This window comes from Mchenga conophoros, linkage group LG23 (genome assembly GCF_057382185.1).
Source record: "Mchenga conophoros isolate Kocher_MC1m ecotype Shallow Benthic linkage group LG23, M_conophoros_male_GT1.1, whole genome shotgun sequence".
Lineage (NCBI taxonomy): Eukaryota > Metazoa > Chordata > Actinopteri > Cichliformes > Cichlidae > Mchenga > Mchenga conophoros.
This window is the reverse complement of record NC_140547.1, coordinates 11,931,945-11,987,731: the sequence shown is the minus strand read 5'-3', so window position 1 is coordinate 11,987,731 and position 55,787 is coordinate 11,931,945. Positions and strand designations below refer to the sequence as shown.

General features: G+C 41.6%; 2 protein-coding genes across 3 annotated transcripts in view; one reads left to right on the top strand and one right to left on the bottom strand.

Moving 5' to 3' along the window:
- The window catches only part of nfil3-4 (nuclear factor, interleukin 3 regulated, member 4), a 6,221-nt gene extending 4,369 nt beyond the window's left edge, over positions 1–1,852 (top strand). Inside the window, exon 2 of the mRNA XM_085265590.1 lies at positions 782–1,852. Within this exon, the coding sequence (XP_085121716.1) occupies positions 812–1,570 (759 nt within the window). The 5' untranslated portion in view covers positions 782–811 and the 3' untranslated portion in view covers positions 1,571–1,852. The remainder of the gene's footprint in view (positions 1–781) is intronic.
- A 9,378-nt stretch (positions 1,853–11,230) lies between these two features.
- On the bottom strand, positions 11,231–42,426 carry lingo3a (leucine rich repeat and Ig domain containing 3a). 2 transcript variants are annotated; one of them, XM_085265063.1, is made up of 2 exons: positions 41,920–42,426; positions 11,231–14,102 (listed from the first exon to the last, which is right to left on the bottom strand). In XM_085265063.1, the coding sequence occupies exon 2, from the start codon at positions 14,045–14,047 to the stop codon at positions 12,209–12,211; it is 1,839 nt and encodes a 612-aa protein (XP_085121189.1). In that variant the 5' UTR covers positions 14,048–14,102; positions 41,920–42,426; the 3' UTR covers positions 11,231–12,208. The 2 variants fall into 2 exon arrangements, with proteins under 2 accessions (XP_085121189.1, XP_085121190.1); XM_085265064.1 differs by lacking the exon at positions 41,920–42,426 and adding an exon at positions 17,980–18,075.
- Between the last annotated feature and the right edge of the window lie 13,361 nt (positions 42,427–55,787).

Genomic DNA, 55,787 nt, shown 5'->3' with positions numbered 1-55,787 from the left:
ATATTTAACATATTTGAGGATCATCTTGAAAGAAAGGCAGATATGAAATTAAAAGTGAGATCAGAGGTCAAATGTGACGTGATATTTGGATGCAAACGATACTCAGAATCCTCAAATACCACAATCATCTCCTAAATGTTGTCAGGACAAACAGGCAGCAGAATTTTAAACATAAGACATTTTACTGAAGTTTGACCTTGAAGAAGAGGTCAGAAGTCCAAAGTAATATTTTGAATCCCCCTATATCATTTCTCATATTCCCTTATGCTGTCAATATAAACAACGGTAATTAGAAACAGTTTTAAACAGCTCTACGCAGCACTATTATCACGTCGACTTATCTATTGACCTTGAAGGAGAGGTCAGAGGTCAAATGTGACATATTTTAAATCTTCACACGGTACTTTCTATATGTTGACAGCGCACAGTACAGCTGTAAGGATACAGGAAATCGTCATGTTATTTGAAAAGAACCTCAAAGCATAAATATTTTGTGGTTCCTGTTTGTTTAATGTAAAGCTATATCTATAATTACCTCCACCAAGGACGTTTTTGGTAGCGTTTGCACGTGCGTCATTCTGTAAACGTGATATTTCAAAACGTCTTTATTGAATTCTGACCAACCTTTGCAGGAGTGTAGAGCGGTGTCACATTGACAGTTTGTTAAAATTTGTCTCATTATTCATTAAAAAACTGCAGAGTAGTTTCCTGATAAAGAACTCATTGCTTACTCAGCTGCTCGCTTCAGCTCCACTAACTGCTCTCCTCTATTCGATTTCAGGTCTCTGTTGTGACTCGCTCTTCATTTAGCATGGAGTCCCTACCGCTAGCTTTTCACGGGGGCCAAGAAAACCATGTTTTACACATGGAAAACGATCTGGTACGTAAAGGACCCCGTCGCAAGAGGGAGTTCATACCTGAAGAAAAGAAGGATGAGCTCTACTGGGAGAAACGTCGCAAGAACAACGAAGCTGCCAAGCGGTCACGGGAGAAGAGAAGGATGAATGACTATGTGCTGGAGACTCATCTCATGGCTCTGAAAGAAGAAAACGCCAGGCTCAGTGCTGAGTTAATGGCCATCAAGCTTCACTTTGGCTTGGTTCACCCTGCAGCGTACACAGGCCAACAAAGTAATCCACTGCAATGCCATTTCAACAGCAGCAGCCAGCCTGTAAGCACCACCAGCACCCACCAACAATCCCTGCAGAGAAACTACTACTGGGGTGGTAGAGACTCTTCTGTCCTGCCCAGTCACCAGCCTTCTAACTCCTTTCTGATCCCTGCATACGCCCTTCATACGATGAGAGGCTATTCGTATTTCAACAGACCAGCTACTAGCGGCTCTGGCATCCTCAAGCCCCTTGTGCTTCCTCGAAATCTCCTGCCAACCCATTCCCCTCATCCCATAGGTCCTCTACTGAAGCCCATGGCAACAAGAACCCCCTCAGATGAAGAGGAGGAGCAGCAGGTTCCAGGGCTGCTGTCCATGTCTTGCCCACCTCCGCCTCATAAAATCATCGCCAGAGCAGGCAGAGCCCATTCTCCACAAAGACAATACATGTCTGACTGACTGTGAAACACAGAAGGACGAATCTAGCGTACAGCTTCATCGACCAAGAAACAAATGTGTTATTTCTTTTTCAGTACTGTCATACATGCCTGCTGACGATGTAACGTTATTGCTGGGAACTAACGGCTCAAGGTGCGCAGCCCTTTCAAAATGAGAACTTTTCAAGTGTGTGCAGCATGCAAACCTCCCCCCCTCTCCACTTTTTGTTCCTACAGAATCAGCTGTCAGCTCTAAGTTGCTGACCATTCCCATTGCAGCCACATAAAGAACATTCTAAAGTAGGAGTACAATTTTTTCCATACAGTCCATTCATGCTGTTTAACTTCACAGAACACGATGCTGTGGTGTTTGTGCAGTTCGCTGTTTGGTACTTTCCTGAGAAAGTATACAAAGAATAAAACGCACACATGTGGGTCAGTGACGATAACAACACACGCTCACCTTTGCCCACCACTCTCAGTTCAGAAATCTGTTAATGTTATGCAAAACTGTGACTGAGCTACAGATGTGTGTCCGGTGTCTCAATGTTTCACTGGTGTTAATGCAGAATTTACAATTAAACTTCTCTGTCATCATATCACACACTGCCTTTACAAACTGTAGGCCACAGTCTGCCTCCAAACGGAAAGAGTGAAGTATAAGATGATCTGTTTTGCCGTGTGAGCAGATGTAGTCATGTTCTTCCATACTGTGCCCACAATTTGTTTTTGTTCCATTAACCTTCAGAACCCTGACATTGTTTTTAATATTTTTACACGTAAAATTGATTAAAACAGATGAATAACAGCATTTTGAACAAAGTCTTTGCTTTATTCTTTGACACAGTGCTCACAAAGATAAAAAACACTTCTCTGACTTGAACCATGAAGATTGCCCACCCCTGGGCCTCTGTGTCCATGCTTAAGGTTTTTTGGGGCTTTGCTAATAAAGTGTGACAGTCTAACCTCATAGAGATAAAAACAGAACTATTGCATAGGATTTACAAAAACAGTAGCTGTGACCCCTTTCTTGGATTTGGCTTGTGTTTCAGTGTGTTTTTGAGTCAGCAGCCAGCCACCCCGGCTGTAGCAGGTTGCTGGCTCATTGCCTGACAGTGCTGCTGGCCAGGCAGGCAGCCAGTCCCAGTGGCTCAAAGACAAACTCAAAGAAACATTCAGTGTCAACAGAGAGACAGCAGCTGACTGCAGATGAACTCTTTTTATAATATCACACTACTTTAAAATAACTTAACCAGCTATTTAACATCAATTACGAAGCAACATCAGATAAGCAAAAGTAAATTGGAACTTGGACTATGTTCGGAAACAATTTGCATTCAATAAAGAGTGAGCAATAGAAATCCCACCTGTTTGCTTGCTTCTTATTTGTCATAATTGTCTCTCACGGGTAACGCCTAACTTTGTTATCAGCAGACATCCAACTGAAATAACAGGCAGCTGTTATTCCCCTTAAGCTATTAGCTGGGTTATATTTCTCATCAAGAGTACAGCCAACAGGAGTCTGACGGACAGCTAGCAAGCTATAAGCTATTTTTTTTAGCCTTTTTCAAATAGGAACAGTGGACAGAAAGAGGGGGGAGGCATGCCGCAAATTATTTTTACGCGCTCTCGGCATTGTGGTCGCCGACTCATCCCAGTGAGCTTAAGCAGCGCAGGAAGCTACTGATCTGGTGGCTAAACAAAACTTCCATGTAGTTAAAACAGAGAAAATGTGGTAATTTCAGAGTGAGATGCACTTACAGGTTTTTAAAGCTGCCGAAGTACTCGTGGTGCTCTTTAAGCATTTGTGGACATTAGATTAAACAAATAAAATAAAAAATAAAGCACCGGAGGGATTTTTTTCCTAAATAACTTTGTTTTACCTCTGGGCTACACACAGCCAGGGTTATGTTTTAGCTGACCACCAGTGGTTCTGATCTATGAGATTTATGCGTCTCTGTTATTAAGACTAGTTTATGATATATTGTTTTCTTTTTTGTAGTGGTGAAATTGAAGTGATCAGAAAAAACACTAAATAAAACTTGGCTTTCTAAAAATAGTTTTGTATGAACACAAAACTATTACAGCAAAGCTGCACTGCTATAGTGGTCAAGGGACCAGAACAGCAAGTTCAATTTCAAGGGCTGGAGGGAGGTGGGGGTGGCCTAAGTTTATATTTGGTGAAACCCTGATTGAGATATACTGGTGACTTCAGTTACATCAAATGAAAGCAAGCAAGTTACAGTAAAGCAACATATAGCATCATACGTGTCACCACAACTGCAGACAAAGTCCGAGCTGTGACCTCAATCACAGCCTCGCTGGGTCAGCCCAGCCAGAGCAAGTGCTCTAAACAGAGATCTGGTTGCTGTATGACAGTTTGATCTTTTGAAAAGAATAATGAGCAATGAATGAATCATAATTATTTCTCCTCTCTGTACTGGTTACATATCAATATAGTAATCAGTATATTATCACTAGACTGGGCCAACGCAATAACTCAAAGGCCCAGAATTTTCCATTTGCACACTGACATCACAGTCAGGCATACTGAAATACTACTACATATAAAAACAGTGCAGAATTATATTTGGGTTATGTTGTTTGTTTTTATTCAGTGGCAGACAGGCTCCCGGGAGACTTCATGCCTCTCAAACATAAAGAGCAGACACTGTTTATTTTCTATTTAGTAACTTCTATAATTATCATGTACAGAACCACTGCATATAAAATTAGCAGAGACATACTGAAATGCTGTAGGCTATATTTTATAAGCATATTTGCTGCCTATTAGTTTCCATTTGTCTGTAGATTTTTCTCACATCGAGTTTTAGTTTATGCTCTTTGGTTTAGCTTCTGTTTGACATTTTGTGTCTTGTTTAGTATTTTCGTTGGACTGGAGTTTTATTACTGTTCGACTCCTTGTGTTTAGTACCCTCTTGTATGTTATGTGATTCCCCTTTTAGTGACTTCCTGTTTTCTTCTGTTAGTTATTAGCCTCTTGTGCCTCACCGTTGGTTTGTCTTTCCTTGTTATTGTCTTAATTTGTTTCAGCTGTGCGTTGTTACCCTGCTGCTTGTACTCTTCTTGATTACTTTGTGTTTATGCGTAGCCTCAGTTTCCCTTTTTCCTTCTTCCGGGTGTCTGTCAATGTGCCATTGTGTGTTCCTGCTTAGTTACCCCATTTTGGATTTTTATATTCTCTGCATTCGACCTTATTTATCTTTATTTGTTCTTTAGCGTAAATTTTGAGTCTCACATTTAGGTGCTGATCCAGCAGTTAGTGATACCATATTCATAGCCTGAAATACATTTTCCAATAGCTTTAGAGAAAACGGCTTTTGGTCTTCATATTTGTGCATGTTACATTTTTATTATTTTTTAAAGGTAACATATTAGACTGTAGCCTAAAAGTAAAACAGTGCTGGATGAGCAACCATCATTTCAACTTCATATCTAACTAAAAATAGAAAACTAAGTGAAGAGAAAACTGGGTGAGCATTTTGCAGCTATTTAGTTTAAGTGGCAGCAGGTCAACAACATGATTGGGTATAAAGATCGGCAAAAGTTTAGCAATCTGGAAAAAACACAGAACTATTTTAGAGGGATGTTTCTCTATGTACAAATTCAAAGTGAAATTTTACAGCTAAGATAATGAAAATCTGATTATCTATAGTACATAACATCTTCAAACGATTCTGAGAATCTAGAGAAATCTCTGTGCAGGAGGCACACGGCTGAAAGTCTGCACTGGATCACTGTCATATTTGGGCCCTCGTGCAGCACTACATAAAAACAAGGATGATTCTGTCATTCTGAATGAGTGCACGGGCTCGTGAACACTTCCAGAAACGCTGCTGTCTCCTCTGGACCAGAACTAAGGCTGGGCTTCAGTGGAAAGCTGTTCTGTGGTCAGATGATTGACGTTCCCGAGCCCGTGTGGTACAGAATCAATTAGTCGCGCGTCATGTTATACACACGTATCTTTTCCTTTATTGGTTTTTGACCTTGTCTATTGTGTTCAGAAGTTTTTCTAGAATCTTTGAGTCGTTTAAGCATCACAAATGATAAATTCACCAATTTTATGTTGACAAGGCCTTGTCATACATTGCTGAACTCATGCCCACACAGTGTTTTTGCAGCACGGGGAAATCCTTTTAGTTCTCAGAAACTCCATCCCTCTGACACTGACAGTTAACTTCAGTTAGTAGTGAGATATTCCAGAGGATGTTTTTTGAAGTATTACACAACTTTCCCTCCCTTTTGGCGTCACAGTTCTAAATTTCTGGAAATGAACACATATTTTTCAAAACACATTGGAAATGTTTCAGCTGTGTTGTTTTTGTAGTATGACTACAATATGAATGATATGCATCTAAGTGTGTTCTTTTATTTGCATCTCAGTGTGTATTTTTCCACGTTGCCTTTATTGATTTATTTCTGTATTATTCATATTAGAACCACAGTTTTTGACATGCAGCCATCGGTGGTTGCTGGTAATTCTTTGTGTGACCTGCTGGCGTGAAAGAGCGTGCTAATCTACAACTACTTTAACCACTTTATGTTGTGATATAACTGAAAACAATTTGAACTGTTTGAACTTGATCGTAGACTTTTTATTCCAGTCACAGTAGCAAACTAAATCATCATAACACTGACAAACACAGGTATCAATAAATGTCATCTCACTACTAGTTAAAATCTAAACCAGTACAAAAATGACAATTCCCAAGACAAATCACCACTCTGAGATGACACATTGCAAACACTAACTAGTACTGATTTGCACACTTTTCTCGTTCAACTCTCAGTCATATGCTAGCTCAGTAATCAACAGTAATCTATTAAACTTTTGAGAAACTCTTTATCAGAACATGTGTGAAGGTTTGGGGATTTTGAAGCAAGAAACTAGGCTCAGTTTAGCTGCCCTGCATTTGTTCTCTACTTAAACTAGAACCTGCGCTTGCAAATTGTTACTTGCCTCTTTTTCACCCTCACCCTCACCAACGAGCAGCTGTGGCAGGAGACACTGTACATCGGCAGTCTTTGTTCAAACTAATGATTCAGATGTAAGATCTTGCCTTAAACTTGTGTGAAATGCAACCTTTGAAACTTTTTGTGGGGCACAGGATTTGGATAATGAATGCAAATACATATTTATTATGCACAAATTGACAGGTGCATAGTGCAGGTGTGCTTTTTGAAAAGCTTATCAGAAGCGCTGCAAGCAAATGAAAAGCGGCGCACATGTCGCAGCAGGTGAATTGTTTTTTTTAACAACTGCTAACCACTGCATTCCCATTTAGACCACCACACCTCAACAACATGGTAACAAAAAAACGTGTGATTACGAACCCCCCACACACACACATGCACACACCCACTGTGTTACATCATTTCAGCCACTTTATGCTTGTTCCCATGGTACGGATGGAAATAACCTTGCTGAAGCAGAAGCTGGGTATCTCTGTGTTAAAGTGCATTCTGACATCATTTCCTCTGGCAACCAAATGAAGAAGGTAGTTCAGGGCAGGGTTTTAACACGCTCTGTATTTTGCCACTTTTGTCTACTCCAAATAAATTAATAAATGGTATAAATGCAAGGCAGACCCAACTGAGTAATGATGTCATTTCACACTAATTCTGGCATCTAAAGCAGGTGATGACACATCTGACATGTTCATTATGTCTCTTCAGAGACCGCCGAAATCTGCATAGGTAGCCACAGTCAGTGCTCAGCAAAGGCGGAAGGAGTTTCAGGTATATTACTTTGAAGTTACAAATGAAAAAAAAACTGTCATAATAATTTGTTTTCAAAGAAAATGTAAAAATTTAAAATTCAATTTCAACAAGGTTTTGTTAAAATCCTATCTTGACTGTAAATAGCAGAATAATATTTAACACGGAAGCCTGTTTTTATCTATTCGCATAAACGCTATTGATTCGATTGCAGCAGGTGTCTTAAAAAGCTAATTATCAATAAGTCCTTTCTCTTTTACATACAGTACCTACATAATCAGCTACTCAATATCTAAAAAAAGAAAAACAAATGTTATTAAATACCAAAATTCTTGTTCATGGTCACTTTTTTCAGATATCTTCCCCTGCGTCAGGCTAAGAGGTGTATATAGGTGAGACATCACTAGAAAGACCTGAGAGAAAGAGGGGACAGTCATAACAAATGCACAGGCTTCCACACGTGTGACACAGATGAGCGGTAAAGGTATTCTCATTCCTAGTATAAAAACGGATGAGATGTGATGATCAAAATTTAACAAGAACGTAACGATCAGAGGTGACTCATTGTAGAGTCATTGTAGGTGCAAAAACCATTCACTTTCACATGTGCCTTCAGAGGTATGAAAAAAAAAACCTTATAAGGCGAGATGAGTCACTCTAGTCTGTATTCTTGATAAGTAGCCAAGTGTTAGACTGGTAAACACAGAAAAATTCTTAAAGTGTGAATGACACCCCCTCCCCCCCTCCAGGGGATGGATATGTCTGATATGCATTGGGGGTAAATTGCTTATACAGCTAGTTCTGAGGAACGCTTCTCTTCTCTGCACGTTTTCAAACATTTTGTGGTGGTTTGAGTGGTTTCAACAGTTGGGGGCACAAACATGGTGCGATTATGATAAATACCTGTGGGTGATTTTGGACTCACGTTTATGGGAAAAGCTTTTGAAAGATAATGCTCACCTTGATGTCATCTGGGCTAAGGGGCAGTAAACGTGTGGCGTGTTTTTGTCAACACATTTGCAAATGTGGGATCTTATGACCTGTTTGCTCACCTTTATACAAAATAAAATCTATAGTTTTGTTGTTGTTGTTGTTTTGCAGATGAACTCCAGATATATTTTGAGACCCTATTTTTTTTAAAAAGGAGGAAAATTTGATAGAAAATAATACAGGCCTATGAGTAAAAGCAAAATGCGTCTTACATCACTGAAAGTTTCAGTATATGTGTACTGCAGGCTTCAGCTTTCCACGTGACATCAGTGTAATTTAAATACTGAAACCCTCATGGCTTCCAGACTAGCAATGATACCACAGATCTTGAACATAAACGTGTTAAAATCAAATTTATAAATATACTTGTTGTTCCTACAGTATTTAAAAGTAGAACGGGAGGCAGAGCCTTCAGTTTTCAGGCCCCTCTTCTGTGGAACCAGCTTCCAGTATGGATTCAGGAGACAGACACTATCTCTACTTTCAAGATTAGGCTTAAAATTTTCCTTTTGCTAAAGCATATAGTTAGGGCTGGATCAGGTGACCCTTAGTTATGCTGCAGTAGGTCTAAGTTGCCGGGGAATTCCCATGATGCACTGAGTGTTTCTTTTTCACTCACCATGTGTTTATACACCTCTCTGCATTTATTCTTTATTTAATATTAATCTCTGGCTCCCCTATCTTCCTCCCTTCCCTCCCAACTGGTCTCAGCAGATGGCCTCCCCTCCCTGAGCCTGGTTATGCCCAGAGTTTTTTCCTGTTAAAAAGTGCTTATATATATAGGGGTTTGTCTGTTTGCTGGGGCTTTCTCTGTCTTACTGTAGGGTCTTCGCCTTACAATATAAAGCAACTTGAGACAGCTGTTCTTCTGATTTGGTACTATAGAAATAAATAAAGTAACATTGAAATTTAATGTTAAAATATTCCTGGATGAGGAAGCAATTTAACTAAATAACTCAAACAAACTTTTAATGCACGGGGATTTTAATGGGGCAGTGGTTCACACTGTTGCCTCACACGGTCCTGTGTGGAGTTTCAGTGTTCTCACCCGTGCCTACGTGGGTACTCTCCAAACATTGCGGCTTCCTCCCACAGTCCAAAAACATGCACAGGCTAGGCTAACCTGCGATTCTAAATTGGCTGCAGATGTGAATATGAGACTGTCTCTTTCTCAACCCTCCAACAGATTAGCTTTCTATTCAGGGTGTACCATGCCTCTCAGCCCCTGATCCCTCCACTCCATGACCCTGAACTGGATAAGGAGAAGAAAATGGATGGGACTCTTAATGAGTATGAAGCTGTATACTGACTGTTAAAATGCTGAGAACTTTAAGTGTCATTTATATGACCAGTTATCAGTCAGATAACTGGTCATATCAGTACAAAATGAATTCATTTACCCAGTGAACACTAACAGGGCTTGATTTTGTTTTATATTAAACTCACTGCCATGGATTAAGTCATCATACCCACACGATTAAGGAGTAACAATCTTGAAAGCCCACAACAGACACATCTGAAAGTGTGAATGCAGAGTTGACTTTATCTGCTCACAAAAATGAATTTATTTTTTGTAACTTTTGACGAATGCATAGAAAATGAACAGTAATAACCCTCCCCAGACACTATATCATGCTTACTCATTCATCAAGTCCGGACAAGGATGCTTTCTGCTGAGCTCTATATCTTTACTTGTGGTGCTGATAGCACATCAATCCTTCTGATGCAACTTTCTTTTGAAATTAAAATATGAGCACTTCCTGGGGAAAGAGGAGCAAATAAAAGCACAAAATCTTCTAAACAAAATTTCCATGGGGGTTTGGGTCACAGGTCTATCGATACACTCCTGAGACCACCACCATACAGACTGATTCGCTGGCCAGCTGCTATTAAAATGGAACAGGGGACAAGACATGATTGTAGCAGATAATATCACATGCTTTATAAACAGTGGACTTCATTATTTATAAAACAGTAAAGTACAAAACAGTATAGCACAATTTCCATACACAGTGGTTTCCATATTTACAGGAGGGATCGGGGGGAGGAAAAGAAAATTAAAACTGAAACCAAAGTGTTTACATATTGAAAAATACAAACAGGAAGGCTAACTGATTTGAGATCGGTCCACGGATGTATTCAAAGTTCAGTATTAATAACTTTGTTTGTAAAATTAGTTGTTGAAACACGGGACTCAGTTTTGTGTGTTTGAAGAGGCAGGGTATACTGTTGAGCAACAATAAATTCATTTTTAATTCCAGCGCTGATTTAGGTCGACCATTGCTGAATTCCACATTTGCCTTTTGAGAAATTGAAAAAAATTACTTAATATTAAGTAAAACCCTGCTTGCACTATAGAAATATCGAATTTCCCAGAGGAACCCACCCGAGGGATTAATAAAGTTCTATCTAATCTAATAGTGAAAAGTACAATACTCGTCTTAGTCAACAGAGGGCAGCAGAACAACACTGTTAGAAATCAGCAGTCAAAGCCAAACAGAAATAAATGGTTTGTGATAATGACATTGGGTCCCAGCCCTAAACCCACAGATCATGAGATAGAGCTTGAGGGCAGAACGGCATGCGGGTGACCTCTGTTATCAGCATCTAGGCATCAATGTTAGTCACAGTTATCATGCAGCTTTTTGTTGTTGATTGTATCATGACGCTTTCCTCAAATGACTTTGGCTGGTGTCATTTAGAGTTTTGCAAAGATTGTTTTTAAAAAACATTCACACTGAATGCCTCAAACGCAATTAGAGTTTCTTCAGCCACAGGTCAGACAAGCCTTCGTGTTATTTGTACAGCTACAAATAGGTAAACGAAGTGAAACTTGATGCAAATGCCCTTCATGATTTGCTGAGTGAGTGAGCTCAGGGAGTGGGTTGTGTTTCAGTCGAAACGAAATAAAAATAAAAACGCTTCTAACTGAACTGTTATGAGTCATTCCGAATAGGACTTTAACACTTTAATAACAGCATAACATTAAAACCTTATTAATCACTCAACAGTACTATAAACGACCACAAGAACTTCAAGGTCAGTAATTACAAAATATATAATACATCTTATGCACCCCTATGAGTGTTTCCTTTACAAATAATACAAGTTATTCAAAGTAAGAAGCCAACTCTGTACATGCATTTCATTTTATACACATGTTTGCAGATTAGGAGGAAGCTGTAGTTCTTTACTGAACAACAATGGGAAATCTGACTAGCAAATGTGTATTGGCATGTGCTGATTTGTCACCACATTACTGTGCACCAGGTCCCACTGTAGCTAAAAATCTGTAGAATGTTATTTTAAACAACTTCCAGCCGTAACTATTGATGTGAAACTTCTTTTTGCCGTCCCTTTGGACTGACAGTGATATTACTTGGTGCTTTCCGGTCGAATTGGCAGTGTTGCAGAGTGTATTCTAAGTGTAATATATTCTGTACGAACCCACCATCAGCAAAATGTCTTCAAGCAGAGCGAATATATTGTTGCGCTCAACTTATGACTGTGAATAAGTCTAAATATGCAGTATATAGCTGGAACTACTAAAATACATATTGGCATGTCCTTGGCATTTATTGAGCACCACCCTAATATTATGTATTCACCGGTTTGTAGACAGAGCAGACGGAGGAGAAGGGTGTATTCTTTTTGAGATAAACGGGGGAGAATTCCTCGAACTGAGCTGGTCGGAGCATGAAGATAGTGTAGATGGGACTTTGCCGATTGGTCTTTTAACAGTCTGTTCAAGAGTTTAAAACATATTCGATGATAATATAGCTTTTCTCTGCACAATAATGTGAATACACAAGAAAGAGCTATAGAAATATATCAAGGTCTCGCAAAGATTTGACGTTGATGCTCTTCAAGCACAGCAGTCCACTTTGATGTGTGCTTATAATCAGCACTGAGGAGAGAACACTAAAACATATCAAATCATTTTCATGTTGAACTTCCGTGCTCCACCTTGTCCTCCACTGGCTGCAGGCCCGTCCACTTTTCTAAAAGAATATTCTACAGAGAAGTTGTTTTTGTGCTGCCCTCGCCCTCGACTCCACACAAACAGCAGAATGAAACAGAAAAGGACTACCCCCAGAAACATGATACAGCCCATGGCTGTAGATATGAGGATCGTCTTGAGGTCCAGAGTAAACTTCAAGAAGACTCTGGTATCATTCAGATTTGTGTCATTAAGATCCCCAGCATAGTAGGTGCGGTTGGCCATGAGGGCTGCATCCAGTGGCAGCCCACTCACTGTAAGTGTGGCAAAATATGTGTCATTTCCACCGGCATTGCTGGCTATGCAAATGTACGTCCCACTATCTGTGACCTGAGCATAGCGGATTTCTAGCGTGCCTTCTGGTAACACGGTAAGGCGGCCGCTGCTCTTTGTGGTGATGCGGCGGCGCTGAGGAGAAATCCAGAATATCACCGGTGTGGGTTCACCTTCTGCTCTGCAAATAAATGACACTACCTGTCCCTCGCGGGCAGATATCTGCTGCAGTTTCCGGTTGCGGATTTTGGGCTTTTGACAAGTAAAGTGGTCAAAGAGAGCTGAATCAGAGAAAGCATTGAGAGCACGTCCTTGCACTTCAACAGGTGTCATACACACCGGGGAGGCACCATCAAAGTTCAGGGTCTTCCTGCGCTGAAGGATCCAAAGCAAGCGGCAGTCGCAGGCCAGAGGGTTTCCATCCAAACGCAGCGTCTCCAGAGTGTTGACAGACTGAAAGGCTCCCTCCTCCAGGGTCACCAGGCTGTTAGAGGAAAGGTTAAGAAGGCGGATTTGCCTTAGACCACCGAGCGCATAGGGCTGCACTACTGCCAGGTTGGTTTTGACTAGATGCAGCTCCTTCAGCCTTACGAGATCCCGCAATGCCCAGGACTCCAACACAGTGATGGGGTTGTAAGATAGGTTGAGGCTGGTGAGGTGAGCCAAACTACGCAGGGCAGAGGTGGGCACAGAGGTGATGTTGGTGTGTGTGATAGACAGCCAGGACAAGTTGAGACCCTGCAGGCTGTGAGGAGAGATGTACTCCAAAAAGGGCCAGTGATCGATCTCCAGGCCCCTCAGGTTTCCCAGCTTCCGGAAGTTTTGGTCCTCTAAGGCAGAGATACTGAGGTAGCGGAGCCGCAGAGTCACCAAGTTATGCAGGTAAGACAAAGACTGACTGGACACCGAAGTCAGGTTACACCTCTCAATTGTCAGCTCCTTCAGTCCCACCAAACCCAGAAAGGCCTTGTTAGAGATATAAACTAAATCATTGTCGCCGACCTCCAAGTTCTTTAAACTTCTCAAGTCTTGGAAAGTGAAGTCCAAAAGAATTACAATCTTATTCCCACTAAGGTCCAATGAAGTTAGGTTGGAGAGACGTGAGAAAGCTCCCATAGGGACCAGCTTCAGTTGGTTACCTCTCAGTGAAAGCGACTTAAGGTTCTGAAGGCTAGAAAAAGCATTTGGTTCCAGGACACTGATCATGTTCTCACTCAGGTCTAGCTTTTCGAGACGTGAATATGGAAGCAGGTCTCCGTGTTCTACCCAACGCAGTTTATTCCCACTCAAGTCCAGGATCTTGGTGTCCAGTGGGATTCCATCGGGCAGTGCAGACAAGCGTTTACCATAACAAGACACAGTCTTGAGCTTAGCAATGCACTCACAGCGCTGGGGACATCCTTGGCTTTGGGCAGGTGACACTGTGATCATTAGTAACAAGAAAAGGAAAGGCACCAGCCAGCCTACATCCTGACCCAGGCTCGCCCTCGTGGCCATCCTTTCTTCCTCTTCCTTTGTTTCCTGTCTGGGGTCGAATCACTGGGCCAGACACCTGCAAAACGAGAAGAAGGGATAGAAAGAGTTAGACAGAAAAAAAACCAGTAAGGCAAGAACAGAAAGAGAGGGGAGACAAAAAGACAGATAGTGAGAGAAATTCATTAGCGTCAGCTCTCTTTAAACAGCAGCAATCAAACACTCTAAATGAGCGGAATTACAATTACAAACTCTAATTGACCCGACACAGCAGTGAAATTAAAGCCAGGGCGCCAAGATAATCCTCAAAGGACTGATTCGGCATTGAGTTGAAACAGTTTGGCTTACAATGGCCGACTGTGCATTGTAAGCTTACTGGTTTTATAATCACTTGCCGTGGCACAAAACCTCTAATAGCCATGACTCAATTTGATATATGATGGTTAGGGTATATTGCTCCCCAGCCTGTCTGTATGAAACTCATGCATTGTAAATGAAAACGGGGAAATGGAGAACCTATTGTATTAAAAGCACCCCATGTGAGAAATCTTAAAATGCATGAAAAGCTAAAGTGATTGTGGGCTCTCAAAAGTCTTTAACAGCAAATACCTGAAATGGTGCACATAAAGCGTATGTTGTGAAACAGAACACTAACAGCTATACTTAACACTCTGTAGAAGAAAACACAAGCAAGTGAACAGAGTGACTAAAACATCAAAGCGACACTGAATAATCAATAGACATAAAGCACAGTACATCCACCCCAGAGTCTTTGAGTACAAGCCCGACACTGTCTCGCACTGCAGAAGGAGGCCACGACTGGGTGCTTCAGTATAACTCCCATCACATCATCTGCACGAGTCTCTGAGGCATGAGGCTTATCATGAGAGGAGCTTGTCTAGGCTGATCTGCTAGTGTTTTCATATGACACACACACATGCACGTGCACAATCCCTCTCTCCCACCTAACGTCTTTATCTGCTGATGCTTTGACAGCAGATTGGCAATCCTTTTTAAACCCATTGTGAAAGACTAACAAGTAGGATGGAAAGTAACTCCATATTTCACCTTGTTTTAGTACCTGATTATGACGCTAACTGTGTGTTAAGAGACGATCAAAAGCCACCGTTAGTTTGCCACGCTATCAATTGCATATTTAAACAATACCTATTATTTATACCTATTTCCTCTTGGAAAATTTACAATGCGTCTTAGCTGACAGATGATTATTCCCAATACCCCACCTGCCACTAAATACAGTTACACACCTGAAAATGTGTATAGAAAGCTCTAATAAGAGACAGGGCTAAATGAGCACATTGTTTTTAAAATTGACTTAATGACACTGATTTTTCGAGAGCCACCATCAAAGACGCTGTGACAGAAAGCGATATACCAAACATCCCACACACTCTCACCCACACGCAACAGCCTGACACATAGCCTTTTGCAGTCGACCCAGAAATTTTGTGTTATTCACTGCGATCTAACAAGGCTCAGTAGACACTGGAGCAAGAACTCGCACTGCACCCATGGGTAGTGTTTAGATTGTGGGTCAGACTTTGTGCATGGAAAACAGATCGCAGCAGATGGTTTGGTAGCAAGAAAATGGCAAAGAATTAAGAGATTTAATCGCCTGGCAAAGCAGATGTTCCCAAGGCACAGACATAAACAATGCCGTTTTAAAATAGAGCACCGCTAACGTAATGCAAATCATCTTACTTCATTTGATGGTCCAACATTCGACTCTGATCTTTACAAAACTTAAGAGAATATGACGTTTTAAGTTGGAAAGCACTCACTGAAGGATGCTTCTATTTCCTATTTCATTCTTTCCATTGCTGATGAGAAGGGGACTGGTTTTTTGGGGAAAAAATATACATCATATAGACCTCTAAATTGAATTGCTGAACTTGTCTGCATGATTTCAAGGACTTTATGTCATGCCAAGCATGTCTTTAGTTGGTCTGACATGTTTTGACTGTGTGACCCAGGGTCATGCTGGTAAAATAGTAAAAACTCACCTCGTCTGCACAAGTAAAAATATTTCTTTCAGTATTCACCACCAGAGTATTAGCCACAAACTTCCTCCCTAGAGTCCTACTGTCCTCAGTCCTCTGCTTTTAAAATGTCTCCAGTTTCTCTGTCAGTCACATAGCCATGCTTTACGAACCCATATCTGGTAGCAGACATTCACTAATAAGCCCAGAGGCCCCTGGCCAGAGAATGCACCATAAGTCAACAGCAGGTGGATAGAGAAGTGTGCACTCTACTGTGTGTGTGTGTGTGTGTATGTATGTATATATATATATGTGTGTGTATGTATGTATATATATATATATGTGTGTATGTATGTATATATATATGTGTGTGTATGTATGTATATATATATGTGTGTGTATGTATGTATATATATATGTGTGTGTATGTATATATATATATATATATATATATATATATATATATATACATATATATATATATATATAAAGTAAAAAAGTATCGGTATTGATATTTGCAATAATGGCTCTGTATTTACTTTCAATATCAAAATTTGCAGTATTGCACAGCACTAGTACCCAGACCTATAGGAGTGCCAGTCAGACCAGCTAGCTTAGGGGCAGAGAGCATGGCCTTTACACTGTGGCTGTATTAGCATGGTTTTCTGCTGGGTGATAATATATGCCTGTCAGCTGCTAAGGAGCTCTGCTTTCTATTTTTAAAAACCTTCCGTATAATGAGGATGGTGCAATGGTTAGCTTTGTGGCTAAAGTGAAATTTTGTCATGGTTGTTCAGTGGTGGAGATCATTATTAACCAATGAGGTAAAGCTACTACACTCACATGTAAATGAACAGCAGGAAACACACAAGTGTTTGCTTTTATTAACACAAACTTACTCTCACAGGCTATTTTTTTCTATAGGTAATATTATAATTTAAAAGATTCTATTTTAATAGCAGTAATTGTGTAATGCCACGAGTTTTAAATATAAAGTCACCGAGCACAGTCAGTGTCACATCTCTCTGATTATGCACTATTATGTTTGCCGCTGACCTTCGGCTATTTCAATGAGCTACAGTGAAGCTCCTGCTCAGGCTAAAGAGTGGCTTCTCTTGACAAAGCTGTGACTGACAGCAACTCTTCCTCGTTACTCATAACTCACTTCACCCTGAATTTTTAAAAAGAGTAACATTTTGTGGTTTCTCACCAGCCAAGTTGTAAAACTGATCACTATTGTACTGGCGTGAGTCATTAATAGCGACACTAGTGAAACAGAAACTTTAAAGAGGACGGAGGACTTCCAAAAGCGGACGCCAAAGGAAGAGAAAAAAAAACTTGTGAACAGCGGTGCTAACGTGATCGTGTCCCAGTTTTAACTATTTTAGAGTCAGTAAAGTAACTGAAGGGTTTAAAATACCCGGTCCATGGGATACAGGGGCTGTCAGTGAGCTGCTCAGTAAAGTTCAGTTATGTAAACACTCATCTGTGAAGTCAGAGGATGTTCAACAAGCTGAGATACATCAGCTACGCCTCGCAGACAGAATCAATATGCAGCTCTGATATGAACCGCAAAGCTTCCAAAGGACAATACTGTAGGTGTTTAATGTTGCCATGGCAACGGCTGCACCATCTCCCCCCACCCATCCTTGAAACGCTGTTCTTTCCAGTCTCCTGTTTTTCATATCAAGCTCAAATGCACCTGTCCACCAGATAGCTTCAGTAAGTTTCCCGCCCCTAGCGGCTGTTCCTGTTTACAGAGACACTGCTCATTAGCTCTTTGATAAATGTTGCTAATTATTAACAAGTATTTTAAGCTCAATTATACTGTGCTGTTGCTGATGTGTAGGACATCCTTTCTGCTTCATACCTGTAGAATTTTCTGCCCCCCCCCCCCCCCCCCCTCCCTTTCCTGCTTGGTGTAGGTGCATTTAGGTCCCATTTCCTGTTACTTACCACCATCACAGCTGCCTGTCATTTCACACATTACTTGTGTAATATGTGCACACATTCATAGCACTGACAAGTGGTCAGTTGTCTTTTGTTTTACTATTTTTGTTGCCAGGCAACATTTAGCACATGCTATTAGAAAAAAAGCTTCACTGCCTGAAGTCATTTTCTACTCCAGAGTTGACTCAGTGTTTAAATGCATGGGGGATGGACTCATTTTATTTAATTTTTTTCCTGAGAACGCTGCACTGTTAGCTGCAGCAGCTTTATATTTCTGGACATCTAAGCTTACAAAAGCATGCAATTTGTATTAGAATTTGCACATGATGGCTAAATCTTTTGTATTCATGCATGTCTTTTCTACTGTGATACGTCAAACTATGGATAATTCAAGAGGCAAACACAGAGTGTTCCTCGACCTGGATCTGAATTTAACTAATACTTGAATATTTTTAAAGGAATGTGGGAAACTGTAGGAATGATCTGTTAATTGTGACTAAAAATTACCTGAAAAATACCAGCAGTTTGCTTATGCAAGATCAACACACGTGTCAGTGTCCCTGTGGAGATGAAAAGCATGAGTACACAGTCAAACTGCTGCCATGAAAGCGGAATATACACAAGGCAAGCAAAAATCAGACGATGGCTTAATCCTGTGCTGCTCTGCACTGTGTTGTTCAACTTAATTTAGCCCGTACTATCGAAATAACGAGGGGCTCCAAGCTCTGAATAAAAAATAGTTCTAGAAACTAGCTATAATTTCTGATGTTTAAGAGCACCAAAGGTACATGTAATATTAAACTTTCTGGGGGAACTCAGGGCACCCTAATGCACACATGAATTAACCACAGCCTCGTAAGAGCCACGTTACAATATTCAGGACATGTCTGTCTAATGGGATGGAATCAGCTTTAAGCAGACTTTAGTCAGGAGCTGTCAAAAATGAATGTGGTGTTATTAAAATTTCATTTCTACCTTCCTAAGACCCCTAAGTTCTCAGGGTGAATCATTCCCACACTTAATTAATTTTTATACTGAACTCAAATTTAATTAGTATTAAACTAATTAAACGTTTCAAATTTGACTGTGCGGTATCCAGCTGTCTGACATCCTGATGGTGTATGTCATCTTTTCGGGTGCATGTTTTACAACATTTTGAACAAATATTAATGATTTAAAACTTATTAACACATCACCACAGGATGGAGTTTAAGAACTTTTTGATTTTGATCCAGATATGTGGATCACAGGATGTGACCCTCAGCAGGCTCACTTCTAGTATGTGTTTAGTGCAAATTACCAAATATCAGGATGATAATAAGCGTGTTGTTTGCACTGAAAACACTGTTTTAGTCTATGTCCAGGAATCCATTAGCTCTTATTAATCATGCCTGTTTTGCTTTTGTTGATAGATTTTGTTGTTTTCTTCTAGTACGCGTAGCTGTGGTAAATAACCCCTGAGCTCTGAGTCTCTAAAGTGCAGATGACGGAGCAGGTGACCTGGAATTCATGTGCTCTTTGACTCCGGCCCAGTTACCATCTGAGACATCGCACATACCCAGAGAGCGGGGGTGTAGCAGGAGATGTGTGGCTTTTAGCTCGAAAAAAACCAAATGCAGGTTAGCTAGCAACAGCGCCATAATTAGACACTAGAGTGGGCAGAGGCCACAGCAGCGGGGAGGCTCGCTGAGATGTTCTGCCACTTCTCAACCCCACCACCACCTCTTCTTGCAGAAACCACTACATGATTTATTTCACTTACTATCTTTACTGCCAACTCATCTCCTCCCTGGTCTCTCTTTACACAAAAGCAATCAGAGCTTGAAAACTAGCAACTTAAGCTGATTGGCATTATGTAAACACTGTCCTTCTTGCTGCAGCAGAAGAAGAGTCTGTGTGTGTTTGTGTTGCCTACAGCAAGGCCCTGAATCAGAACCAGCTGAAGCAGAGCAGAGGATGAGACTGGCAGACTTATCTGCAGGTGTAGGACACAGCTGACAAATGAGCAGGAAGCGTGTTGGAGTGTGTAGGTGTAAGCAGGCACCCTCCAGAAAGACACACAGGCCGAGGCATAACATCCACAAAAGCTCCTCAAATGGCTGCGCTCGCTGATTTTCACCGTGCCCACTCATTACGGTTTATATAAGCGGATCTCTCTCTCTCTCTCTCTCTCTCTCTCTCTCTCTCTCTCTCTCTGTGTGTGGTATGTGCTGAAAGTGTCCTCCAGAGAAAACACATTAGTCATTTACACTGAGGGAAGCCTTCGTCAGTGTCCATCAGTCTGTGCAGGGAAACCCTGAAGACCATGGCAGTGCAAGTTCCAAGGAACACACAAATAAACACACACTAGTAAGCAAGAACAAGCTCAGGGATAAATGTGACTGACTTGTTTGTTCCCTCTAATGTTCCTGTAACTTCCACCTTGCAGTACAGTGATGGATCATTGTTACCGGGAGGGTCGCGCTACCCGACACAGCCAAGGACGAAGAAGAAAAGCTGGAGTGGAGAATTTGTGGCATTCATATAAAAGCAGTTCCAAATTTAGGAAGAAGAATTGCTGTTTATTTACGCAAGTAAACGCCTCTTCGTGTTCGAGCACACGGCCTTTCTGTGGACACTGAGGCTAAAAGAGGAATGGATGAGAGAAATGGTACACAAACAGCTATTTAAAGCGATTTCATCCCCGGGCACTGCATTACAAACTGATCGGTTATGTCGAATATTTCCATTGCACCTCAGCATCTGATGCAGATTGATATGAAACGCTTGTCTAAAGATGCCAAATAAGACTCTCATTATTATAATGGGTTCCAGGGAGATTCTTAAATTTCATTTCTGTTCGATGCAAAGCATGAACGTTGAAACCGAAGGACACAAAGGGGTGATTAAGAATGTGTGCCATGAATCTTTAATAAGAGAGACCTGTTTCAGGGCTTATGGACGTAAAGGCTTCTACAACCAGGAGCTAAATAATTGATGACGTTATGCTGCGTGGTCATGACCCACTGACATGGAAATTTTGACCTTACCTGGAGCTAAAATAGCTACATAACCAAAGACATAGAGAAACAAAAATATTATTATTGGTCAGTTACTGGTTTTATACTTCAGCTGATATAAAAATAGTTAAACTTTAATAATACATCTTAGCTTCAAAGAAATACCTTATAGCAACCTGCCTCTCGGTCCATATTTCCTTTGTCTACTGACGCATAATAATAAAGTTTTGGTCGTTTATTTACATAACAAAGGACAAAGTATAGCATAGAAGAAAATGGACTTGCATCTTTTTCTAATTTTATTATACCTCAAACTGCACTGAAGGAGATTTCATTCTGTGATGTTTTTCAGTTTAGATGAGAGAACAGGTGGGGGCCACGATGCCTTACAAACACACTATCGTGACAGGCTCTGACCCGGTTTTCTATCTTATCAGTTTGTACTGAGGCATGTTCACAGCTGAAGGTTAAAACCAATATTGGGGTCCCTACACAAACACTCCCACACAATCTGAGCCCTCCGAGCGCAGTCACTTTGATTTAACACAAAGGGATCTGTGGCTCCAAAGAACATTAAATTCGATGCCAAGCTCAGAGAGGCCACAGGCCATCACTGTAATGCAGAGGGACATGCTTTGCTACGGTCAAATACACACACTGTATGAAGCTGGCTGAGGTTTATTGAACAATCAACATTGTTATAGCAACAAAACACTGAATACCTTCAAAAAGTGTACAATTACTCAATTACTGTACAAATTCTGAAAAATGTGCTCCTCATTATTAATAAAAACTAAAACTAATACTGAAAACTGGAAACAAAAATAATAATCATTTGAAATATAAATAAAACTCTGCTTAGTAACTCAAATTTACTTAAATTCAGGCTTAGTTTAACTTGAGACATGATATCAGTCTACTTAAAAATCTACAAATGAACCTCCCATTGTCTGAATCTTCTTCTAACCGTGATTGTGTTATTAATCAACAAAGGTGATTATGAACACAACTGAAAAAAATGATGGAGACATCTGGAACCCCTCTGGCTCTGCTGTTCTCCAGCAACAGACATGGGTTTCACAGTGGAGCGACACTAGTCGGTCACCCGTCTGTCTTTTCGGCCCACTTTCCGCATAGGCAGGCTGCCACTGGCAGCTAGCCTATTAAATGGCCAACCTCTCTTTAAGCCCTCGTGATCAGACTGTGTCAGTCAACCAGCAGTACCCCTCCTGGAGCAGCCTCTCGGGCTAGTTACACGACTTCAGCAGGGATGAGAAGTGACAGACCACCAGGAAAGAGAAGACATAATTGGGAGGACTAACAGTTTGTGCTCAGCGAGGAGAACAAAAACGTTAATTTGTCCTTGTCCAGATCTTTCACGACTGTTTTTACATTTTAAAAAAATGCATGAGTAGAATTTGGTCAGCACCCTGATTGTGTCTGGCAATTTCTAGTAAGTTGATACAATAAGACGTCACGGGCCATTTAACCATGAGATTCATGTCCTTGAAAGCACCCTGATCAAATGCTAAACGTAATGACTTGGAAACATCCACTGTCTCTCTGTAGCTTCAGAGTAAATAGCTGGTTGTCATTTGCTCCAGTTTGACTGTTTAGTATGCATGACACATGCAACCCATTACTGTATAGCGCTCTCTTGTTTCCATTATGCTGTGAAATAGAGAACCTGGGCCAATATAACGCCGAGCATTACTGCTGGGGTTTTTTCCCCTCTTTACCAATTAAATCACATAAAGCAGATTCCGCCTGTAAACTTGTACAAACAGTGACAATTCATCACTTGGTCTCCATTCTCACAGCGAAATAAACAAATCCTGGGTAATTTCAGGACCGTCATCCCATAAATAAAAGTAAGTAAGCAGTAATAAATCATGATGCAGACTCCAGTCCCTCAGGAAAGAGGGTTTTTTTTCCTTCTGTGCATGAATAAAACTTGAGGTCAAAGGTTAATAAGAGTAATATTCACAAGCTCAAATTATTACTAGCTACTCTGTTGGCAGCAGACTTTAACTGTGACCCTTAATTTGAGGTCATTTCTCCCATAAATGCAAAACTAAAGCTGTATAATCTATATTGCCTGTTTTTGGGTTTGTTGTTTTTTTACAGAGGACAAAGAGACAAGAGCCAGAAGTTCTTAGAAGGTGGAGGTGAGTGTGATCTGTGTCTCTGTTGGCATCCATTTTCTGACTGGCTGGCCTGTCTGCAGTGTCACCAGCCATCACTTCAATCCAGGCTCTTTCCATGCCAGTTGGCTCGGCTCTCGGTCGCTCTCACACTGCCTGCCACATTCAGAGACGAGAGGCAACGATGGGGCATTTTAGGCTGGCATCACACATCACACGCTTGCAGTTCTTTGCACTTCGCATACACACACGCAGAGATTTGCGTGTTCCAATTTACGCTCGAAAATGGTCGAATGCACAGAGATACGAAAACAGACATGCATGCATATTCACTCACGCTCCCACTGTCCTCGATCTGCAGGGGAGTGTGTGTGAGTTGTATCTTAAAAGGCTAGTGTGTAAGGGATGCTGACCTTTATAACAACCCTGTTTACAACATAAACGCTGAATAGAAAGCAGCTAAAAATCAAGTTGTGGCAAACGTGGGGTGTCTATAAAAGATGTAAATCGTACATACTTCAACGCTTTTCTTTTTCCCCTTTGGTTTGAGAGACTCATGGAAGCATCATAAGGGAAAACATTGCTGGCGCCTGCTTTAATCCTTCTTGAAGCCTGCAGGCTCTCCATGTCCTTCTCATTGGATTCATTAAAAGGATTCCTGTCCTCTCAACTTCCCTTTCACTGCCTGCCGCCTGCTCATCAAGTGGGCCAATTACAAGCACGATCAGGAGTCAAGAACTATCTGAAAGGGGTCACATACGCACTGCAGCTCCCTCTTACTTCCAGACGGAAAGGCTGAAATGATGTCGTGTAAGCAGTGATGCCACTTGTGTAGAAAATAAGGAGCATATTGTGTAACTATATCCAGCATACACAGAACACGTGCACGGCTAGTCGCTAACTGTCTAAACAGTAATGTCCTTTGTTGGCAGCCTAATGTTCATATTTTATAAATGTAGATGCTAAGCAGACAGCTGCTACTAGCCCGGGCTGCAGGACTGGTGAAGAGAGTCTGAGTTAGGAAATGAAAAATCTGTGAACTGTGTCAGTTGAAACTGGCTTGTAACGACGTGCCTGGAGCAAGATATTAACTGCTGAGTAGCACACCTGGACTATGAGAAGCATCAAGTGCCGCACACTTAGACACAGATCAATGTTGTGTTTTCTTACTTTTCACCCACTAGTGAATTAGTTTCATCTGTAATGGAGATTAATTTCTTAAAGTTTTTATGTGATTGGGTTAGAGTTTCAGATGGCCATCTAATACTCTGGAGGTCCCTTGAAAACGAAGTCTGACTACCAGTGCGAGGCGGCGAGGGGGGCGGTGTGCAAATTGAAAGTAATCCTCAGACCTGGGCAGCAGTGCAGCTGGATTCACGTCTATTCATAATTCATCACTCAACAGCAGTGGGGTGAAGATTGTTCTATATGTGTAATAAAGCAAGAAGAGACGTCTCTGAAAGGCACTGACAGAATCACATAGATCAGCCATTGTGTTGCTGAACGTCCCAGGTGAGGGACGCGCTTGTTATAAGCAGAGAGGCAGACGGAGACGATAGCTGCAAGTCACACCGCGTTAGCTCCTACAGCCATCCATCCGCAACTTTCAAGAGGAGAGCAGCTGACTGAGCCTCTGCCAGTCTAATATGAACTGTCAAAAGCCTAATTAGACAGCACCCAAGCATCACTCACAAAAGGCACCAGTTTCCCTCCAGTTGGAGCGTTCAAGTTTTTCCTGACCAGAAAGGAGTCAAACTGCTACACTAAACCCCGAGGGCGAGAGAAAGGAATAATTGGTAGCACATTTTCAGAACAAGCTTAAACATTTTAAGCAGACACTTGTGGTTGGTAAGTTCAATATTCACTTTTCTCTGACTCTTTAAGTTTCCTCCAACATTCATGAAAATATCTAAAAACCTTTGCTGTAAAATCATTTAGATAAATAATGTTTAATCACAAGTTTTTCCCGGGTTCCAGGTTTAATGCAGTCATCCAAAACATACGATGAGGATACTTCGGACTCAGAGGAACTGCCAAATCACACTGTAATTCTCTGCGGGTTTGTCTTTTCTGATAAAAAAAAAGAAAAAGATGATTTAATCCCTTGTTATTGTAAAAACATAAGTCACAGCTGCTTCATCACTTTTATCCTTGTAAACTCGGCAGGGTAAAATGAGTTTATTTCAATGATATAAAAAAGTCACTTTTCCCTGGGCTGTTTCTGTGATAAACTCTTTGAAATAAATTGAATCATTCATCACTTTTCAAATTAGGTATCTAACGCATGAGCATAACTGCAGCTGAGGATTTAATTCACTCGTGGGACAGATGCATAAATCCTTATAGCAGCTTGATGCTGACATTTTTTGGAGGACAGCAACAGCAAGTCAGCATGATTGATGATGATGACAGACATATGACAGACACTCAGACAGCTTGTGGACCCTAGACACTCAGCACTGCTTTACCTAAAAGAGATTAGGAAAAGTTGAAACAAATTCACATGCCGAAACCCTGAAAACAGCTACACTCAGAGGGTGTTGAGGCTTCACCTTGAATACAGAAGTTCAGTGACATGTCCTCATTTTCAAAGATGCGCAGTTTGCATAGTGACAACACTGAGCCTACTGCACACTGTGGAGGTGACACACGGTCCTGATGCTGAGGACACGGTGGAAGTGAGAAAAAGAAGGAAGGACTTTTAAAAGATGCGATGTGGTGAACTACTAGATGGCATATAGTGCCTGTGTCGTGATAATACTCTCATAAAGTTTTGTGTGCTAAAAAAGTGTTGTATTGGAATGTTATTGTGCTTAGGTTCCATAGTGCACAACAGCAAAACAAGCCTGGACATGTCTGAGAGTGAGAGCAGTGTCAGCATCCCAGGACTATTTCAACAACCTCTAATCAATAAAGTACAATGCAAAATATGTTTTAAAAAAGTTGTAACAGCCACTATGGTGTGGTGTCCCTTTAAGACACCCAAGTCGAGGGTTGATGGTGTCATCAGTGTGTGCCACTGGTCTCTCTGCTCTCTCTCTCTGTGATGGTGTGGACATGTGCTTGCACGCTAGTACATGAGGAGGGACGGATTTTATGTTTTACCTCTCCAGACACCTTTGTTTGCAACGTTATGGGTTGTACGAACACTGTGCGCTATGTTTGTTAAGCTGCAGCCGTTCAACCGGGCTTATATGGTTGATGAAGAAAAGGTATATTAAAGAACACACTGTGGAATCCCCAACGCCAGCGTGAGTGTGTATTCTTTTGGCTACCTTGCTAGGTGTTTTGCCGCCTCCTCTCAACCACTAAACGCAACCCGACGTTACAAAATGGCGCCCGAACATCTTCTCTTGGACCTCAGTATGCAGTATCTTCGAGCAGTTGATGATTGGTACATAAAAAGGTACGACGCGGCAAAGTGGCTGTCCGCCATGTTTCGCGGGAACGGACCAGGCTGGCTTGGACGAGGACGTCGGGAGGATCAAAGGGTCGCGGCGGTGCATTTCCATGGCAGCGGCTGGAGCTGCCCCAGCGTGGTTTGTGGACTGTGGCGCCGTTCTCTGTTTGGCCTCTTCGTCGTGGCTCCATTGGATGCGCGTGGACCTGCGTTTCCTGGGCGTGGGTTCGATGCAGCTTTGCCATAGTTCCTGAATTTGAATTTTTTTTTCTTATGTATTTCGTATTGGTTACTGTTGTAACATGACTGTTGTTTGGGTTTTCTACAGTACTTTCTGGTACTGTTTTCACATATTATGCTGTCTGTTGCAAGTTTGTGAAGTAGAAGAAACGCAATGAAAGAAAAAGGGAATTTTATTCTGCAATTGTCCTGGCTATCCTAAGTTTATTTTCTTTCTTTAACATTTGTTTAAATGGACATTCACCATGTGGGACACTGTCATGTATGCCAGTTTGTCAATATTGCACTGTACATTTCCCTGTTTTGGTTTTAACTTCTTATCCTGCTGACCATGTATGGAGGCTGGTTAAGTCTGGACTGTACCAATGCTGTACAGGTGTGTAACAATTCCTCCACGACCTGCTTACTACCTAAAGTAGCTATGTGTGGTGAAAGGGGGTAGCGGGAGGAGGGTCACCTGGGTCCGGCTGAGGGCAGCCTTTGTTTAACCCGGGGGGAATATGTAACAGCCACTATGGTGTGGTGTCCCTTTAAGACACCCAAGTCGAGGGTTGATGGTGTCATCAGTGTGTGCCACTGGTCTCTCTGCTCTCTCTCTCTGTGATGGTGTGGACATGTGCTTGCACGCTAGTACATGAGGAGGGACGGATTTTATGTTTTACCTCTCCAGACACCTTTGTTTGCAACGTTATGGGTTGTACGAACACTGTGCGCTATGTTTGTTAAGCTGCAGCCGTTCAACCGGGCTTATATGGTTGATGAAGAAAAGGTATATTAAAGAACACACTGTGGAATCCCCAACGCCAGCGTGAGTGTGTATTCTTTTGGCTACCTTGCTAGGTGTTTTGCCGCCTCCTCTCAACCACTAAACGCAACCCGACGTTACAAAGTATACAAACAAAAAGTATGTTTGTAGAGGTGCAAACAACAAAAACACACTGTGGAGTACAACAAGGCCACGAAGGGAGGCCAGCTGGTGATGTGCAACCCAAAACTAAACTAATGACTCAGTCAAGAACTGCTTGAGCGCTCAATGGTTGCACTCCATATGACAGGAAGAGCAAACGGTAGATGCAAATTACAGATGCAGTAACATGGTAGTAAAAGTAAATGTTAAGACAGTAATGTGCAGGCCCCAAAGAGTAACAAGGTGGTTAATTTAGTTATTGCTACAGTAAAAATGTAAGCACCAAGGATACTTTTACATTTGACTTATGTTGTAATAATAATAATAGTAGTAATGTATACCATGGGAAAATTACTCTGCATTTAACCCATTCACTCAGTGAAGCAGTGGGCAGCCACCAATCCCGCGACCGGGGAGCAGTGTTCAGGGGTACCTCAGGGTAGCCATTCAGTGGATTCAAACCTCTGACCTTCCGATCATGGGGGCAACCACTCTACTCCACTCTCTACTGAGCTGGCACCAAATTCACACTTCAAATTAGGTAGTGTGTCATCAGTGACAATAACATCTTAAGTGTCACGATTGCAAATTTCCTATAAAATGTAAATATATTTAAATAAATATAAATAATAATGATAAATAATTTTATGGCTATACGGTTTCTCATGTTTGTGCTGAGTCAGGCTAACAGACTGCTGCCATTACTGTTTTATTTAGCATATAGACATGAGAGTGGCATTGAGCTTGCTTCCTATGATGTTATTTTATTATATATTTACATTTTATTTGGGACTACCGAAGCAGGAGTGGAACAAGATGTTGGAAAACGCAAAAACAGACCCAGAGTAAATCTAACTTAAAGATGTGATATATTAGGTTACCTCCAGAGTAAAGCTCACTACACCATGTGCTTTGTCAGCTCTTTGTAGATATCCTAATTGCATTTTTACAGATTAGTCATAAGGCTGACGTGGCTTATGTGAAATACGGCATTAAAACCATAGGTGAACAATAATTTGCAACCAGGAGGTTTTTTCTATGTGTCTGGCATTCCTGACCTCCCTGTTTCTAAACTGCACCGGCTCATCGTTGTCACTGATATTTTGTAAGATGTTGCTGTTCCATGTAACGAGTCTCATTAGGCTGCTGCTCCAGCAGGGTAGGTCATAAAAGGTCATCAGCATCCAAATCAACAGCTCATAACTAACATCTGCTTCAAATTAAGGATCCACAATCTCAGTTCCTGTTTCTGTCAATTTGGATATTTTCAGTGTTGCTATCGTTTCACACTACATTGAGGAAGATCATCTTAATATGCCTATTTGAATACAAAAATACAGCTGAATATCTTTCTCGTCTCGCTCCTTGAATGTGAGAGATTATCCGAAGTAACCACGAGTTCACTCATCTATATTAAAATCGTTTTCTGTAAAGAATTTCTACGCAGCTCACTCCACAGCAGTGAGCAGACCCAGCTCTCACTCTCGTCTTACGTTCAGTAATGAATACAACACAAACCAGTGCTGCAGAAACAGAGCGTTGACAGCTAGCCTTGTTTTAAAAAAGAAAAATACACCAAGACCGGTGACATCTCCACAGCTGTTATCCGTCAGTGCTTTGTTCCCTTAAATGCAAACAAACGCTAGAATTGATCACTTCTCTTTCAGATATTTGACACGAGCAAAGCGATTTTGCTCCAGAACGCATTTCCTGATAAAATAGGGCACCTCTGACATCAGTGTGAGTCTACATTAAGGTGAAAATAACACAGAAATATCCACAAGTGTTCCTGACCAGTAATTATCCCTGTCTGACACACATGCAGCAGGAATAGCCGCTGGCCTGAACGGGATTACAGCGTAATGACATGCTGATGAAATGTACTGGGCCATCCAGCTCTGTCTATGTTATGGCCTGTTGTCCATATTTCGGCTGAGCCTGTTTGTATGGCCTACTTCGCAGTCCCACCCTCTAATCCCGTGCCGATGGGAACTGCCACGCCGCCTGGTCCCCTTCCCATCTCTCCTCCACTCAGCTTTAATCTCACTTCGGCTAAGACGGTGATGGTGAGCGCCAAAGTGGGGATGGCTGACAGTCAAAAGCAGCCTCGGCTAAAGTGTGTTTTTGATTCTGATAAACAAAAAATACTTTAACTAAATCTCGTTATTTTGCCCACAATTTACAGTCTTCGCATGAATGAAAACAGCAGCAAATAAAACGACTGTGTGCCGTTTGGAGCTGTGAGCGAGTGGCATGTCTTCCTTCCTGTTGCGCCGGGTCTAATAATTTGAGAATAGCGTGGTCTGGGATTTTGGTGTAATTATCCGAGAGCGCTAATTGCAGTAAGAATTCGGAAGCAATTATGAGGATCTTGAGCATCGACGCTGGCACTGAATCTGCATGGCGCAGAGTCTCACAGCAGCTGTTGATTAATCTTCAAGCTTCACTAACACACAAATCCCTGCACAAAACTTGTGGCGATAATCATTCATAAGTTAAATCCCAAATTTATTCGCTCATCCCTTTATTTGATTTGTGCGCACTAGGAGGGGATGTTTAGTCTGGAAAGAAACTCTTGTTTATAGCTTTGAGCTGAAGCAGAAGAAGCAGAATGTTCAGTATCTGTGCCACGTCTTCTGAGAGATTAACTAATGTGGCAGCAAGCTGCCTGATAAAAGGACTCAAGAAGTCAAGTGGCAGGAAAGAGAAGAAGGCGCTGACCAACGAGGGAAACGAAACAAAGCAGTCAAGAAAACGAGGAGAAACGAGAGGAAAGAAAAGCAGTTATTGAGCACAGGAAAGCAGAGGAGTGCGCAAGAAGAAATTATAAATAGAAATAAAAGAGCTTCTTCTTTTAAGTTTTCTTTTTTTTTTTTTTTACAGGGTGACAGATAAAAACAGAAAGCAGAGATGTGAAATGGTTTAGGGAAGGTGATGAGGGATTATACATCCTGACAGAGCCACAGAAGAAAGAGAGCCTTAGAAATGGATTTGTCAAAAGTGAGGCACTTCAGAGGAACGTGGACTGCAACCGTGTGTGTGTGTGTGTGTGTGTGTGTGTGTGTGTGTGTGTGGTTGACAGCCACACTCTCTTATCGCTCTGTTGTAAATCTGAACTCAAAAGAGAATCTGTCACTGACTGTGCTGCTGCTGCCGTTGTCCATAGAACCGCTCTGAGCACCCAATTGAACACTTACATACTGACAATGAAATTGTAAGGTACACATAAGTTCTGCAAAAAAAAAAAAAACATGTACAGGCTCTCAGATGAGGCTTTCTATGGCGTCAACAATGACACAGGTTGTCAGCACCTGTGATGAAGGCTTAGTGGGAGAAAAGGCTGGGAGCTGGGGGGGATTTACCCCCAAAACAAACAAACAACTGTTCACGGTACAAGCGCGAAGGATGAGCAATGAGTGTCCTTAAAGGAGGTCACCATGCCTCGCCATCTCACCAAGTCCAAGGCAGATTACGGCATCGTGGCCTTTTATCTGCCATGCAAAGGGACCTCTTTAAAGTCTCTAGGCATAGCTTTGGGCACCCAGTAATTGGGTCCTGCCTGCACATTAAACATAAATCTGTTCTGCATCACGCAGGAACTCAGCATCGGATGTACCGGGATGAAACAGCATGCTGGATGGAGTAAGAGGCACACACTGTGCCACACCAAAAAAAGAAGGAGAAGAAGAAAAAAAAAAGCTAAAAACCTCACCCGTGCAAACAGACTGAACCACAGCTACAGTCAGACATACAAATTATTCACAGGCTCTTTTGAAACTGTTTACTCTGGGATGCAGATGCTGCCTTCCTCACACTGAGACAGTCGAGAGATAAACTGAAAGTGGTTCTGATGAGGGATTGGTTGTGAAGGATTTGATTGTGGGACAAAAGTGAGATGCAGAGGAGTTCTTTGAAGGAAAGCGACAGTATGCATGCATACAATAGGCTGACAGAGGCAAAAGGAAGCAGGCAGGGCTGCCTTTGAAATAGGTGAAAGAGGCTGTGACAGTGTGTTGTCAGGCAGGCGAGCTGATCCCTGATTCTGTGATCAATGTTTTCCAAGAAAAAAAAAAAAAGATGAATAATTCAAAACAGACGAGCGACAGGCTCGTGAAGACGGGTAAAGCAACAGTAGTCGTCTGGCTCGCATAATAAATTCATAACATTCCCCTGATGTCCAGAACCGGCTTGTCCTTTTCGCCCGAAAGTGTGGCAAACAGCACACATCAGAGAGTACACCTGTCAGAGCTCGAAAATGTGACAGAGCATGAGCAACGATGCACTTGTGTACATAGGCAGCAGCACAGTCGCATGGACGGATATTTATAGCTACGCAGATCTACAGATTGTGATCTATACCGACAAACATAACCCCATAATTCTAAGAAGCAGCATGAAATCCACCTCCACATATAAAATGTACCCACCATGTTCCAGCTATTCTGTGAGTAGAGTATAGCCTCCATAAGGTATTGACCTAAACAACAGAAAAGAAACTTGCCACAGCTGTGATTTAGTTCAAAGCAAAGAATCTCAGCAGACTACTTCTGATCAAACACGTCTGACAGGCAAACCGAATCTGTACACTCCCACAAAGGGGGGGAAGATGAGAGGAACCACAGTCTGTTAAGCCCAATCTCATCACACCCATCTGTCACGGTTACACACGGACATTTACAGCTGCACATTTATTAGTTCAAATCAGGCAGGAAGAAAACAGGGAGAGATTTTCTTCCTTTCAGATGACAGCCTGGAAAAAAGCTTCCCCCTATAAATATACTGTCCCTCTCTCCACCACTGCATGAAAATAACACACTTGCTTCTCAGTGCACGGCAAGTAGGGTCATCTTTTATGGACTCTGCTATAGCTGCTGTTTTAAGTGGACTAATATTAACAAGGCATGTGTAAATAAAAATCAATTAACCTTTAATTCTCAGCATTATAAAAAGCTTCAGCATTTTCATAAAGTGGAGGTATTTCTATATCTTGTTAAACTATTTGAAAAAGGAAACCAGCTCAAACTAACATCTCCATAATTATGTATTACACTGGCACACGGCCGTAACACCTTCGAGCTACAAGCTCAAACGCTCTAATGAACACAGTAACGTCTGATATGTCTTACTTGACTTCAGTGTCACCTCCTTTGATTTATTAAAGAGGAATAATTTTCTTTTACCTCTGGTGATCAAAATCTGAAAAATGAGGAGTCTCTTGAATATATTTAGGGAGCAGAAGTTAGCCAGTAGTTAAAGCTGTATCCACGAATCCATTCCTTTATTTGACACTTCCTAATTATGATCCAAATTTCAATTTTAAAAAATGCTTGAAAGCTTCTTTTAGGTTCTTTTGAGAATTATATTTAATTTTGTTTGAGCTGGAGGCAGCATCAGGTTACATTAACTGAAAACAGGGGGAGGCCGCTAGCTTTGCTGTGTCCAATTTGCTGTCACAAAACCTGCAAACTGCTGGAGACTCATTGTTCCCAGACCAGAAGTAATCAAGTAAAAAGAAAGCACATCCTCTCTCAGTTCTAAGGTTTTACGTATAAAGCCATAATAGAAAAACATATGTGGTCCTCGGCAGGTGTTGAAAAATACAACCTGAAATGAAACATTACACATATTTCCGAGTCACTATTTAAGCGAAAACTGGACAATAAAATGTTTCCACATTGGAAGGAAGGATTCATCAGCTCGGGAAATGGGATCATCCAATGAGCACATGAATGAACAGTTATTCAATTCCGAAAGTGAAGTTCACTGATTTGAAATCATGCATAAACAAGGTTTAAATTACAGTTCGAATGCTCCCATTTCTTGTTTCTATAGGGAGCAACTAAAGTGCACGCAAGCTAGCAAAAATATACTACAAAAGACGCAACACATAAGGCAAGTGAAGCGAGGATAAAAGGAAGGAGCAGCCTGACTGCGCAGTTCAATCTCATCTCCCTGTTCCACTGATCTCCACTTCAGGAAAATGATTTGATCAACTGATTATCTGATTTATGTTCAACAGCTGAAAAGGAGATAAAAGTCAGCTTTAGTTCTGTCAGCGTGATCCGCGGAGCAGACAGAGAGGGGAGTTGGAGGTCGTGGAGTGAGCTGAAGATGCAAAGAGGCGTGAGTGTTTAGTCTTCATTTATACAGACGGTTCAGTCAGATATTTAAAATAGCTTTAGTAGGTTCAAAGAACAATTATTTAATGAGGATGAGTAAGAGAAACAGACAATACCTAAAAAAGCTCCACGGATGAAAGTAGACATGGAAGCGATGCGCCGGAGTATTCATATTCTGCTCGACTGATCTTGATATAAATGCAAAATTAGCTGATCCGGGCCAAGATGTTGAAGTAGCAGAGAGAAAGCCATCTATTGCAGTGATGCAATCACTTAGACATAATAACAGATTCATAGCTCCTGTGAAAAACACAAGATGTCAACTGAATCCAGTTCAGCTTGGCAAACTTTATACACATCTGGAACAATTTTACGCTACGACATGCACTATGGGCTCACCAGCTGGAAACAACAACGTCGGACCCCATCAAAATCTGCAAAAAGGCTCGTTACATAAGAATGAGCATCATCATTTTACAATTTCAACAAAATATAATACATTAAACTGGGAAAACACTGCCAAACGTGCAGATATCCAAGTGTTTGAGCAAAATTAAACACATCTACTAAGTATTTAAGCAGGTGGCTGTGGCTCGGGAGAGGCGGTAGTGCAGGTCATCTACTAATTAGGAGGATGGTGGTTCGATCCCTGGACGCTCCAGTCTGCATGCCAAAGTATCCTTGGGGAACATGCTGAACCCAGAGTTGCTTATCGGAGTGTGACTGTTAGACAGAAATCACTTGGACGTAGAAAGAAAGTGCTCCTGTGAATGAGCCATGTTGTATAAAGAGCTTTGAGTGCTCGAGAAGAAAAGAACCATTTATCATTTTCTACAGAGAATTGTAAATACTGCTTACAGAAAGTACACTCTGTCTTGAAATACTATCCAAAAGCCAACATCCGTGTGACTCGATGATAATTTGTCTTTGCTTTAGTAATTGTGCTTATGTCCTTCTTTCAATGTATTGTTAACTGTCGTATGGTTATGCCACAGTTTTACCATTCCTGATCATCTCAGCTTTTGTATCTTATTTGTTTTTATATTTCTCGATTTAGCTCTTTGCTACTTTCTTCATAGCTCCCTCACTGCCGGCTGGGATATATTAATATATCCAATTTAGCAGCCCTGAATTGAATAAACATGTATGAACGTTATGCGACAGACTCGCGACCTGCACAGGTGTTCCCCGCCTCTCGCCCTATGACAGCTGGGATAGGCTCCAGTGCCCCCCACGACCCTGGGAAGGATAAGCGGAAGCGAATGGATGGATGGATGGATGAACGTTATTATTAACATTAACATTATTATTGCTGGGTCTTTACCTTACAATATAAAGCGCCTCGAGATGACTGTTGTTGTGATTTGGTGCTATATAGATGCAACTGAACTGAATACAGATGCATGGATGTTTATGTGCCATGTGACTGTAGATGAAAATAAGCATTTCTGGCCAAATCTTTCATGATGTACCAAAGCACTCGTGTTAATTAATGTGCATTGCCACTATTTAAATATATAAAGATAAGCATCACCGCACAAACACTTAACTGAGTGTTTTCAGAGATCAGCTGGATCGAACACACTCTTAACTATTGTGAACATCAGGACCTATTTGAAGACTGATTAATTAATCCCTTCCTTGATACTCTACTCTGACCACTACACATGAAGGTCTCATTAAGCCAAAGTCATCAACCGTATCTGGACTGAGGGAACACTATAAAGGGGGGAAAAAAGGTACATTTGATTAAGCATTTAAATATTAATTAGTGGATGATGTTGACTGGATGAGGGTGTGCAGGTGTGCTTGAAGATAAAGCTGCGGAAGTTTAATTAGGTATTGCAGTTTAATCGTGATGTGTTTTAATGCATGTGAGGGCAAGAAAAATGGGAAAACGTCGCGACTGCAAACACTCATGCGTTAATCTAATCGTGCTCGTAGTTACATAATTTAAGAGAGCTGATTATGAAGCGATCTCATGTGCGGGGTCTGTGGTATGAAAGATATGTGTAACTTGAGTCAGCCCATAGGACACAGCTGGCTTGACGCAGTGGTCCCAGATACAGTAAGCCGCGACCGCCTGGCTCAGCTGCTGCAAATGCAGTTTAATGACAGAGCTGGAAAGACTGATGCCCCTCGAAGCGTGAAGTAATAATATTTCTGGAATCTATCAGTCGCTTTATACAAAGTAGAAAAGGTAAATTTACATTTTTATCTGCAAGTTATTTTCCATTGATGTGTTTAGAAAAACACTCTGAAATCCTTTTGAAAACATGAACTCTACTTTGGGCTAAATGTGAATTTATGATGTGAGAGTTACGGGTAAAATAGATAAAAGGCAGCTTTTAAAACAAGCTGTATTCAGAGAGTTAACATCTCTTACAGTCTGGGTACTTTTTCATTTGAAGAATCAAAACGTTTCTCAACACGTCCTGAACAAAGGAGACAAATAATGCTTTAGGATTCTGCAGTGAGATGAAAACAACCGGGTGCCCTTCAGAGATGAGTGTTTCCATGCTACTGAATTAAGGTGCTGCAAAAAGTGTTTGCCCCCTTCTTGATTTCTTACTTTTTTGCCTACTTGTCACACTGGCATTCTTCAGGTTATCATCAAATTTTAATATTACATAACGATAACACAGGTAAATAAATAATGAAAATTCAAAAAGATGTATTTATTATGGAATAATCTATCCAAGCCTACCGTTGCACTGTGTACAAAGTAATTACCCCCTGAACCTGATAACTGGCTATTCCACCCTTAGCGGCAAGAACAGCAATGTTTGTGATACCTTCAGACACATTGGAGGGTTTTCCAACATGAACGTCTTTAAGGTCACGCAGAAGCAGCACAGTCTGATTTAAGTCCAGACTTTGACTTGGATTCTCCAAAACATTCATTTGTTGTTTGAGCCATTCAGAGGTGGACTTGTCACTGTTGAGTGCCCTTGAGCTTCAGGACATGAAGTAATGAGCGGAAATCCTCCTTCAGGGTTTTCTGGTATGGAGCAGAATTCATGGTTCCCTCAGTTATAGCGAGTCGTCCTGAAGAAACCGAGCAGCCCAGACCATCACACCATCACTACCATCGACTGCTGCTGGGATGTTCTCTTTATGAAACGCTGTTAGTCTGATGCAGATGTAACGGGACTCAAACCTTCCAGAAAGTTCAGCTTCTGTCTCATCAGTCAGAAGATTTTCCCAGGAGTCTCTGAGGTCATCCAGATGTTTGTTGGCAGATGTGGTGTTCTCCTTGCATGCCATTTTTGCCAAGTCTCTTTTTTATGGTTGAGTCATGACATCTGACCTTAACAGAGCCAGACAATGCCTGCAGGTCTTTAGATGTTGTTCTGGTTCTTCTGTGACCTCCTGAGAGAATTTTGGTAGGCTGATCACTCCTGTGACTTTATTCTCAGTGCTATGACTGAGAATAAAGTGTTATGGTGGTGGTTGAGCAGTTAGAAAGGACAGGTAACCAATATTACAGTATACATTTACATTTACTCTGGTTAGTTGTTTCCTTTTGCAAGCATTTCATCTGATAACTTATAACAAGTGATGTCAAATGCAGAATCTATATCTCAGATGTAAAAGGACAGTTTTCATACCAGACTGCCCAAAGATGGCACAACAGTGAGCCCATGTTTTACGTTTTTAATAGCAGAACGAAGTTGGCATACAATTTAAAACCTAATTTAAAACTTGAATAAACAGTTATCTGTGTCACTTATTACTTTATTCAAGACTGCTAATGCTATGCTAATGATATATCATGTATTATTTTTGACTGGACAGATGGATTATTCTTGATTTAAGGACATTCTTTTTGAGGAACTGCCATATGCAGTCCTCAGAGTCCTGTTTAAATAATTTCTTACGCTATTAAGGATAACATCTCTGATGAGACACCGAGCAGGAGCCCTGAACTCCATTTTCTCCAGCAATCTCAGCCATGATTGTCGATCCATATTGAGAAATTTTGTTTTATAGCCGTCCGGTCGCACCACTTTAAGCTGCCAGCAGCAGCAGAAATACATAAAATGAAATGAGGCGGAGAGTCTGACAAGTATATAAGCTCCCCAGAAACCCTCCTCTTCAAGCCCTAGCACAGCTCAGTGATGGAGACTCTTTGCTCTCTGACACACACGTTCAGTATCAGCTCAGACACATTAGAGGTTTAAATAGTTGATCTCTCTGTTCTGTGTTGTTTTATAGATGATTTCATTTTTAGATCCAGCTGGCCTGGTGTCAAGCATTCATCGCCACAAACGTTCTCATCCTAAGGAGCGCTGGGCAAACAAACTGACTTCATGCAAGAAGCATGAGACAAAGTGTCTCTCTGAACTCCTCTTAACTGTGTAAAATCAGACACTCGTGAGACTCATTTGATTCCTCTTATTATTTACGTAACTACTAAGACCGTCTCATCACACATTCTTTCATCCAGAGGCCGCGGAAAACATAAAATATGCAGCATCCAGAGTGCAAAAACCACTTCTCTCCTGCCATCGCTTCCTCTCTGGATCTCGCCTGTGTCCTCCAAAGTCACTCTAGAAAAATCATCATCAGCTTAAACGAGCAAAATTTCAAAAGTACACAGATGATACAAGAAGTTGAGGTATTATAAATAGGCTGTGCAATAAAAAGAAAATACATTAGCTAATGTAGTTTTAAACTGAAGGTAGATATATTTTCTGAGTGGGCCGTGACAGAAATTGCATCTGTATTGTTCTGGGTTGATTTATTTCTTTGGCTTTGATTCTATGGCTTTTAAAAAAATCTAACGAAAGCCTCTGTAGTTACTAGCGGCTCCATTAGAGTCACATAAATAAGCAGCCCTGCAATGACAAACTGCAGCGTGTGGCACTTCATGACTGCACTGCCGTACTAATTCGTCTAAAGCTTCAGCCTATTTTCCGCAGGTCAGGGAGCATAATTTTGAATAAAAACGCTCACATTTGGCCTTGATTAAGCCCTGGAAAAAGGTACACACACACACACACACTCACACACAGGCAAGAGTCTAATTTCACTAAATTATTCTAGATGCCATTTGAAGATCAGTTCACATTCATAAGGTGATATATTGAGATCAGTAATTGCCATCCAGGGGACACAGGTGTTTCTGCAGCAACCACGGTTACGTAAAGACTGTCAAGCTGCTCGAGCAATCTTAAAATAGTTAGTTGAATGTAATATATAAACAGTGAAATAGTATAATGCATAGCTCCAGGAGCTCCAGTTTCCCCCAGCATCAAAAAAACATACAGGACTTTTTCTCCTGTCATGTGCTCTCGAACAAGGCACGGTGGCTGGCAACTACTACTAATATAAGGATGGGTTACAAGAGGAGAACTAGCTTCCCTACAGGGATGAATAAAGGAAATCTTACCCTCTATAAGTAATGAATAAATGATTAATCCAGAACGTCACTGATGTAGTAGCTCGTCCGACTCATTATCATCACAATTCACAGGTCATTATAATGTGTGAGGTACAGAAAGAAAGTAATAGGCTTCGCAGTCATTGGTTGGAGGTATTTTATAAACTAATGAAAATTTAAATCTATTAAAAAGTCAAGGAGGATTGCAAACAGTCACACACAGGAAACTACAAGCTGAGCATTACTCTAAGAGGAGTGTTTTTTGTGACAAGCAGAATGACCTTGACCTTGATCATTGCGTGTAAGTTTCATTAAATTCTAGCCAGTACTCTGTGAGCACTAGCAGGTCTAATCTCCGAGCTACATCATTAGATCCCTACTATAAATATTATTTAAAATAGCTAAAAGTGGCGATAGGCAGCTGGAATATTTGGTTTAACATGTTAAATAAAGGATTAGCCATCTGACAGAGTACAGAATTAGCTAATAGTAACAGATAAATTGATAAAATTCCCTTCAACTAGAAGGTGAATAAAATCCATCTTTTTGGTCAGATTTTATCCCAACTGCACTCAGTTCGAGGATGCGATTGGACTGATCTGACAGGGCTGTTGTGGTCCATCTGGCAAAATAGGACTACTGCTCTAAGGTAACGAGGTCAACCAGGCACTAATGTCACAACAAATGCGAAATGAAGAAATCTCATTTTTAAAAAAGACTTGTAACGCCCACGTGCTCTCTAAGCTCTGCATTAAGGTTACAGCCCCGTCTGAATGTCTGTAATGGCATTACAGTAGTCTGTGGGAGGCCGGCCAGCGGACGCAGGCCGACGATCATTCCAGCTGGACATCTTAACGCAGACAGATGACACGCCAGCCTGCCTGCAGGTATCGGACAGCCACTCGCAGGAGCACTCTCTCCTTTCAGTCCCGCATCGCATGCCTCCTCCTCCCTTTTCCTCCCTCTGCACTCTCCTCCCTGTAAGAGCAGCGATGCCCTCATCTTGCTGACAGTGGATGCATCTCTGTTTTATTGCCCTCATAAATACTGTGGAGTTGAAAACAATGAGGCACTGTTAAGCTGAGCCAATGTGACTGTTGAGCTTGGATGACAGCTTTATGTGCAACAGAAAGGTTCAAAATGAGAAGGTAAGTGTAGGCGTAGTAAAGGACAAGGCTAACAGGCCTGTTTTAATAACGCACTCTGAGGAACTTTGCAGACATTTCATTACTGACACATAAATCTGTCAAATAAGGAGGCTAAGTGGCACCTCGGGTACCATTAAGAGCTGTTTCATAATTGCCTTCACTTTAGTTGCTGTTTTTTCTTGATTTTGTTTTTTTAAAGTAACTGCTCTCAGCAGAGATCTATAAGATGATACATGGAGGCACGAAATGCACAGCATAAATCCAGTAATAATCCTGGGATTAATAAGAATGTAAGATGTTAAAGGAACTGCACCTACAGTACCTTAAGCAGATTAAGCATTTGCAATGTGACCCTTACTGTATGAACCCAGTGACGAACATGAACCCAGTGACGAACATGAACCCAGTGTCCAAGGACACTTCAACAGGTCGAAAGCAGCCAGTGACTGAACAAAAGCTAAGGCACCCCACTGCAGGACACCAAACATAATTCTTCAGTCACAGCGCATGAAAAGAGGGAACATGGTGTTTTAAATGATTTTCATTTGAATGTTGGTGAAATTACCGACTCTGCGGCTCTCTACCCGCCTCTTATTGGTTTAACGGTGACCGATTAACTGGGGCAAGCATGCAGTGACACTACAGTTAAAAATCATTGAAAGGGCCAGTCTCAGACTGACTGAATCAATGTAGAGATGTGAATGTCACGGTATAAAAACAGGGTAGTCCGAAAGGCTTGGACTCGAGTACTTTCAGGGACCTTTGTTGCATCTCATTATCCTCCTCTGTCAACAAGTCACCCCCAAAATACTCAGATGATCAAACTCACAGGAATTACAATTCCCTCCTGTACTATCTTAAAAACAGAAACACATCAAATGTGCAATTTCAGCAACAAAGCAGCCAGTTACAGTATGTATGCAAGCACTGCTGGACCAGAGGAGGAAAGAGATTAAAGCAAAACTATATTCAGAATTTTCCTAAAATAATCATCCGTCTTCCAGAGACTGCACTAAGAACAGAGCAGAGGCGCAGTAAAAACAGAGCTGGGAGAGGGCTGAGCAAACACCGACAGAGGGTTTAAGACATGCCAGGCGGAGGACAGGCACCGAGCTTCTCACACCGAGACAACTGCAGGGATCGATCAAAGGCTGCCTCCCCCCTTCCTTCGTTTAGATCATCAAAACCTAATTGACAAATGGTAACCAATGACACACACACAGTGGCTCTGCTTGCATGGTTGCACTAGCACACCATCCCGAGGTTGACAATAGAAAAGCACGAGATAATGAGACCTGATGTCCAACTGAGTTAGAGAGCAAATCAATCAGCCGGGAATGCACCATAACAGAGTGAGAAGTGTCTGAGGGGATGGGATGTGTGGATGATTACAGGTGCAGCCTTGGGCTCATCAGGTTGTCTGTTAAGGTGTGAGTTGAATATAGCAAAGTGGAAGAACGAGTGAAAGACACATGCAGAAAAGAAGAGGGACACAAATGATAAACGCCATGTGCACGGTCTCGTTTCGTGGCACATTAATGGATCACAGAGGAGTGTGGAAAAGTGTTTGTTTGATTGCAAGAAAAGATGGCACTTGACTCACCCAGGAGTACAAGTTGACCGGCTCTCCCTCCACATCTGAGCCTGGAGGTACCCTGGTCTCCGCTGGCCGTCTCCTCCGAGTCTGTGCAGGATGATGTTACAGTGCTGGTCCTCCAGCTTCTCCAGATGCTGGGCTTCTTCTTCCTCCTCCTCTTCCCGCAGCAGCAGCAGCAGCTGGACCGAAGTGCATTCACTCACCTTCCCTCACCGTTCTCTGCTCCTCCCAGCAATGTCGCGGAATTAGCTCTTGCCTCCCAAATTGAGTCCCCGGATTCCCCTTCACCTCTGCTTTGTGCTACAGAGCCAGCAGGAGCTCCTGCCACAGCTCTGCGTGTCGGCGAAGGCAGCCACTAGCGAGCGGGTTGGACTGATGGAGCTGTGGTTACTGGATCGCGTTTGTGTGAGTGTGCTGGCATTTGTGTGTGAGGGATGTAGAGCGAAGTGTGTGTATGAGTGTGTGTGTTTGAAAGAAGACCCGGCTTCTGATCATTGGGGCTCATCTGCTCTCTCTTTCGCTCTCGTACTCGGGCAGTTTTGCGCTGCATTCACGTTCCGTGTATAAAAACGGAAAAGAGTCACCTGCTTAGAAATTCAGCCCACCTCAGCTGAATTGAAATGTATGAATGATGAAATACATTTCAGCACATTTCAAAATTATTCGTTTCTACTACAATATTTTACTCTTTGATTTATTCAGTTTGTGTTTGGTTAAGATTTTTATTTATTTATTTAATTTTCATGTATTTAAACTATAGTCTCGCTTTCCTCGGCAATACCCTAAACTTCTTATGATGTAGTAAACAACATCCAATTTAAGGTAGGCTATTTCCGCCCAGCTAATAGAAATATCTATAAAAATTCTACCTTTAGCTCCGTTTTTGTCCTCCACCAGCTCGCCAGGGGTCTCTCATTAAACAGTAAGCAGGTGTTCTGCAGTGGATTTACCAAAGCCTACTTGTAAACAGTTGCTAGAGCTGCTACTTGAAACTAGCAGTGAGAATGAATGAAAGCAGAAAATATTTCTGACCATAAAGCCAAAACAATGAGCCGAAGGACAGTAAAACCCTGCAGAGTTGTAGAGATCTGCAAAGACAAGTGGTTTTTGTACGAGGCCGTCCTTGCATCTACAGCTAGTTCTATATTTGTTTGACACGGTTTTCATAGTTTTGGCCCTGTACACCACTGCAATCGATTTTAAATCAAATAGACACGAAGTGATTGAAGTGCAGGTTTTCATCTTTAATTATTACAACAACTGTGCATTAAATGTTTGAAAATTACAGTAGTTTTTATACACAGGCTCCCATTTTTGAGGCACATTATTTATTGGACCATTGATTGCAGTTTCATGGCCAGATGAAGCCCATTCACTTTTTATTTCATGACAAATGAAGCAGAAATCAAATCTGAAGTTAAAGTGTCGAGTTTGTATTTTACAGTTTTTCGTTGTAATTTCTGAATTTGACGAGAACAAGAAGCTATCAGAGATAGAAAAGGCTTTAGGAGGGCCAAATCAATAATTTAGTTCATTCGTAAAAGAAGGAATGGCGAGCTGAGCAACACCAAAAGACTCAAAAACCAAAGGAGGTAAAGTGGATGAAGACAGAATTTTTTCCATAGTTGACAATTATCTGACCAAGATAAGATCACTGCTGAGGAGACAAGTGTATCATTGTCAAGCTCTATAATTTACTAAAAGTTCTACAAAGGTGTTTTTCAAATACAGAGAACAATGAAATGCAAACCACTAGCTACACTCACGGAGGTCCCATTACACATTTACCAGGAGACATCTAAAAGAGCCTGCAGGTTTCTGAAAATACATAAAAATCTTGTACTAGAGTGATGGGAAAAGTCTGGGCAAGGAGAGAAACATGAAAAGCAATAACATATCATTGCTGGAGCCAATATTATACTATAAGGATGTATAGCCACTACTGTTTATTATTATTATTACCTTTATTTTGCCAGGAAGTCCCACTGAGATCACATTATCTTTTACAAGATAGCCCTGACTGAGGTTGCAGCCATACAACCTAAAGCATCTAAAAATGCTACAAATGCAACATAAAATTAAAACCACAGCTTAAAACACAATATAAATATACCCATAACATAAAATGTTAAATCATTAAGTGATTTTATAAAAGAAACATCCACAAATCTTTCACTGCATTCCTCATTATACTTCTAAAGGCATGTTTAAATTTCAGTCTTTCTGTAAATTATTCCATGTCCAAGATGTCTAGTAATAAAAGCAGTTTTTCTGAGATCTAACAGAACCCCAGGTACATCAGAAGGCAGCCATTTAATGGAGTGATGATGTGATAATAGTAGTAAGATGAAATGTGAAGTGTACCATGCTGTACTCTCTGCTCAGATTCAACCAAACGCTGCAAAACTATCTGACACAGTGCAGAAAATAAAGACCCAAAGCATAAAGCAAATGCAACCCAAGAGTTTCTCAAGGTGAAGAAAAGTGATGTTCTTCAATCCCCAACCTAACGTGGAGCTGAGAGAGCAGCTTTTCAGTTATTAAATATAAAATACAGAAGAAAGACACGCAATCAAGCAGTAACTAAGGTAGCTGCTGTAAAGGCCTGGCAGTGCAGATAAGGGAGGAAACAGTATTTGGTGTCCATGGGATCTAGACTTCAGTCACTAACTGAATTCAAGAATAACAAATAATTCCTATATTTAAAATTATGTCTGTTTGTTCAATTAGATCCTGAGTTTCTGAAAATGGGGAACTAACTCTCTGGCTCTCTTACAGTTTATAAATAGTCCTGGTAAATAAGTGTTAAATCCATGTTGGTCCTCAACTATCCTGTTCCAGTTCAGCTTCCTGTATTCCCAAAATGACAACCATCAGTGAGCAGAGGTCTCCATGTAGGAACAAAGGGAAGCAATTTGGGGTTTAGTATCTTGTTCCAGGAGAAAACAAATGAGCAGCACATTAAATCATAAACTCTAGCCAACCACCAGCCCAGCCTAACTGAGCAACAGCTGCTACACTGTTGTTCTACAGTGAGACTGAGGGGAGAGGGATGGTGTGCCAGGTGGCTGAAACTACAACAAAGCTTGAATTTTCAGTCCATGCTGAGTGCAGAATGAAGCTCGTGCTCTTTAAATCTTAGATGATGTTTGTCATCTCTGAAAAGAAATGACAAAGAAAATCTTTTTTTTTACTTGCACCAGAAGGTACCCCAAAGATGAAGATGGCCAGCACTCCAGATAGTTGTTTTTGTCCTTTATTCTACTTTATTCTACTGATATTAATTCAAAAGTATTTTTGTTCTTTTTTAAGAGATAAGTGTCTGTGATGGAGGGAAGAGAGGCTCCAATGATCTTCTGAGCTGTTCTCACTATCCGTTGTAGGGTATTGCGATCTGATATGGTGCAGTTACCATACCAGGCAGCGATGCAGCTGCTCAGGAAGCTCTTGATAGTCCCTCTGTGGTGAGAATGGGTGTTGGGAGATGGTTTTTTCTTGGCTTCTGCAGGAAGTAGAGACGCTGTTGGGCCTTCTTAGTTATGGAGCTGGTATTGAGGGACCGGGAGAGGCTGTCCGCCAGGTGAACACCAAGTTGGTGCTCTTGACGACCTCCACAGAGGATCCGTTGATGTTAAGTGGACCGTGATCTCCATGCAGTCTCCTGATGTGCAAAACAGAATGCATCACGGGGAATTCATAACAATATAACATTACCATATGTTGTGGATCTGAACTAAGAGAGGCTGTACATCTACAGTTTTCAGGCTGGACTGCAGCTATCCCATTATACTCATCCCTAACTCAAATGCTAGAATTCCTAAATGGGCTCAAATGCCAACAAGAGCTGGAAGTCTTGCAGTCTTCCTTCGGGCATCCTCACACATCTTTTACATTTCACTGCTGCGTTTTAGCAGGGAATAAATCTAAGCCTGAGGCAGTCATGGAGTGTCATATCCAGGTGAAAATGGCAGCTGTGCTACGTTTCATCCCATCTGCAGTCTGCTTTGCTGTCTTAGACGCACACGATGGGGCTTTCCTGTGCTGATTTCTCTCTGCATGTGTGGACTATGCATGCTGACGCTCTCCACACAAATACTGGATGTATATATAATACTGCTTGTTGCATTTTTAAATCCAAACTTCTGAACTGCAGTAGCCTGTAGTACGGTGACCTCTGAAAGCTTCGCCATAATCGCAGCAGAGCAACGATCACCATACCTGGTAAAATTAAGTCTGCTCTGTGGGTTTCAAGGGCTTTTCTGGCAGAATATTTTTAACAGTTTTTGCAGTACAAAAGTATTGAGGGGGCGAGTGTTGATAAATATGTTATACATAAAACATGAATGCAATGCACCTGCCTTCTGTGCAGGCTGAAGCGGCTGTACATCAGCTCTAGGACTTTCTACTCATTTGTCAAACTGAAAGGACTGCTTACCCTTATTTTCTCTATGCGTGTGTGAAGGGCTCATTTGCAACGAAAATAAAGTCATACAATCACAGCCATGTTCCCGAGATCCAAAATATGCCACTCAGTCACAGAAGTGTATTACATTCATATACGGTAATAAGGTCCCCAAGGAGAGCTACGATGTAATAGAAGTGTCTCATTAGTTGTACTTCACGCTTTTCTGAAAAAAAAAATGGATGTAAGAAACCACATTTACAGCTTATTCCTGTATCAGACATACTCATTTTATTTATTTATATTGTTCCCATTGTTTATTTATTCATTGTTCTCAGACCATTGTCAGTGATTCCAGTTGATAGGGTGCTTGTGCTTGTATGCTGTGTTAGATTTTGTGCATTATGGACCAACATTTTGCAGTTTCTCTGAACATTGATGGGGGCCAAAAGCTGCTCCTTTAGCATCATTGCTGATATCTTTGCTTGTTGTGTTAAGTTAACACACCTGAATAGTTCAGACCTGCAGACTGTTAAAACCTCTGCTTTTGTAGAGGTGCTCACACTTCAAGTGCATTTGATCAGCAGCACTTGGCTGCTAGTTTCCCCCTTAATTCCTGAAGTAAGGGTGTATTTAACTTCTCACAGGACTTCAGAGTACTGTGAAAACCTCCTTTTTCAAACAGTTATCGACCATAACTGAAAGAGACAAAGACAGAATATGTAGCTAATAACATCAGCCTTAAAATTACTTTCATGCTATTTCAACCTTGTTGTCTATACAAACTAAAAAGAAGCCGTCTGTATTTACTAAGACTTTATTTCTCTCTGCAGTTCAGCTCACCTTGGGTCAAGGCCATTAGCTGACTCACTATCCACTTTTGTTAGATCTAATTAAAACTAGCACAGGGAAACAACAAGCTAATGGTGTACAATACTGGCCTCTGATACTTTGCAATATTCAGCCGTCACTCTATCCCAGCTGCCTTCTCCTGCTCCTCGTTAACCCCATATACATCTGGTTAGTTGTCTGTCTAAACCCTAAAGCCCAGAATCATCCTAGCTTTGCTGTTCTCATGTTTTTTTTGAATGGTGAATCCCATCAGTGGGAACTTCTGCACATTTCCCAGTCATTTCACTATGTTTCTGACAGTATACCTACTCACCCTGCTGCCATGTGCTGGACTGTCTCAGGGGCATCTTTGTTCACAATATTTCCTCTTCCTCCTCATCACCCTTTGCCTTTTCTTGCCAAGGCTATCGCGTATCAGTTCATCCTATAGAGGCAAACAATCCATAAAATGACAATTTGTAATATTTTTTAAAAGATCCACAACAACCGTCATACACACTTTAACAACTGCTGCTTATAAAGATGAAGGTATTTAATCCTCATTTACCTCCCCACATAGTAAAATCAACCTTGATATGGCTGTAAGAAACAACTCATTGTGTTTTTATACATATAAATATATATAGGTATGAATATCTATATATGGGGATGATGAGAGGCAGTCCCAACCCCAAAAATGTTGAATATATGCATTTATGCCCCAAATAAAACATGAAAGGAGCAAAAGGCCTATTCAGAAAAAAGAATTACTAAGAGGAAAGCCTGTGACAGCGCCAAGTGATTTTCATTCAGCGACATATATCGTCACACATACAGAGTTGTGAGTTATGAGCTACACAGCTCTTCTCTGTCGCCGTGTGCGTGCAGGCAGGTTGATGATGGTGAAATTTAATTTCTTTCTAGTTTTCAGTGAGCTTCAATAACACACCTGAGATGTACAAAATTCCTCAAAGTTTTTCCAAAATACAGACGTGTGATATGTTTTCAGTGTGCAGAGTTTTAGCTAGTAAGGTCCCGGAGCTTTTAAATAAACTATGTGAACAGGTAACTCGAGCTAAGCAGGTTCATTCTGTGACTTTTACATCTGGAACCAGACAAACACAAGTCCATATGTCCATTGACTCAGCCAGGATGATGACAGTTTGATAGAAACTGTAGTAAGAAATGCGTACAGTAATGCCTGAGAGCCAAAGCGCAGGCGTGAGAATTGACAGTTTGGGTGAGGGTCTGTTGTTAACCACTGATATCTTCTTTGGCCAGTAGGGGTACATAATGTCAGGTCCTGGTGCTTTAGACTTGTTTTTGATGACTGACTTTGTGCTAAATTATTGGGAGCTCTCGTCTGAAATCCACCAGCCGATTGGCAAAAAAGTGTCACGTGATGCTTTTTTGTTCTGCTGCTTAGTCTCAGCTCTGGGTGGGTCTGTCCTTGTTCTGTTGTTTCCTTCCAACTGGGAGTTGTTGGGTCTTTGAAGGTCAGACCATTTATTCCCTATAAATAGACAGATTAAACAATCAGCAAAAGGATTTTACCATTCATCCTCATGAATGTCAGATTAGAACAGTCGAAAGGCTTCTTCCTCTGGGAACCATGAGTGTCAATACAATTTTCATGATAACCTGAGAAACACTTTAAAGAGGCTGGTAAACACATTAGCAAAAAGCCCAAAAGCTGAGAGCAGGATTTTGTGTCTTTCTACAGAGTCCTATAATCTCTGAGTGGGTAAGAAGATCAGGCAGAAAACTGCATTTGTGCTGCAATACGCCACACGAGACAAGAAGTGGATCTTTGTTAATTAATATATGTCATTAAGTGAGTGAGTCCATGCGAGTGTTGGAAGTTTGTTCTGCAGGCTTTTCAAGCTGAGATCAACGTACCCGCTTCCTGCGTGAAACTGACGAGGAGAGCAACCACGCCGCACACAGTAACGCTGTGTGTGTGTGTGTGTGTGTGTGTGTGTGTGTGTGTGTGTGTGTGTGTGTGTGTGTGTGTGTGTGTGTGTGTGTGTGAAGGTGAGTATGAGTAGCCACGAAGGCACAGTGTTAGATGTGAAAAAGGCTGCGTGAGTAATCGTTGCTGCTCAGCTTGTCTCTCTGCTATGGGCTTCCTGCTTGTGAGGTGAGCTCAGAGGTGGCACGTGTACTTCGCTAACAATGCAGACACATTTAGGCAGCCAGCACATTCATCACACCATCAGCGTGAAACCACAAAAACACACGGACAAAATGACAGAAAAAGCCTCCGGCTGGGTGATGTGAGCTGTAGGTTCCATCCATCCATTTTCCTAACTGCTGAGAGCCCATCCCAGCTGTTAAAGGGCGAGAGGGAGGTTACACCCTGCACAGGTCAACAGTCTTCAGCTTTCTAATCTGTCTCACCTGCAGTCGGAATAGACGCACAGGACAAAAAATGATGGGAAATGCTGCGTGTGCAACATATTGTGCTACAGAATACAAGTCAGAGCCAGACGTGGATTTCTTGTGTACAAGCTTCAAACATTATGGCATGAAATACAGTGAGAATACATTTATTAAGTGCTAACATTAAGTTGTGTCATCATCTTTGACCTGTAGCCTGACCCATCTTATTTCCACCATGGCTTTCTGCAGTTGGTCTATGCAAGCAAGCTTATTAACTCTTCTTTATAATCTGATGTGATGAATAGAAGTAAGGATATCCGTGCTGTAGCCAGGCAGAGGCAGGATGAGTAATATGTTGGTGCTTCAGTGTTTGCGTGTGCGTAGGCTGGACAGTCCCACAACCGCAGGCTCAGACAAAGGTTGGTGACTCAGCAGAGCTCAGCTGAAGCAGTAAGAAAAATAAAGTAATGGAGAGAAGGTAGAGCTCTGGATTAGCGGTGGCTCTCATGAGAGAGAAGAGGAGAATGGGAAAGGATGGAGGAATGAAGGTCTTGAGGGAGCCTGAAAACCCAAAGGGAAAAAACGTGTGAGCAGAAAGAGGAGGAGGCGCATCGGAGGCATTTGCTTTTCCCTAAAGGCTGACCTTTGGGGAGTGAGTGAAGGACGGAGGAGTAAATAAAGTATAGACAGACTACGAGAAAATAAACAGCACCCATGGGGACTCTGAGGGAAGCAGCAAGGAGGAAGAGGAGACAGCTTGGAGGAACTCTGGAGACTACCAACACACACACACAGACTTCCCTTTGGATGTGGGCAGGAGACCATATTTACTACAGTAAATACAGAGACAAGTGTGTGTGTGTGTGTGTGTGTGTGTGTGTGTGTGTGTGTGTGTGTGTGTGTGTGTGTGTGTGTGTGTGTGTGATTGCACAGTTTCTGACTGCGCAGCAGTGTTTATCTAAGCAGGACTGCAGTGACTGTGGGCCTCAAGCAGCTTCTGACTTCTTGCATTATGTCATATTGCTTTGCAAATTAGTGCAGCCAGAAGTAGAAAGGTATGAAGCTTAACTGCCTCCACAGAGAATAACCAGCGATTAAGGAGAGATTTCTTCTTCCTTCACTTTCGGTGCAGTAAAAGATCATCTTAAAAGGAACCATGTGGAGTTTTTGACCTCTGGAGGTGCTTTTAAAGCAGAGTTTTGATGGGTCATTCTCCGGTGGAAGGAAATATCAGCAGCTGCGGTTCGTTATGTGCAAGAGTTTGTAAAGACATTCAACATCACTGCAAAACCTGAAGTAGTTTTTTGTGCTACGTACATTTTTACCTCTACCGTGGTGTGAAATTGTATAATCAGTACAAAATACAGCACTTTCACTGGTTACAGCAATTAGAAAAACTGGTAGAATATCATCAGTCCAACCTCGTTTACTTCAGAAAGTGTCTTTTGTGTATACTAGGACAAACCCCATGAGATACATCATCCACTTTTGAGGGAGGAAGGTGGGGGCGGCGTTTAAGCATATTTAGTATGTGGGCTCTAAAATCCTATGTGGCCGGACTTCTGGAGAGTTACTTTATGCTTACCGGTTCTGTTGTTAAAAGTTTGAGGTCAGTCAGTCCCTGCTGCAGTTTACTGAAGAACCACTTTTCTTTATTAAAAAATTTCTTAAGGTTTTACTTGAAAAAGGAAAGAAATTCACTGCAAACTTATGACAGATCTTTGTGGAACATCTGCGGCACTGACTGCTAGCGTTTGACTTTAGATGAGCAGTTTGACCTGCAGCACAGCTTCCCCTGACTTTGGAGTATTTTTACACTTATGCATTTAATGCTTTTGTCTAATAAATTCTATTTTAAAATGCTTGTTTGTGCACAGCTGGAACAGTTGCTCAGAACTAAAATCTGTGTGTTACAACTGTCAAAAGTAAAACTACATGAAAATCTCATAGCTTTCATACCTAGATTGTATCATTTTCTAAGATTTCAAAACAGACTAAGGTATTTGGATTTTTAACCATCTCACCTCGTTCATACTAAAGCGACTGGAGCTAATACTCATAAAACTGACTTTTAATCAGATGTAAATTCATGCACTCCTGCAGCAGCTTCCGGATGTAGGCGTAACTGGAGGTCTTGGACAATGGGTCAAGGACTTTCTTTAAAACTAACCTCCCACAAAAGAGTCCACATTAAAGAAGTGCTCTCTGATTGGGTTCCTTTAAATACAGAAACCCCTGCAGGGCTTTTATTCCCCCCACATTTTTCATTTCACACCAGTAATTTCCAGATATTTAATCAAATATCACAATGACATGACATTAGTGGGGCTTTTCCATGAAAATAATGATGGCTCTGATTATTTTAATCAGAATTCTAAGTTGGAAAAAAATTGGTCTTATTCACCTCAGTGCTTAAATGAGATTATAAACCAGCACACACAAATAATATGGATTTACAGTGTAGGAAAGCAAGCCAGGGACTGCACTGAATTCAGAACAAGAAGGTATTGGAGGGAAAATGGATGGAGAGCGTCCTTGGTTTTAATATCAGTATGGGTACTTGACTTTGGTGAAAAGAAAAAAGCTGACAGCAGGGAAGATAGTCGGCCACCAAATGACCTTTACAGTGCGGCTCTGGGTCGAGACAGGAAAGCCCTGTTAATTATTAATCACACGAAACATCTCCTCCACCATGAGCTTAAGTTTCGCCCTTTAGGGTGATGCTAAAGAACAACCCTTTTAAAGAAAAAGCTCTGCAAAGGTTCTTTTATCCTACATGTCATTAATATGGTGTGAATGCACAAACTGTTGTGTTTAATCGTGACGCTTTTATCTCATCTGAAGATGTTTGTATTGTGCTGGGTGAGAACAAAGGCGACTTTCATGCCTGATCTAGACAAAGATGCTTGTTTAATTCTGCTCTATTTAAAAGGTTTGAGGGAGATAAGTCAAGATCTTTAATGAGGGCCGGGCCTGAAATGCTGATCACAGTCCTCTCTTGCGGCACATATTTCTTTTCATTTTATTTAAAAAACCTCTTATTATGTCTGTGCGCTTGAAATCTGATCAGTGAGACTTAAAACTTTAGCTTCTGCTGATGGGAAAAAAAACTTTAGAACTGCTTATAATCTTAAATTTATATTCAAGGCTGAAATTGATCCCAACCAAACGAAGGAACGTTTCACAGAGACATTATAAAGAGTGCAAAACAAGGCAAAGTAAGGTGAAGGTCAATAAGCTATGGGACAGTCTGAGGTGCAAGGTGGCAGCATTGGATAGCCTGAAACATAATGTCCCAGAGGTCTTCTATTGGATTTAGGTCAGACAAGCATGGGGGCCAGTCAATAGTATCAATTCCTTCATCCTCCAGGAACTGCCTGCATACTCTCACCATATAAGGCCGTGCATTGCCGCGCAGGAGGAGGAACCTAGGACCCACTGCATCAGCGTAGGGTCTGACAGTGGGTCCAAGGATTTCATCCTGATACCTAGCAGTCAGGGTGCAGTGGTCTCTGCGTCCCTCTGTGGATAAGCGTCCCAAACCCTCACAGACCCACCACCAAATCAGTCAGGTTGATATAGGCAGCATAACACTGTCACAGTTTCTCCAGAGCCTATCGCATCAGTAAAAGGATCTGGAGTGGTGGATCTGGCAATTTGATGTTCTGTGACAACGGCCAGTCGGCTCTGCTGTGCTGAGATGTACACACCAATGATCTGCTGGAAGTCCTTTTGCAGCTCTGGTAATGCTCATGCTGTTCCTCCTTGCACAGAGGAGCAGATACCGGTTCTGCTAATAAGTTAAGGGTCTTCTACGGCCCTGTCTAGCTCTCCTAGAATAAATGCCTGTCCCCTGAAATATCCTCCATGTTCCTGAGACTGTGCTGGGAGACACAGCAAACCTTCTGTCAATAGCATTGACAGGCCATCCTGGAGGAGTTGAACTACCAGTGCAATCTCTGTAGGATCCAGGTTTGGCCTAATGCTACCACTAGTGACACTGGTCCTACAGCTAAATTCAAAACTAGTGAAAAACAGTCTGAAAAGATGAGGAGAAGTAAATGTCAGTGGCCTCCTCGTCTTTATTTGTCCAGTTTTGTTATGGTTATCTCATTGATGACCCTCTAGTGCAGCTGTTGTTAATGTAATAAACACCAAAGCAGGTGAAACTGATTAACAACGCCCTCTGTTAGTTCACTGACCAGATCAGTGACCACTCACACTGACAAGTGCTCCTGTAGGTTTTTTAAGCAGTGTATTTATATTGTAGTCAGATTCAAGGACAAAAATCAATCTATGTAGCATTTACAAGAAATCCGTCTTTATGAGACATCTGCCTAACCCAGTTAGTCACAAACCTTCAAGGATGAAGTTTGACCTCACGTTTTGTTTTATTACTACAAAAAACAGATAAAAATAGTGAGATTGAACTGAGTGCAGGCTGCGTGTTTCTGTGTCAGTGTCAATCGCAGTGTGAAGTTACCTCTGAACTAAAGAGACCCTAACCTTTTAGTGTTGAGGGTCAGCGCCTCCAAAAAGGGCTGTGGAACAGCTCCCCAAACTGTGCACACATCACTGCTTCACATGGGAAAAAAAAAAACCCGGCAGCTTCCCGCCAGCGTCAGGGACAAACAGGGCATGGAAACACCCACAGCAACAGCAGGGAGAGAAGAGCATGTTAGTGGCAGATTTCTCATTAAATGCAGACATGCAAATATTGTATTTATGCTTTTCTGCATAAGTGCATGAGTCTGTGTAGCTGGCTGTGAGACAGGGAGCTGAGCTTGACAGATCCAGAGCCATGCAGGCAGCTTCAATGAAGTGTTAAATAATTGATTGTTCCCTGGCAAAAAGAAAAAGAAAAAAGAAAGGAAGTAGCAGGTCTGTGTATGTGTGCGTGAATGTTGCTCGCACTATATGATTCCAGCTCAGGCTGTGAATGAATTCATTAATTAAATCAGGGCTAAACCAAACCCTGTAGACGAGTACAAATTCCCCTGCTAGGTTAGCTAATTAAATCACAGTAATTATTTATAGTGCAGTCATAAAGATAAATTAATGTTTAATTTTAAGTGGGGAGGTGTGTGTGTATGTGTGTGTATAAGACAACAAGAGAAGTACAACACTGCAGTGTTAGAAAGGAGGGCGTCACAGAGAATAAAATATTTTCTCATCCTGATTAGAAAAACAGCGATGAAAGGCCTCGGTGTTGCAGGCGACAGTAACATAAATGAAATTAAACAGTACACAGAACTCGGTGGCAGCTCAAGGATAGCACGCAACAGCTGAGATCGTCCATCAAATGAAAGCTTTTAGCACAGAACGAGCTGAGGCAGCAAAGGACGGTGCAGGTGAAAATCAGTCACAGATCTCAGTAAAGCTGAGCTCTGCAGAAATGCGAGCGAGTAAAGAGGGCAGCTGCAGCAGAGAGGACCGAAGGAACATGAAGTAATCACAGGAACGTTAAGACCAGGGAAGCAACAGATTAAACAGCCTGAGCAAACAGCGCACTGACTTATACTTAATTATAAGATGTCAAAAAACATTTGTCCAGCGCTGTGACAGACTGGCAGCTCGAGGTCATCATCATCCTTGTTGCGCTCTCATCTCTTGCTCACCCACACACACACACACAAGTCTGAGCAGACAGTGGAGACATTTGTCTGTGTGAAAACAGGCTCAGATTACTGCAAAGGTATAATATCGTGGATTATATTTAATCAAAAGACTGGAGCCAAAGTCCACCTGGAAGCATTGCTAGTTTGCAGCCATGTTAAAATCGCTTGCAACACTTGGGGAATGACACTGTACATCCGTCATGTAGAGCAGCAACAGTTAATTAAGTTATATTGCACATTAATATTTAGAAGCAGCATACAGTACTGTATGCAGTGTTGCAGTGTTATCGGTTTCTGTTTCAGTGTGTATTCAATATTTTATTAGATTAGGCCGGTGTAAAATTTTAGCAGTTGCGGAAACAGGTATCCAAGGTGTTTATGTTGCCATGGCAGCAAGATATAGATGATGTCGGCCTTGGTTTTGAGGGAAGCTCCCTTCGACGGTGTTCCTTGGGCTTTTCTGACGTTTAGCGTTCCACGCTTCCTGTGTTCTCCATCCTCCTGTCTGTGACCCTGAAATCAATCTCAGTCTGCCACCTTAAAGGATGACTCAGCTCCTCTCCCGCATCAGCAGGAGAGAGGAATGAGGAGAGAAGAAGCTAGCTATGATCATGGATGCACAGGTGTTTTTACCCTTGAAG

Bases quoted from the DNA above. Each gene is read 5' to 3' on its own strand.
- lingo3a (XM_085265063.1), bottom strand. From the start codon at position 14,047: ATGGCCACGAGGGCGAGCCTGGGTCAGGATGTAGGCTGGCTGGTGCCT.